Raw genomic sequence first — 72,089 nt, 5'->3', positions numbered from 1 at the left:
TATAGACTGTTCTTCTAAGGCAAAACCTCTTTTCAGTCTCCTGTCAGATCGGTCACAGAAAACTGCTCCGAGGAAGTGTGGTCGGATGAGGAAACCACTCAGTGTCGTGAAGCTTTCACCCGAGGATTGGACTAGTGAGTGTTGTACTGCTTTTGAGACTCTGAAGCAAGACCTACTGCACAGTGTGACTCTAGCACACCCAGATTTCAGTCATGCCTTTATACTCTCTGTTGATGCTTCATTCGATGGCATAGGAGCAGTGTTATCTCAGGTGCCCCCAGGAGAGAAAATTGCACGTCCAGTTGCTTTTGCCAGCAAAACACTCTCCAAGTCTCAGATGAACTACCCAGCACATAGACTAGAATTTCTGGCTTTAAAGTGGGCAGTTTGTGACAAGTTTAGCCACTGGCTAAAAGGGAGACATTTCACTGCATGGTCTGATAATAACCCTTTGACCTATATTCTAACCAAACCAAGATTGGATGCGTGTGAGCAACGATGGGTGGCGAAGCTTGCTGCGTATGACTTTGACCTGAAGTTTGTGCCTGGCACGAAGAACGTTGTTGCAGATGCCTTGAGCAGAGAGCCCTTCGTCAAGTCCTGTGTCAGCCATCGTCTGTTGAAAGAACCATACGTTTCTCTCTTGGATGAGGTGAATGGTGTTGTTACCGGGACCGTGCAAGATGCCTTCCGTGTCACTAACAACTGTCAGAATGTGCAGGCTACCAGTGACGATGGAACTGAGAGCAAGCTGCAGGATGGTGTGAATGACTCATGTCCTGGATCCATTGGTGCTGTTGAAGTTTCTGCTCTTCTGGGTGCTCACTGCGATGGCGGAGTTAGCCCATTACCTGTGACAAGTACTACGTCACTCCAGCTACCTGATGAAGATCCATCTGTTGCAATCCCGTTTTCCAGACTGGCAAATCTCCAAGAGCAGGACAACATAGTCAGTAAAGCCATCGACTATGTTCTGAGACATAAACGTCCTTCAAAGAGTGAGAAAGCAAAGTTACCTGGCTCTGTGACACGCCTTTTGAAGCACTGGAAAAAGCTAAAGATTCGTAATCGTGTGCTGTACGGAGTAAAGACAGATCGACTGATGAATAAGAAACTCTTTCAATACGTTGTGCCAGATTCTCTAAAGCATGATGTTCTCCAAGGTGTTCATGACTCAGCTGGACATCAGGGTAGTGCCAGAACACTCTCTCTCGCAGCTGAAAGATTCTTTTGGCCAGGGATGAGTAAAGACGTCAAGCTTCATGTCAAAAACTGCAAGAGGTGTGTTGTCGGAAAAACACCAGAGCCAAATGCTTGTGCACCACTTGAACATATTCACACCTCTGAGCCCATGGTACTAGTATGCATCGACTTTTGGAGTGCTGAACAGAGTTCAGGGAAGGTCGTTGATGTCCTAGTAGTGACAGATCATTTTTCTAAGATGGCACATGCCTTCCCTTGTCACAACCAGTCAGCTAAGCAAGTTGCCCATCGCCTTTGGAATGATCTCTTCTGCATTTATGGATTTCCAAAGAGAATACACTCAGACCAGGGTGCAAATTTTTAAAGCAAAATCATTAAGAACTTGCTTGAGATGACTGGTGTAAAAAAATCGCACACCACACCATACCACCCTATGGGTAACGGTCTGGCAGAACGTTTCAATAGGACCTTGGGTAATATGATAAGAGCTCTCCCAGTGAAATCCAAGGCGAGGTGGCCACAGCTTCTAAAAACACTGACCTTCAGTTACAATTGTACTGTGCATGAAACCACTGGGTTCGCCCCTTTTTATCTTATGTTTGGGCGTATCCCAAGGTTGCCAATCGACATCATGTTTCAGCATGTCCTTTGCGATGAGAGGGTGGTCAGCCACGATGAGTTTGTCACTGCACTGAGAAGAGATCGGAGCGCAGCAGCAGAAATTGCCCGGAAACACAGTCTCAAAGAGCAGAACCGCCATGCCATTCTTTACAATCGGAAGGTCAGAGGTTTACCCTTAGCAGTGGGAGATAGAGTCTTGCTGGCTAACCGTGGAGAGAAAGGAAAAAGGAAAGTTGCGGACAAGTGGGACTCTGTTTTGTATGAGGTTCAGTCAGTGAAACCAGAGGTCAATGTGTACAAGATTAGGGATGTTCAGACTGGCAAAGAGAAAGTGGTGCACCGTAATTTGTTGCTTCCAGTGAATTTCTTATCCTGGGATGATAGTGAGGAAGAATCAGTTCGATCAGATTCCACTGGTGCTACCTGTGGCAGTGCTCTTGATTCTGCTCTGATGGATGGTCCTGATCCTGTTTCAAAGACATCTGAATGGTTATTGCGGATGGATGGGACACAAGACAGTGATGACATGCAGGTTGCCACTTGTGGTGGCGTTTCAGACATTCCTGATGAGATGACTCCTGCGAACTCTGGAAATGATCAGTACAGTGCAGAACTTGAGCATATTCCTGAACATGGTGAGAGTACAGCCAGTTCACCTACAACCAAGCTAAATGAGTGCCCCAGTCGTTTGAATGAGCCAGATGACAGACTTGCCTCTGTCATATGCAATCAGCCTACAAGTACATTTGCAAGCCACATCACTACACGAGTAGGGAGATCAGTAAAGCCTCCTAACAGACTTATTTGTGAAATTGATAGTCAGAAAATTGTGGAACGTGATTCACACGGTGATGCACCAGTTATTTTCCAAGGAACTAACTTTGTAGTGGAGTTGTTAAGGGACATTTTTGTTTCAAATAACTGATTCTAAATGATGATTCATATTTACGAGTTGACCGTGATGTTAAGAGAATGACTTTGAAGTGAGTTTTTCCTCTCTGAGAAAGAGTCTGAGGAATTAATTTGGATCAAAATACATTTAAAGAGCAGAGATACATTTGTAAACACTGGGATTGTGTAGACTGCACCTCCTATAGTCTGTGTTTAGTGTGGAACCTGGTACCATTCCATTCTATCACACTTCCTGGGGAAGAGATTAATTCTGACATACTGTATTAAAAAGCTCTTTTGCACACACCTTTTTTTTGTTTTTTTTCTTCAATCTCTACTGTATAGTTAGTTGTTACAAATGCTGGTTCTACCCCAATTTTGCAGAATTTAGGGGGGTGTATGTAACGGAGTTTAAATAATTCTGTTAAATTCATGCATTAATTGGGGGAAACTCGACATTGGCTGGCTGTTGAGTCACTCGCATTTGTGTGCGTGATATTGTGGGCGGAGTTACGTAATTACCAGCAGAGTCTCACATCTCTCACTGCTGGTAAGTCGCATCAATAAGCGCTGCGTCATAAACGGAGTTTATATTATTTTCAATTGCAAGATTGGACTTTAATATTACACACAAGTTTACCTCATTTGCCTGTCTGTCAGTAGAGTCAAAATGTGTTAATTGCGATGATTAAATGTGATGCGTGTGTATGTTAACCTGCCTGTGAACTCCATATCTGTTGATTTCATTTAAGATTTCTGAGCAACGTTGATGCTTTGATAGCCTACACTAACCAGCTTTTGGTCGTGTTTGTCCCAGGTATGTTTTATATTCACATTTGTCATGTTCTGTGTAAAAATATAAGCCGAATTAAGTGTTGGCATTAACACGTGCCATATGCTCACATGTGCTTAACAGAGTAACAGCGCCATTTTAGTTGTTCCTTCTCTGCATTTCATTTATACAAAAATATGCAAAATGATGGTTACTTAAGGTTATAGTTTCTCTGTATTTATGTGAAGTAATGAGAACAGAGACATTTTATTTCTTTTAATGTGTTTTATTTTGAATTTTATTCCACTATGTTCACGATCACTCTGTAAAAATGTAAATCCAGCAGAGTCTCACATCTCTCACTGCTGATTTCTGAGCAACGTTGATGCTTTGATAGCCTACACTAACCAGCTTTTGGTCGTGTTTGTCCCAGTTTTGTCTGTCCCAGGCCCAGTAAAGCAAGACTTGAGTAACCATCCACCTGTTCTCCGTGTGATTTGATCCACACACACACACAACCAGTCACATATAATTAAAAGATATAAATTCACAAGCCAAAACGAATTATCATTTTAGGCTAGAAGAAACTGAAACTAAAGTTGGGTCTCTCGTTCGACACAAAATCAAAGTTTTCTGTAAATATTAATTACATACTTCACTCGCTTCCAATATCCACATAAAAGAAAATGTTTTACATCAGGGCAGTAAGGTGATAACGCTTAACGGTACAGATTTTACTACATAAAAACTGAGCAGTGTGTTTTTGTGTTTAAAGTTACTGTTTTTTATTATGATAATGAACAGACAAAGGTGATAAAAATAAATAGATATATATTAAATAGATTTTTTTTTTTCATTGTTGTTATGGCCTATATCTGATGTATTATTAAATGTGTTTTGTTGTTACTTTTTTTGTCAGTTGTCTTATTTTGAGATTAATTTTTAATAGGCTAATTAAAGGCCTTTAATTAAAATTTTACTTAGCCTAATAATTAATTTATTCTTGAAATTAAATGTAAGGCTTTAGAATTAAGATGGTCATTTTAACTACGTCTGACAATGACGTCATTTTGATGTCTTTTCAACAAGGTATTGCTGGGTGGGAGTGATTCGCCAAACGTGCTTAGGAGTCCCGATCTGAATCAAATCTTTTGCAAACTCACTCCGAAGTGATCTCAAATGATTCGCGAAATGCGCTTCGGAGTCCCGATCTATCAAATGTTTTGCAAACTCACTCTGAAGTCTTGATCTCAAATAATTGGCGAAACGCGATTCGGAGTCCCGATCTGAATCAAATATTTTGCAAACTCACACAGAAGTCCTGATCTCAAATGATTTGCGAAACGCCCTTCGGAGTCCCGATCTAGTTTTTTTTTTTTAAGAGTAGATTTAGAATAGTGAATGCTAAGGTTAGAGGGTCAAATAAATATATGATTAATAAAAATAATAATAATAATAAACAATGTAAACCTAGTTAGGCTATTTAAGTTCACCTCGCTCCACAACAAATCCTTTAAATTTAACAGTATTTAGAAAATATAATTAAAATATATAAATTCACAAGCCAAAACGAATGATCATTTTAGGCTAGAATGAAACTGAAACTAAAGTTGGGTCTCTCATTCGACACAAAATCAATTTTTTCTGTTAATATTATTTACCTACTTCACTCGCTTCCAATATCCACATAAAAGAAAATGTTTTATATAATAATAATAATAATTCCTTACATTAGGGCAGTAAGGTGATAACGCTTAATGGTACAGATTTTACTACATAAAAACTGAGCAGTGTGTGTTTGTGTTTAAAATTACTGTTTTTTATTATAATAAAGTACAGACAAAGGTGATAAAAATAAATACATATCTTAAATATTTTTTTTTCGTTGTTGTTGTTATGGCCTATATCTGACGTATTATTAAATGTGTTTTGTTGTTACTTTTTTGTCAGTTGTCCTATTTTGAGAGTAATTATTAATAGGCTAATAATAGGCCTATAATTACATTTTTACGTAGCCTAATAATTAATTTATTCTTGAAATTAAATGTAAGGCTTTAGAATTAAGATGGACATTTTAACGACGTCTGCCAATGACGTCTTTTTGATGTCTTTTCAACAAGGTATTGCTGGGTGGGAGTGATTCGGGAAACGCGCTTCGGAGTCCCGATCTGAATCAAATCTTTTGCAAACTCACTCCGAAGTGATCTCAAATGATTCGTGAAAGGCGCTTCGGAGTCCCGATCTATTAAATGTTTTGCAAACTCACTCCGAAGTCCTGATCTCAAATAATTCGCGAAACGCGATTTGGAGTCCCGATCTGAATCAAATATTTTGCAAACTCACTCAGAAGTCCTGATCTCAAATGATTTGCTAAAGGCGCTTTGGAGTCCCGATCTAGTTTTTTTTTTTTTTTTAAAGAGTAGATTTAGAATAGTGAGTGCTAAAGTTAGATGGTCAAATAAATATATGATAAATAATAATAATAATTATAAACAATGTAAACATAGTTAGGCTATTTAAGTTCCCCTAGCTCCACAACAAATCCTTTAAATTTAAGAGTATTTAGAAAATATAATTAAAAGATTTAAATTCACATGCCAAAACGAATGATCATTTTAGGCTAGAACCTGAAACTAAAATTGGACACAAAATCAAAATTTTCTGTAAATATTATTTACATACTTCACTCGCTTCCAATATCCACATAATAGAAAATGTTTTACATCAGGGCAGTAAGGTGATAACGCTTAAAGGTACAGATTTTACTACATAAAAACTGAGCATTGTGTGTTTGTGTTTAAAGTTACTGTTTTTTATTATGATAATGAACAGACAAAGCTTAACAGCAGGCACATGAGGCGCCAGAGCACTCACTTGAACTTTTTTCCTTCTAACAGCAGAAGTACAATCCTCTACTCATAATACTTTTGCTAAATTGTTAAATAAATGTTCAGCAATATCTTTAAAATATATTTGAATTTTGGCACAAAAAACATTTTGTTACAACTAATCCCGCATTAGTTTGTGTCGGCACACCCCATAGCAAATTTGAACCAAAAGATTCAAATAAGAGGTTGAAATTAGATCAGATCCAAATTAATTAATCTCTAACAAACCATTCCTATTTATAGAACATTTTTTGTAACAAAATATTTGAAAAGATAGGTGTTTTTGTTTGTAATTACAGAAGCAGTCAAAAAGTGGGGCAGCAAGGCCACCGAACACGTCATTTACAGTGCCATGGGAAACCACCTTATGCCCCTGGGGTGCGTTTCCCAAAAGCATCGTTAGCCAACTATGGTCGCAAGTTCGTAGTTACCAACGAGGTTCAACGATTCGGTGTTTCCCGAAACCATAGTTCAAACGAACATTCGCAAACTGCATCACAAACTTGTGTCGTTGGAACGACAGCTCTCCACCTGTGGTTAGAGGCATAGTTCGTCGTTAGTTTGCTGTGTCGATGTCACTGATTGCGCAGCACCTGGGCTGTTATCGACCCTGTGCCCTATTCCTTTAGAAGATTTCACCATCCACTTTGAGTGATTTAAAAGACTTAAGGTTGTAGTTTAAGTTTATCACAAAAATCGCCTTTTTGTTACTATTACAAATTCAGTTTGAAAGTATATAGCAGCGTGGCCCTCGCGATTATTCTCCCTTTGAAGTGCCCTCTGAAAGCATTAATCTTGCCGATTAGAACGCAGCCATTGTTTCGTTTGTGCGAAGAAACGGTGAGTTTGTCAAGTGAGTTATCTTTGTTTAATTTTAATTTTAAAACATTCCAAAATATATGTCTCATATAACAATATTGGTAAAACAGTGTCTTAGAGGTTTCCACTTATAAAATGTTAACACTCAAATTACAGTTTTAAAATTACATTACATTTAAAATTTAAATTTAATTTTAAATGAATGTACCTAAATAAAGTAACAAAAAAATGTATAAATAAGTGAGTGATTTTGTTTTTACATAATTAGAATACTCTCTACAAATGTGTTTGTGTGTGAATACATAAAGAGAGAGAGAGAGACGGTTTATAGTGTTTGCAAAAGTTTTTTTTAATGTTTTTAAGTGTTCATTTAATACATATCGGCAAAGAAACCAAATATTTAACAGAAATTGTCAGATTAAACAAATGGTTTAAACTGCAGTGGTGGCTGGATGCTGCACAGGTGAAAGGACGTATGGGCGAAGAGGACATGTCTCCAGCAGCCAGCTATCACCAAAGCCATGCACCCTCTTCAGCCACCTGCAAACTGCAGAAGTGTCCCACACAAAAGAGTCATGTGTGCTTCCATCACCCACCACCTCCATAAATTTCCAACAGCATAATAATGCAGTGTAGCTAACAACTGAATTAAAAGCATTGTTTCTTCTTATTGCCCTCTTAAGATGTGAAGCCTGATGTTGAAGGGCCAGACTGGATAGGGCCTGATGTTGGAGGCCTGTACTTTGAAGGCAAAGGCCTGGTTGATGCACATGTATCCATATCTCCAAGGATCCTTCCATTGCAACAGGCCCCAGGATGGCCAAAACTGTCTCTTCCTGTCTCTACCCCGTCAGTCTTGTTTGCTTTCCTCTTACGTGCCACAGCCCTCTGTTTTGTCACACTTGCGAAGTCCCTCCACTTATTCTTGACTTCGTCTGGGCTTTGTCCAAATAGCCAGCATCATTTATTTTTTGAGTGATTTCTGCCGAGATTTTATTTTTGTCAGCATTTGTAATGTTATTTTTTCAGCTTTGAAAATAGCTGGACTTTACTATTTTCCACCACCTTGTCGAAAAGAACTGCAATTTCAAGCATTGAAAATTAGGGTTTTCGTGTCATTTTCATTAACACGTCAGAATGGCAAGAAGACATAAATAGGAAAGATTGAGCAAAATAAGCAATCCACAACAGTAGCCTACATCATTTTTTTCAATTGTGGTTAAATAGCCTATCAATATTACATAAAAAAGTATTTATCTGAAATTGTGTAATTATTGACATTGGGATCAGAAAAGAGCACATTTTTAACTCCGTGTGTGTATAATGTATTGCAGAACAAACGAATGATTCGTTATCACTCGAATCTAACGTCATTTCAAAAGCGTAATTCGAGTCGAAGAAAAGAGAAAATAAAACCAAATTACTGAAGGTGGCGGTATGTGCTCATGTCTCCAGTCAGCCATTAGATCGAAGAAGAAGAAGAACGACGGCTCAAACCAACGTAGGCTGCATCCGAAAACTGAAAAATGCTGCCTTCGGAGGACGCATTCCAAGGTAGGAAGACATCAAGGCACGTCCGAGATCAATGTCAGCTTCATTTCCTGTCTCCTGAGTTGCCTTCAAATGGTCGGTTTTTGAAGGCAGCATAGATGTATCCTTCGCTGCCTTTGATATCCCACAATCCTGTGCGTTCCGTTCTGCGACAGTTAAGCTAAAAAATAAAGATGGCGTCTGAAAGTTGCGGTCGGTGGTCAGTTTGTGTGTAAATGTATGTTTCTGAACAATGTTTTCCACTTTTTATGTAATTTCTAGCGAGAAATTAATATTGCAGTAATGAAATTTCCACTTAGTTATAACCAAAGCTCTGTATATTTTGTTGTAGATCATTAAACCATTACTCCGCCTCAAAAGCCTGTCCGAAATCCGTTTCACGAGGTGTCTTCGTGCAAAAACGCTGCCTGCAAAGTCATTGCCTGATTAGACAGCAAGGCAGCAAGTCACCTGCCTAAGTTTTCGGATGCAGCCGTAGTTTGAACTATGGATCTGCGACACAGGTACCATGGTTTCGGGAAACAGTCGTGACTAGGTCGTTCGTTTTCATAAAGATGCATCGTACTATTGTGGTTAATCTGCGAGCTACGTCGTTGTATGGGAAACGCACCTAGCATCGTTAGCCAACTATGGTCGCAAGTTCCGTCGTTACCAACGTAGTTCAACGATTTGGTGTTTCCCGAAACCATAGTTCAAACGAATTTTCGCTAACTGCATCGCAAACTTGTGTCGTTGGAACGACAGCTCTCCACCTGTGGTTAGAGGCATAGTTCGTCGTTAGTTTGCTGTGTCGACGTCATTGATTGCGCCGCATCTGGGCTGTGTGCTATTCAGAGTTATCGACCCTGTGCCCTATTCCTTTAGAAGATTTCACCATCCACTTTGAGAGATTTAAAAGACTTAAAGTTGTCGTTTAAGTTTATCACATAAATCGCCTTTTTATTATTATTACAAATTCAGTTTGAAACTATAGCAGCGTGGCCATCGCGATTATTCTCCCTTCGAAGTGCCCTCTGAAAGCATTGATCTTGCGGATTAGAACGCAGCCATTGTTTCGTTTGTGCGAAGAAACGGTGAGTTTGTCAAGTGACTTATCTTTGTATCATTTTAATTTAAAAACATTGGTAAAACAGTGTGTTAGAGGTTTTCACTTATATAAAATGTTAACCCTCAAATTACAGTTGGCCTATTTTTATAGTAAACTTTTAATTTTAAATGAATGTACCTAAATAAAGTAACAAAACAAATTATAAATAAGTGAGTTGTTTGTTGTTTTTACAGGATTAGAATATAGAAAATACTCTCTACAAATGTGTTTGTGTGTGAATACATATATATATATATATATATATATATATATATATATATATATATATAGAGAGAGAGAGAGAGAGAGAGAGAGAGAGAGAGAGAGAGAGAGAGAGAGAGAGAGAGAGAGAGAGAGAGACGGTTTATACTGTTTGCAAAAGTTTTTTTTTATGTTTTTAAGTGTTCATTTAATACATATCAGCAAAGAAACCAAATATTTAACAGCAATTATGTCAGATTAAACAAATGATTTAAACTGCAGTGGTGGCTGGATGCTGCACAGGTGAAAGGACGAATGGGCGAAGAGGACATGTCTCCAGCAGCCAGCTATCACCAAAGCCATGCACCCTCTTCAGCCACCTGCAAACTGCAGAAGTGTCCCACACAAAAGAGTCATGTGTGCTTCCATCACCCACCACCTCCATAAATTTCCAACAGCATGATAATGCAGTACAACTGAATTTAAAGCATTTGGCTCAGGATGGCCAAAACTGTCTCTTCCTCTGAAGGGACAGGAGGAACTGAACTGATACCCCATCAGTCTTGTTTGCTTCCCTCTTACGTGCCACAGCCCTCTGTTTTGTCACACTTGCGGAGTCCCTCCACTTATTCCTGACTTTGTCTGGGATTTGTCCATATTCATAGCTAGCATCGTTTATTTTTTGAGTGATTTCTGCCCAGATTTTATTTTTGTCAGCATTTGTAATGCTATTTGTCAGTGTTACGTCCTGTGACGTAGGTTGTACTGTTCTGGGGTCAGTCAAGAGCTTTTGTTTGTTCTCGGTCATCTTTTCTCTCCTGTGCTGTGCTGATAGGAGCTGATTACTGACACCTGATACTCGTGATGACCAATCAACTCATTCACTGGCTCCTCCAGAGAGAGGAACCAGCTATAAAAGCACCGAGAAAGCACAGTTGGAAGAGAGAGGATAGGAGAAAGATTGAGCCATCTCCCTCTCCCTGCATGGACCCTCTCTGCAGCCCCAGACTAGTGTTGTGGTTTTGGTACTGTTGTTAGTTGATGCCTAATGCCAATTTTGTGCTAGAGTTTCAGTTTGTGTACTGTTGCTTGCTGCTCCCACCTAGACTGTTGAACTCCACTCAATATTGCTAATACTTCTGTAGTCCTGTCTTCAATATTTAAGTTGTCTACTTTATAACTTGTAGGGAGGAGGGTGCCCATTTCTTTTAACTCCTTTTCTCCTGTTTTTTGGACCAGTTAGGTAGTTAAGGAAGTATATTGTCTTTTTGTTATTTATTTTTCCCTGTGCTCGGTAAGTTAGTTTCAAAATGGAGTAAGCTGCTGTTTTGTTTGTTATTTTGGCTATGCCCCCTCCTGAAGCCTGTTTTCTTTGTTCTTGCTACTCCTGCATGTATTAAAGAAGTATAATAAATCGAATTATAGTGGATCCTTTGGTGGTTGGCAGTGTTCTTCAGAGCTGGGACTGGGACCAGAGGCTCCATGTGGATTTTCCTTTTCTTTGTTACATATTCCTCCATTCCCCTAGACTAGTTAAAAAGTGGGAACGTAACATTCAGCTTTGAAAATAGATGGACTTTACTATTTTCCACCCCCTTGTCGAAAAAAACTGAAATTTCAAGCATTGAAAATTGGGATTTTCGTGTCATCTTCATTAACATGACAGAATGGCAAGAAGACATAAATAGGAAAGTAGCCTATCAATATTACATAAGAAATAGTATTTATCTGAAATTGTGAAATTATTGACATTGGGATCAGAAAAGAGCACATTTTTAACTCCGTATGTGTATAATGTATTGCAGAACAAACGAATTATTCGTTATTACTCGACTCCCAAGTAACAAAAGCGTAATTCGAGTTGAAGAAAAGAGAAACTATCAAACCGATCTATAAAATGTTTTGCAAACTCACTCCGAAGTCCTGATCTCAAATGATTTGCAAAACGTGTTTAGGAGTCCCGATCTATTTTTTTTAAGAGTAGATTTAGAATAGTGAATGCTAAGGTTAGAGGGTCAAATAAATATATGATAAATAATAATAATAATAATAAACAATGTAAACATAGTCAGGCTATTTAAGTTCCCCTCCCTCCACAACAAATCCTTTAAATTTAACAGTATTTAGAAAATATAATTAAAAGATATAAATACACTAGCCAAAACGAATGATCATTTTAGGCTAGACTGAAACTAAAGTTGGGTCTCTCATTCGATACAAAATCAAAATTTTCTGTAAATATTATTTACCTACTTCACTCGCTTCCAATATCCACATAAAAGAAAATGTTTTACATTAGGGCAGATAGGTGATAACGCTTAAACGTACAAATTTTACTACATAAAAACTGAGCAGTGTGTGTTTGTGTTTAAAATTAATGTTTTTTATTATAATAAAGTACAGACAAAGGTGATAAAAATAAATATATATCTTAAATATTTTTTTTTCGTTGTTGTTGTTATGGCCTATATCTGATGTATTATTAAATGTGTTTTGTTGTTACTTTTTTGTCAGTTGTCCTATTTTGAGAGTAATTATTAATAGGGTAATTTAAGGCCTTTAATTACATTTTTAAATAGCCTAATAATTAATTTATTCTTGAAATTAAATGTAAGGCTTTAGAATTAAGATGGACATTTTAACGATGTCTGCCAATGACATCTTTTTGATGTCTTTTCAACAAGGCATTGCTGGGTGGGAGTGATTCGGGAAACGCGCTTCGGAGTCCCGATCTGAATCAAATCGTTTGCAAACTCACTCCGAAGTGATCTCAAATGATTCGTGAAAGGCGCTTCGGAGTCCCGATCTATTAAATGTTTTGCAAACTCACTCCGAAGTCCTGATCTCAAATAATTTGCGAAACGCGATTCGGAGTCCCGATCTGAATCAAATATTTTGCAAACTCACTCAGAAGTCCTGATCTCAAATGATTTGCGAAACGCCCTTCGGAGTCCCGATGTAGTATTTTTATTTTTTTAAAGAGTAGATTTAGAATAGTGAATGCTAAGGTTAGAGGGTCAAATAAATATATGATAAATAATAATAATAATAATAATAAACAATGTAAACATAGTCAGGCTATTTAAGTTCCCCTCCCTCCACAACAAATCCTTTAAATTTAACAGTATTTAGAAAATATAATTAAAAGATATAAATTCACAAGCCAAAACGAATTTTCATTTTAGGATAGAAGAAACTGAAACTAAAGTTGGGTCTCTCATTCGACACAAAATCAAAGTTTTCTGTAAATATTATTTACATACTTCACTCGCTTCCAATATCCACATAAAAGAAAATGTTTTACATCAGGGCAGTAAGGTGATAACGCTTAACGGTACAGATTTTACTACATAAAAACTGAGCAGTGTGTGTTTGTGTTTAAAGTTACTGTTTTTTATTATGATAATGAACAGACAAAGGTGATAAAAATAAATAGATATATATTAAATAGATTTTTTTTTCATTATTGTTGTTATGGCCTATATCTGATGTATTATTAAATGTGTTTTGTTGTTACTTTTTTTGTCAGTTGTCTTATTTTGAGATTAATTATTAATAGGCTAATTAAAGGCCTTTAATTAAAATTTTACTTAGCCTAATAATTAATTTATTCTTGAAATTAAATGTAAGGCTTTAGAATTAAGATGGTCATTTTAACTACGTCTGACAATGACGTAATTTTGATGTCTTTTCAACAAGGTATTGCTGGGTGGGAGTGATTCGCCAAACGTGCTTCGGAGTCCCGATCTGAATCAAATGTTTTGCAAACTCACTCCAAATTCCTGATCCCAACTAATTCGCCAAAGTCGCTTCGGAGTCCCGATCTGAATCAAATCTTTTGCAAACTCACTCCGAAGTGCTCTCAAATTATTCGCGAAATGCGCTTCGGAGTCCCGATCTATCAAATGTTTTGCAAACTCACTCTGAAGTCTTGATCTCAAATAATTGGCGAAACGCGATTCGGAGTCCCGATCTGAATCAAATATTTTGCAAACTCACTCAGAAGTCCTGATGTCAAATGATTTGCAAAACGCCCTTCGGAGTCCCGATCTAGTTTTTTTTTTTTTTTTTTTTTTAAAGAGTAGATTTAGAATAGTGAAAGCTAAGGTTAGAGGGTCAAATAAATATATGATAAATAAAAATAATAATAATAATAAAAAATGTAAACATAGTTAGGCTATTTAAGTTCCCCTACCTCCACAACAAATCCTTTAAATTTAACAGTATTTAGAAAATATAATTAAAATATATAAATTCACAAGCCAAAACGAATGATCATTTTAGGCTAGAATGAAACTGAAACTAAAGTTGGGTCTCTCATTCGACACAAATCATTTTTTTCTGTTAATATTATTTACCTACTTCACTCGCTCCCAGTATCCACATACAAGAAAATGTTTTACATAATAATAATAATAATTCCTTACATTAGGGCGGTAAGGTGATAACGCTTAATGGTACAGATTTTACTACATAAAAACTGAGCAGTGGTGTGTTTGTGTTTAAAATTACTGTTTTTTATTATAATAAAGTACAGACAAAGGTGATAAAAATAAATATATATCTTAAATATTTTTTTTTCGTTGTTGTTGTTATGGCCTATATCTGACGTATTATTAAATGTGTTTTGTTGTTACTTTTTTGTCAGTTGTCCTATTTTGAGAGTAATTATTAATAGGCTAATAATAGGCCTATAATTACATTTTTAAATAGCCTAATAATTAATTTATTCTTGAAATTAAATGTAAGGCTTTAGAATTAAGATGGACATTTTAACGATGTCTGCCAATGACATCTTTTTGATGTCTTTTCAACAAGGCATTGCTGGGGTGGGAGTGATTCGGGAAACGCACTTTGGAGTCCCGATCTGAATCAAATCTTTTGCAAACTCACTCCGAAGTGATCTCAAATGATTCGTGAAAGGCGCTTCGGAGTCCCGATCTATTAAATGTTTTGCAAACTCACTCCGAAGTCCTGATCTCAAAATAATTCGCGAAACGCGATTCGGAGTCCCGATCTATTAAATGTTTTGCAAACTCACTCCGAAGTCCTGATCTCAAATGATTTGCGAAACGCCCTTCGGAGTCCCGATGTTAGTATTTTATTTTTTTTAAGAGTAGATTTAGAATAGTGAATGCTAAGGTTAGAGGGTCAAATAAATATATGATAAATAATAATAATAATAATAATAAACAATGTAAACATAGTCAGGCTATTTAAGTTCCCCTCCCTCCACAACAAATCCTTTAATTTAACAGTATTTAGAAAATATAATTAAAAATATAAATTCACAAGCCAAAACGAATTTTCAATTTTAGGCTAGAAGAAACTGAAACTAAAGTTGGGTCTCTCATTCGACACAAAATCAAAGTTTTCTGTAAATATTATTTACATACTTCACTCGCTTCCAATATCCACATAAAAGAAAATGTTTTACATCAGGGCAGTAAGGTGATAACGCTTAACGGTACAGATTTTACTACATAAAAACTGAGCAGTGTGTGTTTGTGTTTAAAGTTCTGTTTTTATTATGATAATGAACAGACAAAGGTGATAAAAATAAATAGATATATATAAATAGATTTTTTTTTCATTGTTGTTGTTATGGCCTATATCGACGTATTATTAAAGTGTTTTGTTGTTACTTTTTTTGTCAGTTGTCTTATTTGAGATTAATTATTAATAGGCTAATAAAGGCCTTTAATTAAAATTTTACTTAGCCTAATAATTAATTTATTCTTGAATTAAATGTAAGGCTTTAGAATTAAGATGGCATTTTAACTACGTCTGACAATGACTCATTTTGATGTCTTTTCAACAAGGTATTGCTTGGGTGGGGAGTGATTCGCCAAACGTGCTTCGGAGTCCCCGATCTGAATCAAATCTTTTGCAAACTCACTCCGAATGATCTCAAAAATTCGCGAAATGCGCTTCGGAGTCCCGATCTATCAAATGTTTTGCAAACTCACTCTGAAGTCTTGATCTCAAATAATTGGCGAAACGCGATTCGGAGTCCCGATCTGAATCAAATATTTTGCAAACTCACTCAGAAGTCCTGATGTCAAATGATTTGCGAAACGCCCTTTGGAGTCCCGATCTAGTTTTTTTTTTTTTTTTTTTTAAAGAGTAGATTTAGAATAGTGAAGCTAAGGTTAGAGGGTCAAATAAATATATGATTAATAAAAATAATAATAATAATAAACAATGTAAAACATAGTTAGGGCTATTTAAGTTCCCCTACCTCCACAACAAATCCTTTAAATTTAACAGTATTGAAAATATAATTAAATATATAATTCACAAGCCAAAACGAATGATCATTTTAGGCTAGAATGAAACTGAAACTAAGTTGGGTCTCTCATTCGACACGAAAAATAATTTTTTCTGTTAATATTATTTACCTACTTCACTCGCTTCCAGTATCCACATAAAAGAAAATGTTTTACATAATAATAATAATAATTCCTTACATTAGGGCGGAGGTGATAACGCTTAATGGTACAGATTTTACTACATAAAAACTGAGCAGTGGTGTTTGTGTTTAAAATTACTGTTTTTTATTATAATAAAGTACAGACAAAGGTGATAAAAATAAATATATATCTTAAATATTTTTTTTTCGTTGTTGTTGTTATGGCCTATATCTGACGTATTATTAAATGTGTTTTGTTGTTACTTTTTTGTCCGTCGTCCTATTTTGAGAGTAATTATTAATAGGCTAATAATAGGCCTATAATTACATTTTTAAATAGCCTAATAATTAATTTATTCTTGAAATTAAATGTAAGGCTTTAGAATTAAGATGGACATTTTAACGATGTCTGCCAATGACATCTTTTGATGTCTTTTCACACAGGCATTGCTGGGTGGGAGTGATTCGGGAAACGCGCTTTGGAGTCCCGATCTGAATCAAATCGTTTGCAAACTCACTCCGAAGTGATCTCAAATGATTCGTGAAAGGCGCTTTCGGAGTCCCGATCTGAATCAAATATTTTGCAAACTCACTCCGAAGTGATCTCAAATGATTCGTGAAAGGCGCTCGGAGTCCCGATCTATTAAATGTTTTTGCCAAACTCACTCCGAAGTCCTGATCTCAAATAATTCGCGAAACGCGATTCGGAGTCCCGATCTGAATCAAATATTTTGCAAACTCACTCAGAAGTCCTGATCTCAAATGATTTGAGAAACGCCCTTCGGAGTCCCGATCGTAGTATTTTTTTTTTTTTTTTTAAAGAGTAGATTAGAATAGTGAATGCTAAAGTTAGAGGCGTCAAATAAATATATGATAAATAAAAATAAGAATAATAATAAACAATGTAAACATAGTTAGGCTATTTAAGTTCCCCTACCTCCACAACAATCCTTTAATTTAACAGTATTTAGAAAAATATAATTAAAAGATATAAATTCACAAGCCAAAACGAATTTTCATTTTAGGATAGAAGAAACTGAAACTAAAGTTGGTCTCTCATTCGACACAAAATCAAAGTTTTCTGTAAATATTATTTACATACTTCACTCGCTTCCAATATCCACATAAAAGAAAATGTTTTACATCAGGGCAGTAAGGTGATAAGCTTAACGGTACAGATTTTACTACACTAAAAACTGAGCAGTGGTGTTTGTGTTTAAAGTTACTGTTTTTTATTATGATAAATGAACAGACAAAGGTGATAAAAATAAATAGATTATATTAAATAGATTTTTTTTTTCATTTTTGTTCTTATGGCCTATATCTGACGTATTATTAAATGTGTTTTGTTGTTACTTTTTTGTCAGTTGTCCTATTTTGAGAGTAATTATTAATAGGCTAATAATAGGCCCTATAATTACATTTTTAAATAGCCTAATAATTAATTATTCTTGAAATTAAAATGTAAGGCTTTAGAATTAAGATGGACATTATAACGATGTCTGCCAATGACATCTTTTTGATGTCTTTTCAACAAGGCATTGCTGGGTGGGAGTGATTCGGGAAACGCGCTTCGGAGTCCCGATCTGAATCAAATCTTTTGCAAACTCACTCCGAAGTGATCTCAAATGATTCGTGAAAGGCGCTTCGGAGTCCCGATCTATTAAATGTTTTGCAAACTCACTCCGAAGTCCTGATCTCAAATAATTCGCGAAACGCGATTCGGAGTCCCGATCTGAATCAAAATATTTTGCAAACTCACTCCGAAGTGATCTCAAATGATTCGTGAAAGGCGCTTCGGAGTCCCGATCTATTAAATGTTTTGCAAACTCACTCCGAAGTCCTGATCTCAAATAATTCGCGAAACGCGATTCGGAGTCCCGATGTAGTATTTTTATTTTTTGTTAAGAGTAGAGAGAAGAGTGAGCTAAGGGTTTAGAGAAGTATATAATAAATAATAAATAATAATAATAATAATAATAAACAATGTAAACATAGTCAGGCTATTTAAGTTCCCCTCCCTCCACAACAAATCCTTTAAATTTAAACAGTATTTAGAAAATATAATTAAAAGATATAAATTCACAAGCCAAAACGAATTTTCATTTTAGGATAAGAAAGAAACTGAAACTAAAGTTGGGTCTCTCATTCGACACAAAATCAAAGTTTTCTGTAAATATTATTTACATACTTCAGTCGCTTCCAATATCCACATTAAAATAAAATGTTTTACATCAGGGCAGTAAGGTGATAACGCTTAACGGTACAGATTTTACTACATAAAAACTGGAGCAGTGTGTGTTTGTGTTTAAAGTTACTGTTTTTTATTATGATAATGAACAGACAAAGGTGATAAAAATAAATAGATATATATTAAATAGATTTTTTTTCATTGTTGTTGTTATGGCCTATATCTGACGTATTATTAAATGTGTTTTGTTGTTACTTTTTTGTCAGTTGTCTTATTTTGAGATTAATTATTAATAGGGCTAATTAAAGGCCTTTAATTAAAATTTTACTTAGCATAATAATTAATTTATTCTTGAAATTAAATGTAAGGCTTTAGAATTAAGATGGTCATTTTAACTACGTCTGACAATGACGTCATTTTGATGTCTTTTCAACAAGGTATTGCTGGGTGGGAGTGATTCGCCAAACGTGCTTCGGAGTCCCGATCTGAATCAAATGTTTTGCAAACTCACTCCAAATTCCTGATCCCAAATTAATTGCGAAAGTCGCTTCGGAGTCCCGATCTGAATCAAATCTTTTGCAAACTCACTCCGAAGTGCTCTCAAATGATTCGCGAAATGCGCTTCGGAGTCCAGATCTATCAAATGTTTTGCAAACTCACTCTGAAGTCTTGAATCTCAAATAATTGGCGAAACGCGATTCGGAGTCCCGATCTGAATCAAATATTTTGCAAACTCACTCAGAAGTCCTGATGTCAAATGATTTGCGAAACGCCCTTTGGAGTCCCGATCTAGTTTTTTTTTTTTTTTTTTTAAAGAGTAGATTTAGAATAGTGAAAGCTAAGGTTAGAGGGTCAAATAAATATATGATTAATAAAATAATAATAATAATAAACAATGTAAACATAGTTAGGCTATTTAAGTTCCCCTACCTCCACAACAAATCCTTTAAATTTAACAGTATTTAGAAAATATAATTAAAATATATAAATTCACAAGCCAAAACGAATGATCATTTTAGGCTAGAATGAAACTGAAACTAAAGTTGGGTCTCTCATTCGACACAAAATAAAATTTTTTCTGTTAATATTATTTACCTACTTCACTCGCTTCCAGTATCCACATAAAAGAAAATGTTTTACATAATAATAATAATAATTCCTTACATTAGGGCGGTAAGGTGATAACGCTTAATGGTACAGATTTTACTACATAAAAACTGAGCAGTGTGTGTTTGTGTTTAAAATTACTGTTTTTTATTATAATAAAGTACAGACAAAGGTGATAAAAATAAATATATATCTTAAATATTTTTTTTTCGTTGTTGTTGTTATGGCCTATATCTGACGTATTATTAAATGTGTTTTGTTGTTACTTTTTTGTCCGTCGTCCTATTTTGAGAGTAATTATTAATAGGCTAATAATAGGCCTATAATTACATTTTTAAATAGCCTAATAATTAATTTATTCTTGAAATTAAATGTAAGGCTTTAGAATTAAGATGGACATTTTAACGATGTCTGCCAATGACATCTTTTTGATGTCTTTTCAACAAGGCATTGCTGGGTGGGAGTGATTCGGGAAACGCGCTTTGGAGTCCCGATCTGAATCAAATCGTTTGCAAACTCACTCCGAAGTGATCTCAAATGATTCGTGAAAGGCGCTTCGGAGTCCCGATCTGAATCAAATATTTTGCAAACTCACTCCGAAGTGATCTCAAATGATTCGTGAAAGGCGCTTCGGAGTCCCGATCTATTAAATGTTTTGCAAACTCACTCCGAAGTCCTGATCTCAAATAATTCGCGAAACGCGATTCGGAAGTCCCGATCTGAATCAAATATTTTGCAAACTCACTCAGAAGTCCTGATCTCAAATGATTTGAGAAACGCCCTTCGGAGTCCCGATCTAGTTTTTTTTTTTTTTTTTTAAAGAGTAGATTTAGAATAGTGAATGCTAAAGTTAGAGGGTCAAATAAATATATGATAAATAAAAATAAGAATAATAATAAACAATGTAAACATAGTTAGGCTATTTAAGTTCCCCTACCTCCACAACAAATCCTTTAAATTTAACAGTATTTAGAAAATATAATTAAAAGATATAAATTCACAAGCCAAAACGAATTTTCATTTTAGGATAGAAGAAACTGAAACTAAAGTTGGGTCTCTCATTCGACACAAAATCAAAGTTTTCTGTAAATATTATTTACATACTTCACGCTTCCAATATCCACATAAAAGAAAATGTTTTACATCAGGGCAGTAAGGTGATAACGCTTAACGGTACAGATTTTACTACATAAAAACTGAGCAGTGTGTGTTCGTGTTTAAAATTACTGTTTTTTATTATAATAAAGTACAGACAAAGGTGATAAAAATAAATATATATCTTAAATATTTTTTTTTTCGTTGTTGTTGTTATGGCCTATATCTGACGTATTATTAAATGTGTTTTGTTGTTACTTTTTTGTCAGTTGTCCTATTTTGAGAGTAATTATTAATAGGCTAATAATAGGCCTATAATTACATTTTTAAATAGCCTAATAATTAATTTATTCTTGAAATTAAATGTAAGGCTTTAGAATTAAGATGGACATTATAACGATGTCTGCCAATGACATCTTTTTGATGTCTTTTCAACAAGGCATTGCTGGGTGGGAGTGATTCGGGGAAACGCGCTTCGGAGTCCCGATCTGAATCAAATCTTTTGCAAACTCACTCCGAAGTGATCTCAAATGATTCGTGAAAGGCGCTTCGGAGTCCCGATCTATTAAATGTTTTGCAAACTCACTCCGAAGTCCTGATCTCAAATAATTCACGAAACACGATTCGGAGTCCCGATCTGAATCAAATATTTTGCAAACTCACTCCGAAGTGATCTCAAATGATTCGTGAAAGGCGCTTCGGAGTCCCGATCTATTAAATGTTTTGCAAACTCACTCCGAAGTCCTGATCTCAAATAATTCGCGAAACGCGATTCGGAGTCCCGATCTGAATCAAATATTTTGCAAACTCACTCAGAAGTCCTGATCTCAAATGATTTGCGAAACGCCCTTTGGTGTCCCGATGTAGTATTCTTATTTTTTTTAAGAGTAGATTTAGAATAGTGAATGCTAAGGTTAGAGGGTCAAATAAATATATGATAAATAATAATAATAATAATAAACAATGTAAACATAGTCAGGCTATTTAAGTTCCCCTCCCTCCACAACAAATCCTTTAAATTTAACAGTATTTAGAAAATATAATTAAAAGATATAAATTCACAAGCCAAAACGAATTTTCATTTTAGGATAGAAGAAACTGAAACTAAAGTTGGGTCTCTCATTCGACACAAAATCAAAGTTTTCTGTAAATATTATTTACATACTTCACGCTTCCAATATCCACATAAAGAAAATGTTTTACATCAGGGCAGTAAGGTGATAACGCTTAACGGTACAGATTTTACTACATAAAAACTGAGCAGTGTGTGTTCGCGTTTAAAATTACTGTTTTTTATTATAATAAAGTACAGACAAAGGTGATAAAATAAATATATATCTTAAATATTTTTTTTTCGTTGTTGTTGTTATGGCCTATATCTGACGTATTATTAAATGTGTTTTGTTGTTACTTTTTTGTCAGTTGTCCTATTTTGAGAGTAATTATTAATAGGCTAATAATAGGCCTATAATTACATTTTTAAATAGCCTAATAATTAATTTATTCTTGAAATTAAATGTAAGGCTTTAGAATTAAGATGGACATTTTAACGATGTCTGCCAATGATGTCTTTTCGATGTCTTTTCAACAAGGCATTGCTGGGTGGGAGTGATTCGGGAAACGCGCTTTGGAGTCCCGATCAGAATCAAATCGTTTGCAAACTCACTCGAAGTGATCTCAAATGATTCGTGAAAGGCGCTTCGGAGTCCCGATCTATTAAATGTTTTGCAAACTCACTCCGAAGTCCTGATCTCAAATGATTTGCTAAACGCCCTTCGGAGTCCCGATCTAGTATTTTTATTTTTTTTTAAGAGTAGATTTAGAATAGTGAATGCTAAGGTTAGAGGGTCAAATAAATATATGAATAAATAATAATAATAATAAACAATGTAACATAGTCAGGCTATTTAAGTTCCCCTCCCTCCACAACAAATCCTTTAAATTTAACAGTATTTAGAAAATATTATAAATTCATGCATTAATTGGGGGAAACTCGACATTGGCTGGCTGTTGAGTCACTCGCATTTGTGTGCGTTATATTGTGGGCGGAGTTACGTAATTACCAGCAGAGTCTCACATCTCTCACTGCTGGTAAGTCGCATCAATAAGCGCTGCGTCATAAACGGAGTTTATATTATTTTCAAGTGCAAGATTGGACTTTAATATTACACACAAGTTTACCTCATTTGCCTGTCTGTCAGTAGGGTCAAAATGTGTTAATTGCGATGATTAAATGTGATGCGTGTGTATGTTAACCTGCCTGTGAACTCCGTATCTGTTGATTTTATTTAAGATTTCTGAGCAACGTTGATGCTTTGATAGCCTACACTAACCAGCTTTTGGTCGTGTTTGTCCCAGGTATGTTTTATATTCACATTTGTCATGTTCTGTGTAAAAATATAAGCCGAATTAAGTGTTGGCATTAACACGTGCCATATGCTCACATGTGCTTAACAGAGTAACAGCGCCATTTTAGTTGTTCCTTCTCTGCATTTCATTTATACAAAAATATGCAAAATGATGGTTACTTAAGGTTATAGTTTCTCTGTATTTATGTGAAAGTAATGAGAACAGAGACATTTTATTTCTTTTAATGTGTTTTATTTTGAATTTATTCCACTATATGTTCACGATCACTCTGTAAAAATGTAAATCCAGCCTCACAGAGTCTCACATCTCTCACTGCTGATTTCTGAGCAACGTTGATGCTTTGATAGCCTACACTAACCAGCTTTTGGTCGTGTTTGTCCAGTTTTGTCTGTCCCAGGCCCAGTAAAACAGACTTGAGTAACCATCCACCTGTTCTCCGTGTGATTTGATCCACACACACACACAACCAGTCACAATGGTGCCGTGACCTGTTGTTTCTTCAATCAAGATTGCTCCTGAAGCGGCCCGAGGGTTCATCTTAAAGCTTTCGCTGGAGTCAGGTGGACACAATTTTGCTCAGGAACCTTTTTTTTTGGTACAGTGACTGCACTTAAGCAATTTTCGATATCTACTAAGGACAATTTGCTATACGGACAACAGCACATTTTTGGTTTTTAATTTATTGTATTCATTTTTTTTTTACAAGTACTGATATTCATTATGAGTGGTTTGATAACTATCACCACTCCAGTCTGTGGAAGTAAAGGTAGAGGATGGGGGTTTATTGAAAGTGCCAAAGTCTTTACAGTTCAGTGGGCCTGATGTACAGGGTGATGCTCATATAGTCACAGACAGTTACAATTCAGATTCTGATCCGTTAGTTTGTGAGGGATCATGCACAAGTTTTGCAGCAGATGCTTCAAGGGAACAAAGGGTGTGTTTTCATCTACTCCATTCCCTAATGCACAGCCGCCAAATGCAATCACTGAAATGACTGACCTAATCAGCCAGGTAGGTCAGCAAATTGCTGACAACATAGTCACCAGAATAAGCCCAGCACATAAAGTTGACACACATTCAGTTGATAAATCCTCCAAAAATGTGACTGCAGATGGAACAGCTTCACAAATGCTGGACCTGATACAAAGCCAGTTGTCCTTATCTAGAAATGTGAGAGAACCTACTAACTTCAGGGGAGAAGTTTCTGATGCTGTTGACTTGGATGAGTGGATAGATATCATGAGAGACTATGTAAAACGCAATAATTTGAGAAAAGAGCATCAAGCGGAGGAGATTATGGTCCATCTAAGAGGCAAAGCAAGGGATGTGGTCAAGTTTGGCATAAGAAACTGTGACATCGACATTGTGCATAACCCTGATGCAATCTTTAGTATTCTTAGGAAACACTTCGAAGCTGCTCCTTGCTCTCCTCTTCCATTGGCTGACTTTTACACCACCATGCCCAGACCAGATGAGGATGCCTTCGGGTACTGGATCAGGCTAAATCGTGCAGTTGATGTCGCTGCTGAGCGCTTGAAAGAACAGGGTAAAGTACTGGATTGTCCAGGAATAGAGGTAACCCGCATGTTCATCAGACACTGTCCGTGTAGAGAGCTTGCCATCACCTTTCGATCTAAACCAATTGGCGCATGGTCTGTGAGGGAAGTTCAAGATATTTTGAATGAATATCAGTCAGATTCCAGTCTTGTATCTGCAGTAAGGAATGCAGCACCCACTAGAATCCCTGTGAACAGAACTGAAGTTGAACTGTCGTCTGCAGCACATCCAGTTTCTTCTGATGTCCAGCAGTCTAGGTCTCTGGAAGCATCTGCATTGGAGCGAGTCATGAGTTTGTTGGAAAAAGTCTTGTTGAAAGAGTCTGCCAGCAAAGAACCAAGTTCACGTGTGAAGCCCAAGGTAAATCTACCTAGAGTAAAAGGCCTCAATGACTTGCTATGCACTGTCTGTTCGAGCCCTGATCATTCTGGCCTCACACATTGTCTTGAAAGAAAGTTGTGCTTCCAGTGTCACTCTCCTGACCATTCCCGCTTTGTTTGTCCTGAGAGAGTGAAATCTCTGTCTTCTCAAGGGCTGGGAAACTAGAAGATCTGCACTCAAAGGAGGACAGTGTAGATCGTGAGTTTATTCCTCCAAACCAGTGTTGTATGAATGACCCAACCTCAGTTTATAGTCTTTCTAGTTCTGTTGAGCCTGCAGGGAAACCTATAATTTTTCAGACCACGCACAGAGTACAGCGAATTGATAGTCTGTTTTACACACCAGCAACAGTATGGGGTGACCTTCAATTGAAAGCTATGGTTGACAGTGGCTCCATGGCGTGCACAATGAGTGAGGCTGCTGAACGTCTCTTATTACAGCATAAGCCCAATTTACAAAAGTTCCCTGCTAGTGATGTTGTCATAATTGGTTGTGGCGGACAACGTGTTCCCCCAAAATTGATGTATGAGCTTGAGCTCACAGTTTATGCCTGCAAAATGGTTGTTTCCAGTTTTAGTAGTTCCAGGCCAAAGCGACGATTTGATTCTGGGCAGCAATGCTATCAAATGGCTGATTCAAAAAATGAAAGAGACAGACGGATACTGGAGACTTGTGTCCAGCACAGTTAACTCAGAGGATGTTGAATGTCATCAATTCCTGTCTCTACTTTCGAATGTGGAACGATGGAAGGGTGAAGACATGCCTGATAGAGTGGGGACAGCTAAGTTGAAAGAGAAAATTACTCTTGAACTGCATCATGAACATCTCGCTTGGGCTCAGCTTCCAGAGTCAACAGCTGTTTCTGTTGGGACCACAGTCATTGTTGAGCCAACCCTCTGTAAAAGTCGTCCAAGGAACGTGATCATAGGGAGAGTCATCACACCTATGTGGGGCAGCAGATGGGTGCCATTCAAAATAATTAACCCTACAGACAAAGTAATTATTCTTAAGAAAAACGCGAAGATCGTTGATGTTTTCACTTGTTTGGCCGTGGAGGAGTTGTCTACACCCGAGTCCCTGAAGAGTAACGTTCAGTGTGCTGCAAGTCCTGTAAGTCATGTGCAGACCAGTTTTGATAGGAGAAACGTGCTAAATAAATTAGGTCTGCTGGATCTGGATCTGGATGATTGTGAAGTGTCAGAAGAGTGGAAGGATAGACTTCTGAATCTCATAGAGAAGTATGAGTCAACCTTTTCACGTGGAAAAATGGATTGTGGGGAAGCCACTGACTTTGTCCACAAAATCCATTTGGTGGACGAGAAGCCATTTCGACTCCCTTATCGACGTGTAGCCCCCTGCCACTATGATAAGCTGCGCACTGCCTTGAATGAGATGGAAGTTAAAGGAGTGAATATGCATCTCCGCTTGTTTAAGTGTGGAAAAGGAATGGTGACCTTCGTATTTGTACAGATTTTAGATGGCTGAATGCGAAGACCGTGAAGGACGCTCACCCACTCCCACACCAAGCTGATGCACTCGCTGCTTTGGGGGGCAACGTTTTCTTTTCGACCATGGACTTGACTTCTGGCTTTTATAATGTCCCCTTGTTTGAAGATCATAAGAAGTACACTGCTTTTTCCTCTCCTTTCGGCCTTCATGAGTACAATCGTCTACCTCAGGGTTTGACCAACAGTCCAGCAACCTTTATGAGGATAATGTCCATTTTCGGGGATGAAAATTTCACTAGCCTTCTATGCTACTTGGATGATCTGATGGTTTTTGCTCCCAATGAACAAGTAGCCCTTGACCGACTGGAATTGGTTTTCTCACGCCTGTCTAAACACAACTTAAAGCTTGCGCCAAAGAAGTGCATGTTCCTCAGGAGATCTGTCAGGTTCTTGGGACACGTTGTCACTGGAAATGGTGTCCAGACCGACCCAGAAAAGGTAAAGGTGATCAGTGACATCCAGACTACAGACCTCATGGAAGCGGATGGTATAACACCTTCTCAAAAGAAGATCAGATCTTTCCTGGGTATGGTTTTATATTATCAGCATTTCATTATAGACTGTTCTTCTAAGGCAAAACCTCTTTTCAGTCTCCTGTCAGATCGGTCACAGAAAACTGCTCCGAGGAAGTGTGGTCGGATGAGGAAACCACTCAGTGTCGTGAAGCTTTCACCCGAGGATTGGACTAGTGAGTGTTGTACTGCTTTTGAGACTCTGAAGCAAGACCTACTGCACAGTGTGACTCTAGCACACCCAGATTTCAGTCATGCCTTTATACTCTCTGTTGATGCTTCATTCGATGGCATAGGAGCAGTGTTATCTCAGGTGCCCCCAGGAGAGAAAATTGCACGTCCAGTTGCTTTTGCCAGCAAAACACTCTCCAAGTCTCAGATGAACTACCCAGCACATAGACTAGAATTTCTGGCTTTAAAGTGGGCAGTTTGTGACAAGTTTAGCCACTGGCTAAAAGGGAGACATTTCACTGCATGGTCTGATAATAACCCTTTGACCTATATTCTAACCAAACCAAGATTGGATGCGTGTGAGCAACGATGGGTGGCGAAGCTTGCTGCGTATGACTTTGACCTGAAGTTTGTGCCTGGCACGAAGAACGTTGTTGCAGATGCCTTGAGCAGAGAGCCCTTCGTCAAGTCCTGTGTCAGCCATCGTCTGTTGAAAGAACCATACGTTTCTCTCTTGGATGAGGTGAATGGTGTTGTTACCGGGACCGTGCAAGATGCCTTCCGTGTCACTAACAACTGTCAGAATGTGCAGGCTACCAGTGACGATGGAACTGAGAGCAAGCTGCAGGATGGTGTGAATGACTCATGTCCTGGATCCATTGGTGCTGTTGAAGTTTCTGCTCTTCTGGGTGCTCACTGCGATGGCGGAGTTAGCCCATTACCTGTGACAAGTACTACGTCACTCCAGCTACCTGATGAAGATCCATCTGTTGCAATCCCGTTTTCCAGACTGGCAAATCTCCAAGAGCAGGACAACATAGTCAGTAAAGCCATCGACTATGTTCTGAGACATAAACGTCCTTCAAAGAGTGAGAAAGCAAAGTTACCTGGCTCTGTGACACGCCTTTTGAAGCACTGGAAAAAGCTAAAGATTCGTAATCGTGTGCTGTACGGAGTAAAGACAGATCGACTGATGAATAAGAAACTCTTTCAATACGTTGTGCCAGATTCTCTAAAGCATGATGTTCTCCAAGGTGTTCATGACTCAGCTGGACATCAGGGTAGTGCCGGAACACTCTCTCTCGCAGCTGAAAGATTCTTTTGGCCAGGGATGAGTAAAGACGTCAAGCTTCATGTCAAAAACTGCAAGAGGTGTGTTGTCGGAAAAACACCAGAGCCAAATGCTTGTGCACCACTTGAACATATTCACACCTCTGAGCCCATGGTACTAGTATGCATCGACTTTTGGAGTGCTGAACAGAGTTCAGGGAAGGTCGTTGATGTCCTAGTAGTGACAGATCATTTTTCTAAGATGGCACATGCCTTCCCTTGTCACAACCAGTCAGCTAAGCAAGTTGCCCATCGCCTTTGGAATGATCTCTTCTGCATTTATGGATTTCCAAAGAGAATACACTCAGACCAGGGTGCAAATTTTTAAAGCAAAATCATTAAGAACTTGCTTGAGATGACTGGTGTAAAAAAATCGCACACCACACCATACCACCCTATGGGTAACGGTCTGGCAGAACGTTTCAATAGGACCTTGGGTAATATGATAAGAGCTCTCCCAGTGAAATCCAAGGCGAGGTGGCCACAGCTTCTAAAAACACTGACCTTCAGTTACAATTGTACTGTGCATGAAACCACTGGGTTCGCCCCTTTTTATCTTATGTTTGGGCGTATCCCAAGGTTGCCAATCGACATCATGTTTCAGCATGTCCTTTGCGATGAGAGGGTGGTCAGCCACGATGAGTTTGTCACTGCACTGAGAAGAGATCGGAGCGCAGCAGCAGAAATTGCCCGGAAACACAGTCTCAAAGAGCAGAACCGCCATGCCATTCTTTACAATCGGAAGGTCAGAGGTTTACCCTTAGCAGTGGGAGATAGAGTCTTGCTGGCTAACCGTGGAGAGAAAGGAAAAAGGAAAGTTGCGGACAAGTGGGACTCTGTTTTGTATGAGGTTCAGTCAGTGAAACCAGAGGTCAATGTGTACAAGATTAGGGATGTTCAGACTGGCAAAGAGAAAGTGGTGCACCGTAATTTGTTGCTTCCAGTGAATTTCTTATCCTGGGATGATAGTGAGGAAGAATCAGTTCGATCAGATTCCACTGGTGCTACCTGTGGCAGTGCTCTTGATTCTGCTCTGATGGATGGTCCTGATCCTGTTTCAAAGACATCTGAATGGTTATTGCGGATGGATGGGACACAAGACAGTGATGACATGCAGGTTGCCACTTGTGGTGGCGTTTCAGACATTCCTGATGAGATGACTCCTGCGAACTCTGGAAATGATCAGTACAGTGCAGAACTTGAGCATATTCCTGAACATGGTGAGAGTACAGCCAGTTCACCTACAACCAAGCTAAATGAGTGCCCCAGTCGTTTGAATGAGCCAGATGACAGACTTGCCTCTGTCATATGCAATCAGCCTACAAGTACATTTGCAAGCCAAATCACTACACGAGTAGGGAGATCAGTAAAGCCTCCTAACAGACTTATTTGTGAAATTGATAGTCAGAAAATTGTGGAACGTGATTCACACGGTGATGCACCAGTTATTTTCCAAGGAACTAACTTTGTAGTGGAGTTGTTAAGGGACATTTTTGTTTCAAATAACTGATTCTAAATGATGATTCATATTTACGAGTTGACCGTGATGTTAAGAGAATGACTTTGAAGTGAGTTTTTCCTCTCTGAGAAAGAGTCTGAGGAATTAATTTGGATCAAAATACATTTAAAGAGCAGAGATACATTTGTAAACACTGGGATTGTGTAGACTGCACCTCCTATAGTCTGTGTTTAGTGTGGAACCTGGTACCATTCCATTCTATCACACTTCCTGGGGAAGAGATTAATTCTGACATACTGTATTAAAAAGCTCTTTTGCACACACCTTTTTTTGTTTTTTTTCTTCAATCTCTACTGTATAGTTAGTTGTTACAAATGCTGGTTCTACCCCAATTTTGCAGAATTTAGGGGGGTGTATGTAACGGAGTTTAAATAATTCTGTTAAATTCATGCATTAATTGGGGGAAACTCGACATTGGCTGGCTGTTGAGTCACTCGCATTTGTGTGCGTGATATTGTGGGCGGAGTTACGTAATTACCAGCAGAGTCTCACATCTCTCACTGCTGGTAAGTCGCATCAATAAGCGCTGCGTCATAAACGGAGTTTATATTATTTTCAAGTGCAAGATTGGACTTTAATATTACACACAAGTTTACCTCATTTGCCTGTCTGTCAGTAGAGTCAAAATGTGTTAATTGCGATGATTAAATGTGATGCGTGTGTATGTTAACCTGCCTGTGAACTCCATATCTGTTGATTTCATTTAAGATTTCTGAGCAACGTTGATGCTTTGATAGCCTACACTAACCAGCTTTTGGTCGTGTTTGTCCCAGGTATGTTTTATATTCACATTTGTCATGTTCTGTGTAAAAATATAAGCCGAATTAAGTGTTGGCATTAACACGTGCCATATGCTCACATGTGCTTAACAGAGTAACAGCGCCATTTTAGTTGTTCCTTCTCTGCATTTCATTTATACAAAAATATGCAAAATGATGGTTACTTAAGGTTATAGTTTCTCTGTATTTATGTGAAGTAATGAGAACAGAGACATTTTATTTCTTTTAATGTGTTTTATTTTGAATTTTATTCCACTATGTTCACGATCACTCTGTAAAAATGTAAATCCAGCAGAGTCTCACATCTCTCACTGCTGATTTCTGAGCAACGTTGATGCTTTGATAGCCTACACTAACCAGCTTTTGGTCGTGTTTGTCCCAGTTTTGTCTGTCCCAGGCCCAGTAAAGCAAGACTTGAGTAACCATCCACCTGTTCTCCGTGTGATTTGATCCACACACACACACAACCAGTCACATATAATTAAAAGATATAAATTCACAAGCCAAAACGAATTATCATTTTAGGCTAGAAGAAACTGAAACTAAAGTTGGGTCTCTCGTTCGACACAAAATCAAAGTTTTCTGTAAATATTAATTACATACTTCACTCGCTTCCAATATCCACCTAAAAGAAAATGTTTTACATCAGGGCAGTAAGGTGATAACGCTTAACGGTACAGATTTTACTACATAAAAACTGAGCAGTGTGTTTTTGTGTTTAAAGTTACTGTTTTTTATTATGATAATGAACAGACAAAGGTGATAAAAATAAATAGATATATATTAAATAGATTTTTTTTTTTCATTGTTGTTATGGCCTATATCTGATGTATTATTAAATGTGTTTTGTTGTTACTTTTTTTGTCAGTTGTCTTATTTTGAGATTAATTTTTAATAGGCTAATTAAAGGCCTTTAATTAAAATTTTACTTAGCCTAATAATTAATTTATTCTTGAAATTAAATGTAAGGCTTTAGAATTAAGATGGTCATTTTAACTACGTCTGACAATGACGTCATTTTGATGTCTTTTCAACAAGGTATTGCTGGGTGGGAGTGATTCGCCAAACGTGCTTAGGAGTCCCGATCTGAATCAAATCTTTTGCAAACTCACTCCGAAGTGATCTCAAATGATTCGCGAAATGCGCTTCGGAGTCCCGATCTATCAAATGTTTTGCAAACTCACTCTGAAGTCTTGATCTCAAATAATTGGCGAAACGCGATTCGGAGTCCCGATCTGAATCAAATATTTTGCAAACTCACACAGAAGTCCTGATCTCAAATGATTTGCGAAACGCCCTGGAGTCCCGATCTAGTTTTTTTTTTTTTAAGAGTAGATTTAGAATAGTGAATGCTAAGGTTAGAGGGTCAAATAAATATATGATTAATAAAAATAATAATAATAATAAACAATGTAAACCTAGTTAGGCTATTTAAGTTCACCTCGCTCCACAACAAATCCTTTAAATTTAACAGTATTTAGAAAATATAATTAAAATATATAAATTCACAAGCCAAAACGAATGATCATTTTAGGCTAGAATGAAACTGAAACTAAAGTTGGGTCTCTCATTCGACACAAAATCAATTTTTTCTGTTAATATTATTTACCTACTTCACTCGCTTCCAATATCCACATAAAAGAAAATGTTTTATATAATAATAATAATAATTCCTTACATTAGGGCAGTAAGGTGATAACGCTTAATGGTACAGATTTTACTACATAAAAACTGAGCAGTGTGTGTTTGTGTTTAAAATTACTGTTTTTTATTATAATAAAGTACAGACAAAGGTGATAAAAATAAATACATATCTTAAATATTTTTTTTTCGTTGTTGTTGTTATGGCCTATATCTGACGTATTATTAAATGTGTTTTGTTGTTACTTTTTTGTCAGTTGTCCTATTTTGAGAGTAATTATTAATAGGCTAATAATAGGCCTATAATTACATTTTTACGTAGCCTAATAATTAATTTATTCTTGAAATTAAATGTAAGGCTTTAGAATTAAGATGGACATTTTAACGACGTCTGCCAATGACGTCTTTTTGATGTCTTTTCAACAAGGTATTGCTGGGTGGGAGTGATTCGGGAAACGCGCTTCGGAGTCCCGATCTGAATCAAATCTTTTGCAAACTCACTCCGAAGTGATCTCAAATGATTCGTGAAAGGCGCTTCGGAGTCCCGATCTATTAAATGTTTTGCAAACTCACTCCGAAGTCCTGATCTCAAATAATTCGCGAAACGCGATTTGGAGTCCCGATCTGAATCAAATATTTTGCAAACTCACTCAGAAGTCCTGATCTCAAATGATTTGCTAAAGGCGCTTTGGAGTCCCGATCTAGTTTTTTTTTTTTTTTAAAGAGTAGATTTAGAATAGTGAGTGCTAAAGTTAGATGGTCAAATAAATATATGATAAATAATAATAATAATTATAAACAATGTAAACATAGTTAGGCTATTTAAGTTCCCCTAGCTCCACAACAAATCCTTTAAATTTAAGAGTATTTAGAAAATATAATTAAAAGATTTAAATTCACATGCCAAAACGAATGATCATTTTAGGCTAGAACCTGAAACTAAAATTGGACACAAAATCAAAATTTTCTGTAAATATTATTTACATACTTCACTCGCTTCCAATATCCACATAATAGAAAATGTTTTACATCAGGGCAGTAAGGTGATAACGCTTAAAGGTACAGATTTTACTACATAAAAACTGAGCATTGTGTGTTTGTGTTTAAAGTTACTGTTTTTTATTATGATAATGAACAGACAAAGCTTAACAGCAGGCACATGAGGCGCCAGAGCACTCACTTGAACTTTTTTCCTTCTAACAGTAGAAGTACAATCCTCTACTCATAATACTTTTGCTAAATTGTTAAATAAATGTTCAGCAATATCTTTAAAATATATTTGAATTTTGGCACAAAAAACATTTTGTTACAACTAATCCCGCATTAGTTTGTGTCGGCACACCCCATAGCAAATTTGAACCAAAAGATTCAAATAAGAGGTTGAAATTAGATCAGATCCAAATTAATTAATCTCTAACAAACCATTCCTATTTATAGAACATTTTTTGTAACAAAATATTTGAAAAGATAGGTGTTTTTGTTTGTAATTACAGAAGCAGTCAAAAAGTGGGGCAGCAAGGCCACCGAACACGTCATTTACAGTGCCATGGGAAACCACCTTATGCCCCTGGGGTGCGTTTCCCAAAAGCATCGTTAGCCAACTATGGTCGCAAGTTCGTAGTTACCAACGAGGTTCAACGATTCGGTGTTTCCCGAAACCATAGTTCAAACGAACATTCGCAAACTGCATCACAAACTTGTGTCGTTGGAACGACAGCTCTCCACCTGTGGTTAGAGGCATAGTTCGTCGTTAGTTTGCTGTGTCGATGTCACTGATTGCGCAGCACCTGGGCTGTTATCGACCCTGTGCCCTATTCCTTTAGAAGATTTCACCATCCACTTTGAGTGATTTAAAAGACTTAAGGTTGTAGTTTAAGTTTATCACAAAAATCGCCTTTTTGTTACTATTACAAATTCAGTTTGAAAGTATATAGCAGCGTGGCCCTCGCGATTATTCTCCCTTTGAAGTGCCCTCTGAAAGCATTGATCTTGCGGATTAGAAGGCAGCCATTGTTTCGTTTGTGCGAAGAAACGGTGAGTTTGTCAAGTGACTTATCTTTGTATCATTTTAATTTAAAAACATTGGTAAAACAGTGTGTTAGAGGTTTTCACTTATATAAAATGTTAACCCTCAAATTACTGTTGGCCTATTTTTATAGTAAACTTTTAATTTTAAATGAATGTACCTAAATAAAGTAACAAAACAAATTATAAATAAGTGAGTTGTTTGTTGTTTTTACAGGATTAGAATATAGAAAATACTCTCTACAAATGTGTTTGTGTGTGAATACACATATATATATATAGAGAGAGAGAGAGAGAGAGAGAGAGAGAGAGAGAGAGAGAGAGACGGTTTATACTGTTTGCAAAAGTTTTTTTTTATGTTTTTAAGTGTTCATTTAATACATATCAGCAAAGAAACCAAATATTTAACAGCAATTATGTCAGATTAAACAAATGATTTAAACTGCAGTGGTGGCTGGATGCTGCACAGGTGAAAGGACGAATGGGCGAAGAGGACATGTCTCCAGCAGCCAGCTATCACCAAAGCCATGCACCCTCTTCAGCCACCTGCAAACTGCAGAAGTGTCCCACACAAAAGAGTCATGTGTGCTTCCATCACCCACCACCTCCATAAATTTCCAACAGCATGATAATGCAGTACAACTGAATTTAAAGCATTTGGCTCAGGATGGCCAAAACTGTCTCTTCCTCTGTAGGGACAGGAGGAACTGAACTGATACCCCATCAGTCTTGTTTGCTTCCCTCTTACGTGCCACAGCCCTCTGTTTTGTCACACTTGCGGAGTCCCTCCACTTATTCCTGACTTTGTCTGGGATTTGTCCATATTCATAGCTAGCATCGTTTATTTTTTGAGTGATTTCTGCCCAGATTTTATTTTTGTCAGCATTTGTAATGCTATTTGTCAGTGTTACGTCCTGTGACGTAGGTTGTACTGTTCTGGGGTCAGTCAAGAGCTTTTGTTTGTTCTCGGTCATCTTTTCTCTCCTGTGCTGTGCTGATAGGAGCTGATTACTGACACCTGATACTCGTGATGACCAATCAACTCATTCACTGGCTCCTCCAGAGAGAGGAACCAGCTATAAAAGCACCGAGAAAGCACAGTTGGAAGAGAGAGGATAGGAGAAAGATTGAGCCATCTCCCTCTCCCTGCATGGACCCTCTCTGCAGCCCCAGACTAGTGTTGTGGTTTTGGTACTGTTGTTAGTTGATGCCTAATGCCAATTTTGTGCTAGAGTTTCAGTTTGTGTACTGTTGCTTGCTGCTCCCACCTAGACTGTTGAACTCCACTCAATATTGCTAATACTTCTGTAGTCCTGTCTTCAATATTTAAGTTGTCTACTTTATAACTTGTAGGGAGGAGGGTGCCCATTTCTTTTAACTCCTTTTCTCCTGTTTTTTGGACCAGTTAGGTAGTTAAGGAAGTATATTGTCTTTTTGTTATTTATTTTTCCCTGTGCTCGGTAAGTTAGTTTCAAAATGGAGTAAGCTGCTGTTTTGTTTGTTATTTTGGCTATGCCCCCTCCTGAAGCCTGTTTTCTTTGTTCTTGCTACTCCTGCATGTATTAAAGAAGTATAATAAATCGAATTATAGTGGATCCTTTGGTGGTTGGCAGTGTTCTTCAGAGCTGGGACTGGGACCAGAGGCTCCATGTGGATTTTCCTTTTCTTTGTTACATATTCCTCCATTCCCCTAGACTAGTTAAAAAGTGGGAACGTAACATTCAGCTTTGAAAATAGATGGACTTTACTATTTTCCACCCCCTTGTCGAAAAAAACTGAAATTTCAAGCATTGAAAATTGGGATTTTCGTGTCATCTTCATTAACATGACAGAATGGCAAGAAGACATAAATAGGAAAGTAGCCTATCAATATTACATAAGAAATAGTATTTATCTGAAATTGTGAAATTATTGACATTGGGATCAGAAAAGAGCACATTTTTAACTCCGTATGTGTATAATGTATTGCAGAACAAACGAATTATTCATTATTACTCGACTCCCAAGTAACAAAAGCGTAATTCGAGTTGAAGAAAAGAGAAACTATCAAACCGATCTATAAAATGTTTTGCAAACTCACTCCGAAGTCCTGATCTCAAATGATTTGCGAAACGCCCTTCGGAGTCCCGATCTAGTTTTTTTTTTTTTTTTTTAAAGAGTAGATTTAGAATAGTGAATGCTAAGGTTAGAGGGTCAAATAAATATATGATAAATAAAAATAATAATAATAATAAACAATGTAAACATAGGCTATTTAAGTTCCCCTCCCTCCACAACAAATCCTTTAAATTTAACAGTATTTAGAAAATATAATTAAAATATATAAATTCACAAGCCAAAACGAATGATCATTTTAGGCTAGAATGAAACTGAAACTAAAGTTGGGTCTCTCATTCGACACAAAATCTATTTTTTCTGTTAATATTATTTACCTACTTCACTCGCTTCCAGTATCCACATAAAAGAAAATGTTTTACATAATAATAATAATAATTCCTTACATTAGGGCGGTAAGGTGATAACGCTTAATGGTACAGATTTTACTACATAAAAACTGAGCAGTGTGTGTTTGTGTTTAAAATTACTGTTTTTTATTATAATAAAGTACAGACAAAGGTGATAAAAATAAATATATATCTTAAATATTTTTTTTTCGTTGTTGTTGTTATGGCCTATATCTGACGTATTATTAAATGTGTTTTGTTGTTACTTTTGTGTCAGTTGTCCTATTTTGAGAGTAATTATTAATAGGCTAATAATAGGCCTATAATTACATTTTTAAATAGCCTAATAATTAATTTATTCTTGAAATTAAATGTAAGGCTTTAGAATTAAGATGGACATTATAACGATGTCTGCCAATGACATCTTTTTGATGTCTTTTCAACAAGGCATTGCTGGGTGGGAGGAGTGATTCGGGAAACGCGCTTCGGAGTCCCGATCTGAATCAAATCTTTTGCAAACTCACTCCGAAGTGATCTCAAATGATTCGTGAAAGGCGCTTCGAAGTCCCGATCTATTAAATGTTTTGCAAACTCACTCCGAAGTCCTGATCTCAAATAATTCGCGAAACGCGATTCGGAGTCCCGATCTGAATCAAATCTTTTGCAAACTCACTCCGAAGTGATCTCAAATGATTCTTGAAAGGCGCTTCGGAGTCCCGATCTATTAAATGTTTTGCAAACTCACTCCGAAGTCCTGATCTCAAATAATTCGCGAAACGTGATTCGGAGTCCCGATCGGAATCAAATATTTTGCAAACTCACTCAGAAGTCCTGATCTCAAATGATTTGCGAAACGCCCTTCGGAGTCCCGATGTAGTATTTTTATTTTTTTTAAGAGTAGATTTAGAATAGTGAATGCTAAGGTTAGAGGGTCAAATAAATATATGATAAATAATAATAATAATAATAAACAATGTAAACATAGTCAGGCTATTTAAGTTCCCCTCCCTCCACAACAAATCCTTTAAATTTAACAGTATTTAGAAAATATAATTAAAAGATATAAATTCACAAGCCAAAACGAATTATCATTTTAGGCTAGAAGAAACTGAAACTAAAGTTGGGGTCTCTCATTCGACACAAAATCAAAGTTTTCTGTAAATATTATTTACATACTTCACTCGCTTCCAATATCCACATAAAAGAAAATGTTTTACATCAGGGCAGTAAGGTGATAACGCTTAACGGTACAGATTTTACTACATAAAAACTGAGCAGTGTGTGTTTCTGTTTAAAGTTACTGTTTTTTATTATGATAATGAACAGACAAAGGTGATAAAAATAAATAGATATATATTAAATAGATTTTTTTTTCATTGTTGTTGTTATGGCCTATATCTGATGTATTATTAAATGTGTTTTGTTGTTACTTTTTTTGTCAGTTGTCTTATTTTGAGATTAATTATTAATAGGCTAATTAAAGGCCTTTAATTAAAATTTTACTTAGACTAATAATTAATTTATTCTTGAAATTAAATGTAAGGCTTTAGAATTAAGATGGTCATTTTAACTACGTCTGACAATGACGTCATTTTGATGTCTTTTCAACAAGGTATTGCTGGGTGGGAGTGATTCGCCAAACGTGCTTCGGAGTCCCGATCTGAATCAAATGTTTTGCAAACTCACTCCAAATTCCTGATCCCAAATAATTCGCGAAAGTCGCTTCGGAGTCCCGATCTGAATCAAATCTTTTGCAAACTCACTCCGAAGTGCTCTCAAATTATTCGCGAAATGCGCTTCGGAGTCCCGATCTATCAAATGTTTTGCAAACTCACTCTGAAATATTGATCTCAAATAATTGGCGAAACGCGATTCGGAGTCCCGATCTGAATCAAATATTTTGCAAACTCACTCAGAAGTCCTGATGTCAAATGATTTGCGAAACGCCCTTCGGAGTCCCGATCTAGTTTTTTTTTATTTATTTTTTTAAAGAGTAGATTTAGAATAGTGAATGCTAAGGTTAGAGGGTCAAATAAATATATGATAAATAAAAATAATAATAATAATAAACAATGTAAACATACTTAGGCTATTTAAGTTCCCCTACCTCCACAACAAATCCTTTAAATTTAACAGTATTTAGAAAATATAATTAAAATATATAAATTCACAAGCCAAAACGAATGATCATTTTAGGCTAGAATGAAACTGAAACTAAAGTTGAGTCTCTCATTCGACACAAAATCAATTTTTTCTGTTAATATTATTTACCTACTTCACTCGCTTCCAGTATCCACATAAAAGAAAATGTTTTACATAATAATAATAATAATTCCTTACATTAGGGCGGTAAGGTGATAACGCTTAATGGTACAGATTTTACTACATAAAAAACTGAGCAGTGTGTGTTTGTGTTTAAAATTATTGTTTTTTATTATAATAAAGTACAGACAAAGGTGATAAAAATAAATATATATCTTAAATATTTTTTTTTCGTTGTTGTTGTTATGGCCTATATCTGACGTATTATTAAATGTGTTTTGTTGTTACTTTTTTGTCAGTTGTCCTATTTTGAGAGTAATTATTAATAGGCTAATAATAGGCCTATAATTACATTTTTAAATAGCCTAATAATTAATTTATTCTTGAAATTAAATGTAAGGCTTTAGAATTAAGATGGACATTATAACGATGTCTGCCAATGACATCTTTTTGATGTCTTTTCAACAAGGCATTGCTGGGTGGGAGTGATTCGGGAAACGCGCTTCGGAGTCCCGATCTGAATCAAATCTTTTGCAAACTCACTCCGAAGTGATCTCAAATGATTCGTGAAAGGCGCTTCGGAGTCCCGATCTATTAAATGTTTTGCAAACTCACTCCGAAGTCCTGATCTCAAATAATTCACGAAACGCGATTCGGAGTCCCGATCTGAATCAAATATTTTGCAAACTCACTCAGAAGTCCTGATCTCAAATGATTTGCGAAACGCCCTTCGGAGTCCCGATGTAGTATTTTTATTTTTTTTAAGAGTAGATTTAGAATAGTGAATGCTAAGGTTAGAGGGTCAAATAAATATATGATAAATAATAATAATAATAATAAACAATGTAAACATAGTCAGGCTATTTAAGTTCCCCTCCCTCCACAACAAATCCTTTAAATTTAACAGTATTTAGAAAATATAATTAAAAGATATAAATTCACAAGCCAAAACGAATTATCATTTTAGGCTAGAAGAAACTGAAACTAAAGTTGGGTCTCTCATTCCACACAAAATCAAAGTTTTCTGTAAATATTATTTACATACTTCACTCGCTTCCAATATCCACATAAAAGAAAATGTTTTACATCAGGCCAGTAAGGTGATAACGCTTAACGGTACAGATTTTACTACATAAAAACTGAGCAGTGTGTGTTTGTGTTTAAAGTTACTGTTTTTTATTATGATAATGAACAGACAAAGGTGATAAAAATAAATAGATATATATTAAATAGATTTTTTTTTCATTGTTGTTGTTATGGCCTATATCTGACGTATTATTAAATGTGTTTTGTTGTTACTTTTTTGTCAGTTGTCCTATTTTGAGAGTAATTATTAATAGGCTAATAATAGGCCTATAATTACATTTTTAAATAGCCTAATAATTAATTTATTCTTGAAATTAAATGTAAGGCTTTAGAATTAAGATGGACATTATAACGATGTCTGCCAATGACATCTTTTTGATGTCTTTTCAACAAGGCATTGCTGGGTGGGAGTGATTCGGGAAACGCGCTTCGGAGTCCCGATCTGAATCAAATCTTTTGCAAACTCACTCCGAAGTGATCTCAAATGATTCGTGAAAGGCGCTTCGGAGTCCCGATCTATTAAATGTTTTGCAAACTCACTCCGAAGTCCTGATCTCAAATAATTCGCGAAACGCAATTCGGAGTCCCGATCTGAATCAAATATTTTGCAAACTCACTCCGAAGTGATCTCAAATGATTCGTGAAAGGCGCTTCGGAGTCCCGATCTATTAAATGTTTTGCAAACTCACTCCGAAGTCCTGATCTCAAATAATTCGCGAAACGCGATTCGGAGTCCCGATCGGAATCAAATATTTTGCAAACTCACTCAGAAGTCCTGATCTCAAATGATTTGTTAAACGCCCTTCGGAGTCCCGATGTAGTATTTTTATTTTTTTTAAGAGTAGATTTAGAATAGTGAATGCTAAGGTTAGAGGGTCAAATAAATATATGATAAATAATAATAATAATAATAAACAATGTAAACATAGTCAAGCTATTTAAGTTCCCCTCCCTCCACAACAAATCCTTTAAATTTAACAGTATTTAGAAAACATAATTAAAAGATATAAATTCACAAGCCAAAACGAATTATCATTTTAGGCTAGAAGAAACTGAAACTAAAGTTGGGTCTCTCATTCGACACAAAATCAAAGTTTTCTGTAAATATTATTTACCTACTTCACTCGCTTCCAATATCCACATAAAAGAAAATGTTTTACATCAGGGCAGTAAGGTGATAACGCTTAACGGTACAGATTTTACTACATAAAAACTGAGCAGTGTGTGTTTGTGTTTAAAGTTACTGTTTTTTATTATGATAATGAACAGACAAAGGTGATAAAAATAAATAGATATATATTAAATAGATTTTTTTTTTTCATTGTTGTTGTTATGGCCTATATCTGATGTATTATTAAATGTGTTTTGTTCTTACTTTTTTTGTCAGTTGTCTTATTTTGAGATTAATTTTTAATAGGCTAATTAAAGGCCTTTAATTAAAATTTTACTTAGCCTAATAATTAATTTATTCTTGAAATTAATTGTAAGGCTTTAGAATTAAGATGGTCATTTTAACTACGTCTGACAATGACGTCATTTTGATGTCTTTTCAACAAGGTATTGCTGGGTGGGAGTGATTCGCCAAACGTGCTTAGGAGTCCCGATCTGAATCAAATGTTTTGCAAACTCACTCCAAATTCCTGATCCCAAATAATTCGCGAAAGTCGCTTCGGAGTCCCGATCTGAATCAAATCTTTTGCAAACTCACTCCGAAGTGATCTCAAATGATTCGCGAAATGCGCTTTGGAGTCCCGATCTATCAAATCTTTTGCGAACTCACTCCGAAGTGCTCTCAAATGATTCGCGAAATGCGCTTTGGAGTCCCGATCTATCAAATGTTTTGCAAACTCACTCTGAAGTCTTGATCTCAAATAATTGGCGAAAAGCGATTCGAAGTCCCGATCTGAATCAAATATTTTGCAAACTCACTCAGAAGTCCTGATCTCAAATGATTTGCGAAACGCCCTTCGGAGTCCCGATCTAGTTTTTTTTTTTTTTTTTAAGAGTAGATTTAGAATAGTGAATGCTAAGGTCAGAGGGTCAAATAAAATATATGATAAATAAAAATAATAATAATAATAAACAATGTAAACATAGTAAGGCTATTTAAGTTCCCCTACCTCCACAACAAATCCTTTACATTTAACAGTATTTAGAAAATATAATTAAAATATATAAATTCACAAGCCAAAACGAATGATCATTTTAGGCTAGAATGAAACTGAAACTAAAGTTGGGTCTCTCATTCGACATAAAATCAATTTTTTCTGTTAATATTATTTACCTACTTCACTCGCTTCCAATATCCACATAAAAGAAAATGTTTTATATAATAATAATAATAATTCCTTACATTAGGGCAGTAAGGTGATAACGCTTAATGGTACAGATTTTACTACATAAAAACTGAGCAGTGTGTGTTTGTGTTTAAAATTACTGTTTTTTTATTATAATAAAGTACAGACAAAGGTGATAAAAATAAATACATATCTTAAATATTTTTTTTTCGTTGTTGTTGTTATGGCCTATATCTGACTTATTATTAAATGTGTTTTTTGTTGTTACTTTTTTGTCAGTTGTCCTATTTTGAGAGTAATTATTAATAGGCTAATAATAAGCCTATAATTACATTTTTACGTAGCCTAATAATTAATTTATTCTTGAAATTAAATGTAAGGCTTTAGAATTAAGATGGACATTTTAACGATGTCAGCCAATGACGTCTTTTTGATGTCTTTTCAACAAGGCATTGCTGGGTGGGAGTGATTCGGGAAAAGCGCTTCGGAGTCCCGATCTGAATCAAATCTTTTGCAAACTCACTCCGAAGTGATCTCAAATGATTCGTGAAAGGCGCTTCGGAGTCCCGATCTATTAAATGTTTTGCAAACTCACTCCGAAGTCCTGATCTCAAATAATTCGCGAAACGCGATTTGGAGTCCCGATCTGAATCAATTATTTTGCAAACTCACTCAGAAGTCCTGATCTCAAATGATTTGCTAAAGGCGCTTTGGAGTCCCGATCTAGTTTTTTTTTTTTTAAAGAGTAGATTTAGAATAGTGAGTGCTAAAGTTAGATGGTCAAATAAATATATGATAAATAATAATAATAATAATAATAATAAACAATTTAAACATAGTTAGGCTATTTAAGTTCCCCTAGCTCCACAACAAATCCTTTAAATTAAAATATATAAATTCACATGCCAAAACGAATGATCATTTTAGGCTAGAACCTGAAACTAAAATTGGACACAAAATCAAAATTTTCTGTAAATATTATTTACATACTTCACTCGCTTCCAATATCCACATAATAGAAAATGTTTTACATCAGGGCAGTAAGGTGATAACGCTTAAAGGTACAGATTTTACTACATAAAAACTGAGCATTGTGTGTTTGTGTTTAAAGTTCCTGTTTTTTATTATGATAATGAACAGACAAAGCTTAACAGCAGGCACATGAGGCGCCAGAGCACTCACTTGAACCTTTTTCCTTCTAACAGCAGAAGTACAATCCTCTACTCATAATACTTTTGCTAAATTGTTAAATAAATGTTCAGCAATATCTTTAAAATATATTTGAATTTTGGCACAAAAAACATTTTGTTACAACTAATCCCGCATTAGTTTGTGTCGGCACACCCCATAGCAAATTTGAACCAAAAGATTCAAATAAGAGGTTGAAATTAGATCAGATCCAAATTAATTAATCTCTAACAAACCATTCCTATTTATAGAACATTTTTTGTAACAAAATATCTGAAAAGATAGGTGTTTTTGTTTGTAATTACAGAAGCAGTCAAAAAGTGGGGCAGCAAGGCCACCGAACACGTCATTTACAGTGCCATGGGAAACCACCATGGGCGTAATTTGCAGGGGGGTTAGGGGGGTCATGACCCCCCAAAAATCAGATCCAACTAATATAACCCCCTCAATATCATCAAACCATTCAGATTAAAATATGAAATATTCAGAATAAATACTTTTGTTCGTTTTCTTTATTAATTTCATTTGCTAGCAAGAAAGATAGTATCATATTTTAAATAATCTGTAATGTACCCCCGCCCCCCGCACCGACTACTTGGTATTATCCAACCGGCTTTCTCTACCAAGTTTGTTCACTATTTTGCGCAGTCCCTGGGATGAATGGGTGGAAAAAGCTGACGGAAAGATGAAAAGGACACTGAAAGGCAGCCAGACAACAATTTTTCATTGTTTTTTCGACACCAGCCAAAAAAAAAAAAGAAAAGAAAATCCTGACCACTAAATTGGCTGTTAAGTTAGATGAGCGTTTCTCAAAGTGTGGGGAGTAGATACATGACAAACATGTTTTGTGCCCACTTTTTTCTAATTACTTTATTTATTGACCATACACTCAAAACAAAACAAAGACACATTTAAATGTAAGCCTTACTTAACCTTTTTCAAGGCGACCGTTATTGATCTTAGTATCGCTTTATGGTTCCCATGGAGAAGAATCATTCATTGCTTGTCAGCGCTGATGACTGATGATCTGCTTTTATTTCCTTTTTTATTCTAATTTCACAAATTTGTTAGCTATAGCAGGATATATCTGATATTCCGATTGTCAAATATGTGCAAGTGGATCGGTTTTTTTGTTCAAACACCTTTATAATGATTGCGTTAATTGAGTTGTATGTGCAACGTATTTTAGGTATCTATCTCATTAAAATACCTAAAAAATTACGTAAAGTTAAATTATTATTAGGAATTTACCACCTCCGGTTCAATTTGAGTTGATTTTATATATATATATATATATATCTATATATATATATATCTATATATATATAGATATATATATATATAGATATATATATATATATATAATTTTTTTTTTTTTTGCATGGAGTTTGCAAAGTGACAAAATCAATCAAAGCACAACTAAGGTTAACGTCAGTCCACACTTGTATTTTCTCAGTTTATGAATTTGATGTTATCAGAGGCTAAATGCAAACACAATTATTATTATTTTTTTAATCTACTTTTGAGTCTTATTTCATGCAAAGTGATAATATATTTGCACTTTCATTTTCTCTATTTGAAAGTTTTTAATGCTGTTATTTTAGTTTTTGTTATTATGCTGTTTTGTTGACTGGAGTTGGCTGGCTAGATGTTGGTTTGCCAGTGTCCTGTGAGGTAAAGCCAGAGGGTGCCAGGGACTGTGTAGAACCAATGTCACTGTATTGTAACTTAAGTTGATGTTTGCTCCAATAGAGTCACCCGTTTTTTTTTTGTTTTTTTTTTGGGGGGGGGGGGGTGCATAATTAAATTATGCAAATTAGCATGTTACCTTTTACACAAGAAAATTATTCAATAAATTAATTAATTAATAAATATGCCGCAAGTTTAACCCCCCCAATGGTAGACCCAAAGTTACGCCCTTGGAAACCACCTTATGCCCCTGGGGTGCGTTTCCCAAAAGCATCGTTAGCCAACTATGGTCGCAAGTTCGTAGTTACCAACGTAGTTCAACGATTCGGTGTTTCCCGAAACCATAGTTCAAACGAACATTCGCAAACTGCATCACAAACTTGTGTCGTTGGAACGACAGCTCTCCACCTGTGGTTAGAGGCATAGTTCGTCGTTAGTTTGCTGTGTCGATGTCACTGATTGCGCCGCACCTGGGCTGTTATCGACCCTGTGCCCTATTCCTTTAGAAGATTTCACCATCCACTTTGAGTGATTTAAAAGACTTAAGGTTGTAGTTTAAGTTTATCACAAAAATCGCCTTTTTGTTACTATTACAAATTCAGTTTGAAAGTATATAGCAGCGTGGCCCTCGCGATTATTCTCCCTTTGAAGTGCCCTCTGAAAGCATTAATCTTGCCGATTAGAACGCAGCCATTGTTTCGTTTGTGCGAAGAAACGGTGAGTTTGTCAAGTGAGTTATCTTTGTTTAATTTTAATTTTAAAACATTCCAAAATATATGTCTCATATAACAATATTGGTAAAACAGTGTCTTAGAGGTTTCCACTTATAAAATGTTAACACTCAAATTACAGTTTAAAATTACATTACATTTAAAATTTAAATTTAATTTTAAATGAATGTTCCTAAATAAAGTAACAAAAAAATGTATAAATAAGTGAGTGATTTTGTTTTTACATAATTAGAATACTCTCTACAAATGTGTTTGTGTGTGAATACATAAAGAGAGAGAGAGAGACGGTTTATAGTGTTTGCAAAAGTTTTTTTTTAATGTTTTTAAGTGTTCATTTAATACATATCGGCAAAGAAACCAAATATTTAACAGAAATTGTCAGATTAAACAAATGGTTTAAACTGCAGTGGTGGCTGGATGCTGCACAGGTGAAAGGACGTATGGGCGAAGAGGACATGTCTCCAGCAGCCAGCTATCACCAAAGCCATGCACCCTCTTCAGCCACCCGCAAACTGCAGAAGTGTCCCACACAAAAGAGTCATGTGTGCTTCCATCACCCACCACCTCCATAAATTTCCAACAGCATAATAATGCAGTGTAGCTAACAACTGAATTAAAAGCATTGTTTCTTCTTATTGCCCTCTTAAGATGTGAAGCCTGATGTTGAAGGGCCAGACTGGAGAGGGCCTGATGTTGGAGGCCTGTACTTTGAAGGCAAAGGCCTGGTTGATGCACATGTATCCATATCTCCAAGGATCCTTCCATTGCAACAGGCCCCAGGATGGCCAAAACTGTCTCTTCCTGTCTCTACCCCGTCAGTCTTGTTTGCTTTCCTCTTACGTGCCACAGCCCTCTGTTTTGTCACACTTGCGAAGTCCCTCCACTTATTCTTGACTTCGTCTGGGCTTTGTCCAAATAGCCAGCATCATTTATTTTTTGAGTGATTTCTGCCGAGATTTTATTTTTGTCAGCATTTGTAATGTTATTTTTTCAGCTTTGAAAATAGCTGGACTTTACTATTTTCCACCACCTTGTCGAAAAGAACTGCAATTTCAAGCATTGAAAATTAGGGTTTTCGTGTCATTTTCATTAACACGTCAGAATGGCAAGAAGACATAAATAGGAAAGATTGAGCAAAATAAGCAATCCACAACAGTAGCCTACATCATTTTTTTCAATTGTGGTTAAATAGCCTATCAATATTACATAAAAAAGTATTTATCTGAAATTGTGTAATTATTGACATTGGGATCAGAAAAGAGCACATTTTTAACTCCGTGTGTGTATAATGTATTGCAGAACAAACGAATGGTTCGTTATCACTCGAATCTAACGTCATTTCAAAAGCGTAATTCGAGTCGAAGAAAAGAGAAAATAAAACCAAATAACTGAAGGTGGCGGTATGTGCTCATGTCTCCAGTCAGCCATTAGATCGAAGAAGAAGAAGAACGACGACTCAAACCAACGTAGGCTGCATCCGAAAACTGAAAAATGCTTCCTTCGGAGGACGCATTCCAAGGTAGGAAGACATCAAGGCACGTCCGAGATCAATGTCAGCTTCATTTCCTGTCTCCTGAGTTGCCTTCAAATGGTCGGTTTTTGAAGGCAGCATAGATGTATCCTTCGCTGCCTTTGATATCCCACAATCCTGTGCGTTCCGTTCTGCGACAGTTAAGCTAAAAAATAAAGATGGCGTCTGAAAGTTGCGGTCGGTGGTCAGTTTGTGTGTAAATGTATTTTTCTGAACAATGTTTTCCACTTTTTATGTAATTTCTAGGGAGAAATTAATATTGCAGTAATGAAATTTCCACTTAGTTATAACCAAAGCTCTGTATATTTTGTTGTAGATCATTAAACCATTACTCCGCCTTAAAAGCCTGTCCGAAATCCGTTTCACGAGGTGTCTTCGTGCCAAAACGCTGCCTGCAAAGTCATTGCCTGATTAGACAGCAAGGCAGCAAGTCACCTGCCTAAGTTTTCGGATGCAGCCGTAGTTTGAACTATGGATCTGCGACACAGGTACCATGGTTTCGGGAAACAGTCGTGACTAGGTCGTTCGTTTTCATAAAGATGCATCGTACTATTGTGGTTAATCTGCGAGCTACGTCGTTGTATGGGAAACGCACCAAGCATCGTTAGCCAACTATGGTCGCAAGTTCCGTCGTTACCAACGTAGTTCAACGATTTCCCGAATTTCCCGATTTCCCGAAACCATAGTTCAAACGAATTTTCGCTAACTGCATCGCAAACTTGTGGCGTTGGAACGACAGCTCTCCACCTGTGGTTAGAGGCATAGTTCGTCGTTAGTTTGCTGTGTTGACGTCATTGATTGCGCCGCATCTGGGCTGTGTGCTATTCAGAGTTATCGACCCTGTGCCCTATTCCTTTAGAAGATTTCACCATCCACTTTGAGAGATTTAAAAGACTTAAAGTTGTCGTTTCCCAGATAGCAAATGACATGTGGCCCAGTTCTGGCCCATATCTCCCATATTCTTCTGGCCCACATACAGCGCGGAATGACGGCGATGACTCCACCTGAGTCTGGCAACTGAACCAGATCTGGGCCACATCTCAGATGTCAACCACGCCATTTCTGAGATGTGGCCCAGATCCGTCCCAGTTGTGGCTGACTTCTGGGTTAGATATGGCCCATATTTACCCTTTCTAGACACAAAAGAATATGTAATTCATCCAGAATAAAGAAAACACTCATGTAGTCTAAACTGCTTTATTAAAATATAAAAATTAGACAAATAAATATACATACATGAATACAACTGCATGTATAGATATAAAACAAATACATTTACATTATTACAAAATAAAAAATACAGATAAATATTTATAAATATAGTTAAATACACATTAACATTACATTTACATTTAGCAGACACTTTTATCCAAAGCAACTTACAAATGAGGACAATGGAAGCAATCAAAATCAGCAAAAGAGCAATGATATACAGGTGCTGGTCATATAATTAGAATATCATCAAAAAGTTGATTTATTTCACTAATTCCATTCAAAAAGTGAAACTTGTATATTATATTTATTCATTACACACAGACTGATATATTTCAAATGTTTATTTCTTTTAATTTTGACGTTTATAACTGACAGCTAAGGAAAATCCCAAATTCAGATGTGGCAGAGAGGAGCGAGTATGAGAAACATTCAGATACACAGGCTGATTCAGTCTTCTGAATTGGGAGTAGCGAACATGCATTATAAACTTCTTTCAAATTAGAATCTGTTGGGGAGATAAAATGTGCAAGATAACGTATATGTACTAATAAAAACATCAAACAAAAAACATCAAACAAAAAAAAAATTATCTTTTACTCTCCAGTACTGAAAGCAGAACTGATAAGGGAGCCCTTGATACTGTGACACAGCTCTTTCAAATTAACATTACCTTTTTTGCAGTGGCGGTAGTTTGTATGTCCATCTATAGTTGCCATCATCTAAGGTCTTTTGAGTACTGGTATCATCTGAAGTCCTCACAAGTCCTGCAAGTCCTGTGCTGTGCAGTTTCTAATAACCCTGGGATGGACATTTGCAGAAACAGGAAGGCAAAGGGAGAAAGATTAGCATAGCTGCTGTTCATATCATTTCAGGCAATGTGCACTTTTTACTATTTCATCAATGGAGTACATTGAGTACTATTTTTAATCTAGTAGGTTTAAATGAAAATCATTTTTCTAGATCCCTTAATAAACATATTATTTGTTGTCTGTTTTTGGGGAACAGACACAGTCTCTATAGAATGGACTGCATATGCCAGAGTAACATTTAATACAGTTTAATAAAGTTTAACTGGGAGGAACATCATAACTGTAATTTACACAACCATTCAAGAGTTTGGGGTCTGTAAGATATTTTATGCCTTTATAAAAAATCTCTTATGCTCACCACGGCTCCATTTATTGAATCAAATTACAGTAAAATAGTAACACTTTGACTATTACAATTCAAAACAACTCTTTTCTATGTGAATATTATGTTAAAATGTCATTTATTCCTTTGATCAAAGCTGTATTTTCAGCATCATTCCTCCAGTCTTCAGTGTCACATCTTCAGAAATCATTCTAATATGATGATTTACTGCTCAAGAAACATTTCTGATTATGATCAATGTTAAAATACAGACGTGCTGAATTTTTTTTTTGTTGGATTCGTTGTTACATAGACTCCAAACATTTGAATGTTAGTGTTACATGCATCAAATTGTTCAAAATCATCTGTTTCAAATAAATCCAGGTTTTTTGAACTTTGTATTCATCTGTGAATCCTGAAAAATGAAATGCATCACGGTTTCCACAAAAAAAATGAAGCAGCACAACTGTTTCAACGCTGATAACAAGTTTCTTGAGCAGCAAATCAGCATTTCTGAGGGATCCATGTGACACTGAAGACTGGAGGAATGATGCTGAAAATACTCTGCACATCACAGGAATAAATTAGTTTATAATGTATTCACATAGAAAACAGCTATTTTAAATTGTAATAATATATCACAATATTACTCTTTTTACATATTTTAATCAAATAATTACTACAGAGGTGAGCAGAAGATAATTATTACACATTGTATCAACTTCAAGCTTTTGAACACTAGTGTACTGTATATTTGAGGTTTGACTTACTGTACTAGTCTTGTGGTCAATAGCATCTTGGAGATGTTGTCTTACAGTAGGTTCACTGCGACTCTGCTGGATGCAGCAGGCCATCAGCACTGAAGAATCTAGGAACAAAACAAGCAATTTGACACAAAGCCAACAATATTTAGTCTGCAGTTCCAGGTTTATTAGATGGAAACAAGCTAGAGCAGGTGAAATGCAAAAAATTAATAAATAAAATAACAGATTCATTGCGATATATGTTGTGAAAAAAAATGCATATTAGGTTACTTAACCTTTTCAGCGCTTCCTACATCTCTGTCAGCAGCTCCCTTCAGAAATATTGAAATCTTGAAAACTCCCTTCTGTTGTAGAAGGATTATTTTGTTACTCTTGAAATCGCAGAACAGTTTTATGTTTACCATAAAAGATCAAAACAACTTTAGTTTTCTGCCAATTTTCGCGCTCCTTGATAACGTGACGTCACAGATAAAAAGTGTAAATGTTAAGGTTAAATAAATTAAGCAATTTCCAATCATCCATTGAAAGATTACCAACAAAACAGTCACAAGCTATCATCTACAGATGAAGATTTGATTAAAAGCCCAAACTTTCATAAATAAGAGCACAACAGAGTTATCATACCTGACGATACGTCGTCTGAAAACGGTAGAAATGCTAACGGACTTTTTCGAAGACATTAAACCATTCCTATAAAGTAAATAAACAACAGAAGCGAGTCAAATACAAGTAAGAGAAGTGTCAACAACAGTTATAAGATTTTATGGACTTAACTCACCTGAAAACAGTGTAATCAGCGAGAAACGGGGTGTTTCCTCGTGACGTGCAGTGTTGCGCTCCGTTTCCATGGCAACTCCATCCGGTCCGCGCGCACGCCCGTGAAAGCAAGTCACGAATTAAAAGTCACACGCTTACGTTACATAAATAAACATATGAATAAACATATGCCCCTTATTTTTTTTCTGTAAGAGGGGGCGCGGCCATTTGTAAATGTAATGTGTCTGGCTCTCGGTGTCATTCCAGCTATATTAGCTGTACAAACAGCTTGTTTTGCTGTTTACTGTTGCAAACTGCTGTATCTTACTATGTTATTTTTAATGTATTGTCTTAATTATGAACGTACTGGTTTGTAGTGCAAACAGTTTTACCGTTTACTGCACTTTGTTCTTCTTGTTATTTCCCTATAACCATGACCATAAGTCTCACACATTCACATACAATTGCTTGGTGGATAGAATTAGATCACTACATAATTCAAAATGTCATTCAATCATGATATTGGTAATTTAAAATTCATTTTGTAGTTCTATAGCCCAGTGCAAAATTCCAGGCCTGCACATAATAGTGGGACAAAGTGGCACTTTTATAGTTTAAGATCTTGTATTGTTGCTTTTAGGAACACTCATATATGTATGTATGCATGTGTGTGTATATAAATATATATATATATATATACATATATGTGTGTGTGTGTTTGTAAGGTGCAGCTTGAAGAAATGTGAATATCATGAAAAAAGTTCCTTTTTTGTAATTTTTTTTATTAAAAAGTGAAATTGTCATATATTCTAAAGATTCATAATTTTTTTTTTATTTTTTTTGATGATTAGAGCTTAATTTTAATGAATGTAATTATTGCATTTAAAAGTATAAAAAAGGAGTTAAACAAATATTATTTAATTATTTAAAATTATTTTAAAATAAACTTTGTCCTGTGGTGTGACAGTACAGGTGTCACAATGGAGAACTTTTTTTTTTTTTTTTTTTTATCACACCAAAGGACGTTTCAGCCTTTTCTGTCAATTAATGACCTTGCTATTCCAAGCTAACCTGTCATTAGTGGCAAGACACATTTACAAAATTTTCTAGGATTATGTAGCTTAACATGCACTTTTTAATAAAAAATATATATAATTTAGGGGTGTCATATTAATGCACAACAAAGCATAAAAAATTTGTAGTGGTTCCGAAAAAGTTCAAAGGACATGGTGTCACACCAGAGGACATGGTACAAAAATGTAAAAAAAATCGAATAACATTGCAGCTTCATAACAGGTCCGTGTAGGTCAAATAAATGTGTGTATGTATTTATATTACGTGTCCTGAAATATTATGGGCGTCCAGTACTCAAAATAGTTTTAGAACCACTGACTGGTAAAGTAAGGTGATCTGCCAGGACGTGTCTTCAGAAAATGGCACATCTGGTCACCTGGTATAGGCCATATCTGGCCCACATACACCAAGCCACAACTCAAACTAAAACCGGCTTGATGTGTGTGGGCCAGAGATGGCCCATATAACCTCTGCCGCTGCCAGAACTGAGCCAGATGTGCCATAGTTGGCCCAGATGAGGCCCGGATATGTATGCTATCTGGGTTAAGTTTATCACATAAATCGCCTTTTTATTATTATTACAAATTCAGTTTGAAACTATAGCAGCGTGGCCATCGCGATTATTCTCCCTTCGAAGTGCCCTCTGAAAGCATTAATCTTGCCGATTAGAACACAGCCATTGTTTCGTTTGTGCGAAGAAACGGTGAGTTTGTCAAGTGACTTATCTTTGTATAATTTTAATTTAAAAACATTGGTAAAACAGTGTGTTAGAGGTTTTCACTTATATAAAATGTTAACCCTCAAATTACAGTTGGCCTATTTTTATAGTAAATTAATTTTTAATTTTAAATGAATGTACCTAAATAAAGTAACAAAACAAATTATAAATAAGGGAGTTGTTTGTTGTTTTTACAGGATTAGAATATAGAAAATACTCTCTACAATTGTGTTTGTGTGTGAATACATATATATATATAGAGAGAGAGAGAGAGAGAGAGAGAGAGACGGTTTATACTGTTTGCAAAAGTTTTTTTTTAATGTTTTTAAGTGTTCATTTAATACATAACAGCAAAGAAACCAAATATTTAACAGCAATTATGTCAGATTAAACAAATGATTTAAACTGCAGTGGTGGCTGGATGCTGCACATGTGACAGGACGAATGGGCGAAGAGGATTCACTGTCTCCAGCAGCCAGCTATCACCAAAGCCATGCACCCTCTTCAGCCACCTGCAAACTGCAGAAGTGTCCCACACAAAAGAGTCATGTGTGCTTCCATCACCCACCACCTCCATAAATTTCCAACAGCATGATAATGCAGTACAACTGAATTTAAAGCATTTGGCTCAGGATGGCCAAAACTGTCTCTTCCTCTGTAGGGACAGGAGGAACTGAACTGATACCCCATCAGTCTTGTTTGCTTCCCTCTTACGTGCCACAGCCCTCTGTTTTGTCACACTTGCGGAGTCCCTCACTTATTCCTGACTTTGTCTGGGATTTGTCCATATCCATAGCTAGCATCGTTTATTTTTTGAGTGATTTCTGCCCAGATTTTATTTTTGTCAGCATTTGTAATGCTATTTGTCAGTGTTACGTCCTGTGACGTAGGTTGTACTGTTCTGGGGTCAGTCAAGAGCTTTTGTTTGTTCTCAGTCATCTTTTCTCTCCTGTGCTGTGCTGATAGGAGCTGATTACTGACACCTGATACTCGTGATGACCAATCAACTCATTCACTGGCTCCTCCAGAGAGAGGAACCAGCTATAAAAGCACCGAGAAAGCACAGTTGGAAGAGAGAGGAAAGGAGAAAGATTGAGCCATCTCCCTCTCTGCAGCCCCAGACTAGTGTTGTGGTTTTGGTACTGTTGTTAGTTGATGCCTAATGCCAATTTTGTGCTAGAGTTTCAGTTTGTGTACTGTTGCTTGCTGCTCCCACCTAGACTGTTGAACTCCACTCAATATTGCTAATACTTCTGTAGTCCTGTCTTCAATATTTAAGTTGTCTACTTTATAACTTGTAGGGAGGAGGGTGCCCATTTCTTTTAACTCCTTTTCTCCTGTTTTTTGGACCAGTTAGGTAGTTAAAGAAGTATATTGTCTTTTTGTTATTTATTTTTCCCTGTGCTCGGTAAGTTAGTTTCAAAATGGAGTAAGCTGCTGTTTTGTTTGTTATTTTGGCTATGCCCCCTCCTGAAGCCTGTTTTCTTTGTTCTTGCTACTCCTGCATGTATTAAAGAAGTATAATAAATCGAATTATAGTGGATCCTTTGGTGGTTGGCAGTGTTCTTCAGAGCTGGGACTGGGACCAGAGGCTCCATGTGGATTTTCCTTTTCTTTGTTACATATTCCTCCATTCCCCTAGACTAGTTAAAAAGTGGGAACGTAACATTCAGCTTTGAAAATAGATGGACTTGACTATTTTCCACCCCCTTGTCGAAAAGAACTGAAATTTCAAGCATTGAAAATTGGGATTTTCGTGTCATCTTCATTAACATGACAGAATGGCAAGAAGACATAAATAGGAAAGTAGCCTATCAATATTACATAAGAAATAGTATTTATCTGAAATTGTGAAATTATTGACATTGGGATCATAAAAGAGCACATTTTTAACTCCGTATGTGTATAATGTATTGCAGAACAAACGAATTATTCGTTATTACTCGACTCCCAAGTAACAAAAGCGTAATAAGAGGCGAAGAAAAGAGAAACTATCAAACCGATCTATAAAATGTTTTGCAAACTCACTCCGAAGTCCTGATCTCAAATGATTTGCGAAAGGCGCTTCGGAGTCCCGCTCTATTTTTTGTTTGTTTGTTTGTTTGTTTGTTTGTTTTTTAAAGAGTATATTTAGAATAGTGAGTCCTAAAGTTAGCGGGTCAAATAAATATATGATAAATAATAATAATAATAAACAATTTAAATATAGTTAGGCTAATTAAGTTCCCCTTGCTCCACAACAAATCATTTAAATTGAACAGTATTTAGAAAATATAATTAAAAGATATAAATACACAAGCCAAAACGAATGATCATTTTAGGCTAGAACGAAACTGAAACTAAAGTTGGGTCTCTCATTCGATACAAAATCAAAATTTTCTGTAAATATTATTTACCTACTTAACTCGCTTCCAATATCCACATAAAAGAAAATGTTTTACATTAGGCCAGTAAGGTGATAACGCTTAACGGTACAAATTTTACTACATAAAAACTGAGCAGTGTGTGTTTGTGTTTAAAATTAATGTTTTTTATTATAATAAAGTACAGACAAAGGTGATAAAAATAAATATATATCTTAAATATTTTTTTTTCGTTGTTGTTGTTATGGCCTATATCTGACGTATTATTAAATGTGTTTTGTTGTTACTTTTTTGTCAGTTGTCCTATTTTGAGAGTAATTATTAATAGGCTAATAATAGGCCTATAATTACATTTTTACATAGCCTAATAATTAATTTATTCTTGAAATTAAATATAAGGTTTTAGAATTAAGATGGACATTTTAACGATGTCTGCCAATGACATCTTTTTGATGTCTTTTCAACAAGGCATTGCTGGGTGGGAGTGATTCGGGAAACGCGCTTCGGAGTCCCGATCTGAATCAAATCTTTTGCAAACTCACTCAGAAATCCTGATCTCAAATGAATTGCGAAACGCCCTTCGGAGTCCCGATGTAGTATTTTTATTTTTTTTAAGAGTAGATTTAGAATAGTGAATGCTAAGGTTAGAGGGTCAAATAAATATATGATAAATAATAATAATAATAAACAATGTCAACATAGTCAGGCTATGTAAGTTCCCCTCCCTCCACAACAAATCCTTTAAATTTAACAGTATTTAGAAAATATAATTAAAAGATATAAATTCACAAGCCAAAACGAATTATCATTTTAGGCTAGAAGAAACTGAAACTAAAGTTGGGTCTCTCATTCGACACAAAATCAAATTTTTCTGTATATATTATTTACATACTTCACTCGCTTCCAATATCCACATAAAAGAAAATGTTTTACATCAGGGCAGTAAGGTGATAACGCTTAACGGTACAGATTTTACTACATAAAAACTGAGCAGTGTGTGTTTGTGTTTAAAGTTACTGTTTTTTATTATGATAATGAACAGACAAAGGTGATAAAAATAAATAGATATATATTAAATAGATTTTTTTTCATTGTTGTTGTTATGGCCTATATCTGACGTATTATTAAATGTGTTTTGTTGTTACTTTTTTGTCAGTTGTCCTATTTTGAGAGTAATTATTAATAGGCTAATAATAGGCCTATAATTACATTTTTAAATAGCCTAATAATTAATTTATTCTTGAAATTAAATGTAAAGCTTTAGAATTAAGATGGATATTATAACGATGTCTGCCAATGACATCTTTTTGATGTCTTTTCAACAAGGCATTGCTGGGTGGGAGTGATTCGGGAAACGCGCTTCGGAGTCCCGATCTGAATCAAATCTTTTGCAAACTCACTCCGAAGTGATCTCAAATGATTCGTGAAAGGCGCTTCGGAGTCCCGATCTATTAAATGTTTTGCAAACTCACTCCGAAGTCCTGATCAAATAATTCGCGAAACGCGCTTCGGAGTCCCGATCTGAATCAAATATTTTGCAAACTCACTCCGAAGTGATCTCAAATGATTCGTGAAAGGCGCTTCGGAGTCCCGATCTATTAAATGTTTTGCAAACTCACTCCGAAGTCCTGATCTCAAATAATTCGCGAAATGCGATTCGGAGTCCCGATCTGAATCAAATATTTTGCAAACTCACACAGAAGTCCTGATCTCAAATGATTTGCGAAACGCCCTTCGGAGTCCCGATGTAGTATTTTTATTTTTTTTAAGAGTAGATTTAGAATAGTGAATGCTAAGGTTAGAGGGTCAAATAAATATATGATAAATAATAATAATAATAATAAACAATGTAAACATAGTCAGGCTATTTAAGTTCCCCTCCCTCCACAACAAATCCTTTAAATTTAACAGTATTTAGAAAATATAATTAAAAGATATAAATTCACAAGCCAAAACGAATTATCATTTTAGGCTAGAAGAAACTGAAACTAAAGTTGGGTCTCTCATTCGACACAAAATCAAAGTTTTCTGTAAATATTATTTACATACTTCACTCGCTTCCAGTATCCACATAAAAGAAAATGTTTTACATCAGGGCAGTAAGGTGATAACGCTTAACGGTACAGATTTTACTACATAAAAACTGAGCAGTGTGTGTTTGTGTTTAAAGTTACTGTTTTTTATTATGATAATGAACAGACAAAGGTGATAAAAATAAATAGATATATATTAAATAGATTTTTTTTTCATTGTTGTTGTTATGGCCTATATCTGATGTATTATTAAATGTGTTTTGTTGTTACTTTTTTTGTCAGTTGTCTTATTTTGAGATTAATTATTAATAGGCTAATTAAAGGCCTTTAATTAAAATTTTACTTAGCCTAATAATTAATTTATTCTTGAAATTAAATGTAAGGCTTTAGAATTAAGATGGTCATTTTAACTACGTCTGACAATGACGTCATTTTGATGTCTTTTCAACAAGGTATTGCTGGGTGGGAGTGATTCGCCAAACGTGCTTCGGAGTCCCGATCTGAATCAAATGTTTTGCAAACTCACTCCAAATTCCTGATCCCAAATAATTCGCGAAAGTCGATTCGGAGTCCCGATCTGAATCAAATCTTTTGCAAACTCACTCCGAAGTGCTCTCAAATTATTCGCGAAATGCGCTTCGGAGTCCCGATCTATCAAATGTTTTGCAAACTCACTCTGAAGTCTTGATCTCAAATAATTGGCGAAACGCGATTCGGAGTCCCGATCTGAATCAAATATTTTGCAAACTCACTCAGAAGTCCTGATGTCAAATGATTTGCGAAACGCCCTTCGGAGTCCCGATCTAGTTTTTTTTTTTTTTTTTTTTTTAAAGAGTAGATTTAGAATAGTGAATGCTAAGGTTAGAGGGTCAAATAAATATATGATAAATAAAAATAATAATAATAATAAACAATGTAAACATAGTTAGGCTATTTAAGTTCCCCTACCTCCACAACAAATCCTTTAAATTTAACAGTATTTAGAAAATATAATTAAAATATATAAATTCACAAGCCAAAACGAATGATCATTTTAGGCTAGAATGAAACTGAAACTAAAGTTGGGTCTCTCATTCGACACAAAATCAATTTTTTCTGTTAATATTATTTACCTACTTCACTCGCTTCCAGTATCCACATAAAAGAAAATGTTTTACATAATAATAATAATAATTACTTACATTAGGGCGGTAAGGTGATAACGCTTAATGGTACAGATTTTACTACATAAAAACTGAGCAGTGTGTGTTTGTGTTTAAAATTATTGTTTTTTATTATAATAAAGTACAGACAAAGGTGATAAAAATAAATATATATCTTAAATATTTTTTTTTCGTTGTTGTTGTTGTTATGGCCTATATCTGACGTATTATTAAATGTGTTTTGTTGTTACTTTTTTGTCAGTTGTCCTATTTTGAGAGTAATTATTAATAGGCTAATAATAGGCCTATAATTACATTTTTAAATAGCCTAATAATTAATTTATTCTTGAAATTAAATGTAAGGCTTTAGAATTAAGATGGACATTATAACGATGTCTGCCAATGACATCTTTTTGATGTCTTTTCAACAAGGCATTGCTGGGTGGGAGTGATTCGGGAAACGCGCTTCGGAGTCCCGATCTGAATCAAATCTTTTGCAAACTCACTCCGAAGTGATCTCAAATGATTCGTGAAAGGCGCTTCGGAGTCCCGATCTATTAAATGTTTTGCAAACTCACTCCGAAGTCCTGATCTCAAATAATTCGCGAAACGCGATTCGGAGTCCCGATCTGAATCAAATATTTTGCAAACTCACTCCGAAGTGATCTCAAATGATTCGTGAAAGGCGCTTCGGAGTCCCGATCTATTAAATGTTTTGCAAACTCACTCCGAAGTCCTGATCTCAAATAATTCGTGAAACGCGATTCGGAGTCCCGATCTGAATCAAATATTTTGCAAACTCACTCAGAAGTCCTGATCTCAAATGATTTGCGAAACGCCCTTCGGAGTCCCGATGTAGTATTTTTATTTTTTTTAAGAGTAGATTTAGAATAGTGAATGCTAAGGTTAGAGGGGTCAAATAAATATATGATAAATAATAATAATAATCAATCAATCAATCAATCAATCACCTTTATTTATATAGTGCTTTAAACAAAATACATTGCGCCAAAGCACTGAACAACATTCATTTGGAAAACAGTGTCTCAATAATGCAAAATGATAGTTAAAGGCAGTTCATCATTGAATTCATTGATGTCATCTCTGTTCAGTTGAAATAGTGTCTGTTTTAATTTGCAATCAAGTCAACGATATCGCTGTAGATGAAGTGACCCCAACTAAGCAAGCCAGAGGCGACAGCGGCAAGGAACCGAAACTCCATCGGTGACAGAATGGAGAAAAAAACCTTGGGAGAAACCAGGCTCAGTTGGGGGGCCAGTTCTCCTCTGACCAGACGAAACCAGTAGTTCAATTCCAGGCTGCAGCAAAGTCAGATTGTGCAGAAGAATCATCTGTTTCCTGTGGTCTTGTCCTGGTGCTCCTCTGAGACAAGGTCTTTACAGGGGATCTGTATCTGGGGCTCTAGTTGTCCTGGTCTCCGCTGTCTTTCAGGGCAGTAGAGGTCCTTTCTAGGTGCTGATCCACCATCTGGTCTGGATACGTACTGGATCCGGGTGACTGCAGTGACCCTCTGATCTGGACACAGACTGGATCTGGTGGCCACGGTGACCTCGGAACAAGAGAGAAACAGACAAATATTAGCGTAGATGCCATTCTTCTAATGATGTAGAAAGTACGGTGTTATGTGAAGTGTTCCGGTTCCAGTTTACCTAATTAATGCAGCCTAAAAATCCTTTAACGGATTTGGATATTAAAAGCATATTAGTATGTTATGTGTATGCCAGGTTAAAGAGATGGGTCTTTAATCTAGATTTAAACTGCAAGAGTGTGTCTGCCTCCCGAACAATGTTAGGTAGGTTATTCCAGAGTTTAGGCGCCAAATAGGAAAAGGATCTGCCGCCCGCAGTTGATTTTGATATTCTAGGTATTATCAAATTGCCTGAGTTTTGAGAACGTAGCGGACGTAGAGGAGTATAATGTAAAAGGAGCTCATTCAAATACTGAGGTGCTAAACCATTCAGGGCTTTATAAGTAATAAGCAATATTTTAAAATCTATACGATGTTTGATAGGGAGCCAGTGCAGTGTGGACAGGACCGGGCTAATATGGTCATACTTCCTGGTTCTAGTAAGAACTCTTGCTGCTGCATTTTGGACTAGCTGTAGTTTGTTTACCAAGCGTGCAGAACAACCACCCAATAAAGCATTACAGTAGTCTAACCTTGAAGTCATAAATGCATGGATTAACATTTCTGCATTTGACATTGAGAGCATAGGCCGTAATTTAGATATATTTTTGAGATGGAAAAATGCAGTTTTACAAATGCTAGAAACGTGGCTTTCTAAGGAAAGATTGCGATCAAGTAGCACACCTAGGTTCCTAACTGATGACGAAGAATTGACAGAGCAACCATCAAGTCTTAGACAGTGTTCTAGGTTATTACAAGTAGAGTTTTTAGGCCCTATGATTAACACCTCTGTTTTTTCTGAATTTAGCAGTAAGAAATTACTCGTCATCCAATTTTTTATATCGACTATGCATTCCATTAGTTTTTCAAATTGGTGTGTTTCACCGGGCTGCGAGGAAATATAGAGCTGCGTATCATCAGCATAACAGTGAAAGCTAACACCATGTTTCCTGATGATATCTCCCAAGGGTAACATATAAAGCGTGAAGAGTAGCGGCCCTAGAACTGAGCCTTGAGGTACTCCATACTGCACTTGTGATCGATATGATACATCTTCATTCACTGCTATGAACTGATGGCGGTCATATAAGTACGATTTAAACCATGCTAATGCACTTCCACTGATGCCAACAAAGTGTTCAAGTCTATGCAAAAGAATGTTGTGGTCAATTGTGTCAAACGCAGCACTAAGATCCAATAAAACTAATAGAGAGATACACCCACGATCAGATGATAAGAGCAGATCATTTGTAACTCTAAGGAGAGCAGTTTCAGTACTATGATACGGTCTAAATCCTGACTGGAAATCCTCACATATACCATTTTTCTCTAAGAAGGAATATAATTGTGAGGATACCACCTTTTCTAGTATCTTGGACAGAAAAGGGAGATTCGAGATTGGTCTATAATTAACTAGTTCTCTGGGGTCAAGTTGTGGCTTTTTTATGAGAGGCTTAATAACAGCCAGTTTGAAGGTTTTGGGGACATGTCCTAATAACAATGAGGAATTAATAATAGTCAGAAGAGGACCTATGACTTCTGGAAGCACCTCTTTTAAGAGCTTAGATGGTATAGGGTCTAACATACATGTTGTAAGTTTAGATGATTTAACAAGTTTATACAATTCTTCCTCTCCTATAGTAGAGAATGAGTGGAACTGTTCCTCAGGGGTCTATAGTGCACTGTCTGATGCGAAACTGTAGCTGACGGCTGAATGGTTGCAATTTTATCTCTAATAGTATCGATTTTAGAAGTAAAGTAGTTCATAAAGTCATTACTGCTGTGGTGTTGGGAAATGTCAACACTTGTTGAGGCTTTATTTTTCGTTAATTTAGCCACTGTATTGAATAAATACCTGGGGTTATGTTTGTTTTCTTCTAAAAGAGAAGAAAAGTAATCAGATCTAGCAGTTTTTGATGCTTTTCGGTAGGATATGCTACTTTCCCGCCAAGCAATACGAAATACCTCTAGTTTTGTTTTCCTCCAGCTGCGCTCCATTTTTCGGGCTGCTCTCTTTAGGGTGCGAGTATGCTCATTATACCATGGTGTCAAACTGTTTTCCTTAACCTTTCTTAAGCGTAAAGGAGCAACTGTATTTAAAGTGCTAGAAAAGACAGAGTCCATAGTTTCTGTTACATCATATAATAATAAACAATGTAAACATAGTCAGGCTATTTAAGTTCCCCTCCCTCCACAACAAATCCTTTAAATTTAACAGTATTTAGAAAATATAATTAAAAGATATAAATTCACAAGCCAAAACGAATTATCATTTTAGGCTAGAAGAAACTGAAACTAAAGTTGGGTCTCTCATTTGACACAAAATCAAAGTTTTCTGTAAATATTATTTACATACTTCACTCGCTTCCAATATCCACATAAAAGAAAATGTTTTACATCAGGCCAGTAAGGTGATAACGCTTAACGGTACAGATTTTACTACATAAAAACTGAGCAGTGTGTGTTTGTGTTTAAAGTTACTGTTTTTTATTATGATAATGAACAGACAAAGGTGATAAAAATAAATAGATATATATTAAATAGATTTTTTTTTCATTGTTGTTGTTATGGCCTATATCTGATGTATTATTAAATGTGTTTTGTTGTTACTTTTTTTGTCAGTTGTCTTATTTTGAGATTAATTATTAATAGGCTAATTAAAGGCCTTTAATTAAAATTTTACTTAGACTAATAATTAATTTATTCTTGAAATTAAATGTAAGGCTTTAGAATTAAGATGGTCATTTTAACTACGTCTGACAATGACGTCATTTTGATGTCTTTTCAACAAGGTATTGCTGGGTGGGAGTGATTCGCCAAACGTGCTTCGGAGTCCCGATCTGAATCAAATGTTTTGCAAACTCACTCCAAATTCCTGATCCCAAATAATTCCCGAAAGTCGCTTCGGAGTCCCGATCTGAATCAAATCTTTTGCAAACTCACTCCGAAGTGCTCTCAAATTATTCGCGAAATGCGCTTCAGAGTCCCGATCTATCAAATGTTTTGCAAACTCACTCTGAAATATTGATCTCAAATAATTGGCGAAACGCGATTCGGAGTCCCGATCTGAATCAAATATTTTGCAAACTCACTCAGAAGTCCTGATGTCAAATGATTTGCGAAACGCCCTTCGGAGTCCCGATCTAGTTTTTTTTTTTTTTTTTTTTTTTTTTAAAGAGTAGATTTAGAATAGTGAATGCTAAGGTTAGAGGGTCAAATAAATATATGATAAATAAAAATAATAATAATAATAAACAATGTAAACATAGGCTATTTAAGTTCCCCTACCTCCACAACAAATCCTTTAAATTTAACAGTATTTAGAAAATATAATTAAAATATATAAATTCACAAGCCAAAACGAATGATCATTTTAGGCTAGAATGAAACTGAAACTAAAGTTGGGTCTCTCATTCGACACAAAATCAATTTTTTCTGTTAATATTATTTACCTACTTCACTCGCTTCCAGTATCCACATAAAAGAAAATGTTTTACATAATAATAATAATAATTACTTACATTAGGGCGGTAAGGTGATAACGCTTAATGGTACAGATTTTACTACATAAAAACTGAGCAGTGTGTGTTTGTGTTTAAAATTATTGTTTTTTATTATAATAAAGTACAGACAAAGGTGATAAAAATAAATATATATCTTAAATATTTTTTTTTCGTTGTTGTTGTTATGGCCTATATCTGACGTATTATTAAAGGCAGGGTAGGTAAAACATGTATAAAAAACTTTTTTTCCAAATGTGTTTAAACTTTATTTATATATCAATGCATAATTAAAATGTAAGTACTCTGAAAAAGAAAGTATAAAAATCGAGTGTCTGTAGACCTCTAACGACTGTTTTAAAGACAGCTCATTATTTCCATTCACACCACCCACTCCCTTCTGGGCGCCTTCTAAAGCCACGCCCCCAAAACACATGAACGCGCGACTCAGACCACTGAGCTGGAAGACGCATTATTTACCTGAGACGAGCGGAGAGGAAGGAGCAGAGTGCATGTAGTGAAATCATGTCAGAATCACATGTAATAAAAATAACTTTATAATTATGAAGATAAACAAACAAGATGTATTTTAGTACTCACTATCAAGCTAGCATATTGATATTGGTAAAGTTTAAAATATATATTTTTTGATTCGCTAACGAGCTAGTTATCTATAAGGCAAAGCTAAAAACAGGTTGCATGATACACGTTTTTCCATTACCATCATTTACACTGTGATGAAGATGAATTTCGTGTAAGATTCATAACATATACGTTGTTCTGCATGTAAGAGTTTCCATGATGAAAGCATTGTTGACTCTGATGAGGACTAACGTTACACTCCAGAGACAAGTACCGCATCGTCAGCTCGAGGACAGGTCCGGGGTCGAGGGCGAAGCAGAGGAGGTCGTGCAAGAGGCCGTGCAACTAGGGTCCGAGGAAGTAGAGGCCGAGGACGGGGTGGTCGAAGTGCAGGGCAGGGCAAGGAGCACTTGAGTTCCCTCAGTTCCAGCCATCGCTGGAAAGGCACGCCGATATTAACTCGCGTTTTATTTCTTTGTTTATCCAAAGACTTTTTGTTCATTGCCTTTTCTTGTACTGTTACTGTCTTCCTTTTTTTGCCTGGTTTGCCTTCACTAACTGCATAGGCCGGTACAGTGAATTTTGCTTGCTGTTTCTCTGCCATTGTTTTGGTATTCCTAGGATCCGTGCCTCTTGAATTCCTCAAATCAAACGTGCGTACGCAAGTGGGCAGGTCATGTGTGGCAAAAGGGTGGTTGCCATGGTTGCGAGAGAGTGACAGTCGCCTAAGCCAATCCTATGTTTCGTGCCGAAAGGAAATAATGAGCTGTGTTTAATACAGATTAAACGGTCTAGAGTCACTCGATTTTTATACTCTTTTTATCAGAGTACTAACATTTTAATTATGCATTGATATAAATAGAAAGTTTAAACAAATTTGGAAGAAAGTTGTTTATAAATTTCTTACCTACCCTGCCTTTAAATGTGTTTTGTTGTTACTTTTTTGTCAGTTGTCCTATTTTGAGAGTAATTATTAATAGGCTAATAATAGGCCTATAATTACATTTTTAAATAGCCTAATAATTAATTTATTCTTGAAATTAAATGTAAGGCTTTAGAATTAAGATGGACATTATAACGATGTCTGCCAATGACATCTTTTTGATGTCTTTTCAACAAGGCATTGCTGGGTGGGAGTGATTCGGGAAACGCGCTTCGGAGTCCCGATCTGAATCAAATCTTTTGCAAACTCACTCCGAAGTGATCTCAAATGATTCTTGAAAGGCGCTTCGGAGTCCCGATCTATTAAATGTTTTGCAAACTCACTCCGAAGTCCTGATCTCAAATAATTCGCGAAACGCGATTCGGAGTCCCGATCTGAATCAAATATTTTACAAACTCACTCCGAAGTGATCTCAAATGATTCGTGAAAGGCGCTTCGGAGTCCCGATCTATTAAATGTTTTGCAAACTCACTCCGAAGTCTTGATCTCAAATAATTCGCGAAACGCGATTCGGAGTCCCGATCTGAATCAAATATTTTGCAAACTCACTCAGAAGTCCTGATCTCAAATGATTTGCGAAACGCCCTTCGGAGTCCCGATGTAGTATTTTTATTTTTTTTAAGAGTAGATTTAGAATAGTGAATGCTAAGGTTAGAGGGTCAAATAAATATATGATAAATAATAATAATAATAATAAACAATGTAAACATAGTCAGGCTATTTAAGTTCCCCTCCCTCCACAACAAATCCTTTAAATTTAGCAGTATTTAGAAAATATAATTAAAAGATATAAATTCACAAGCCAAAACGAATTATCATTTTAGGCTAGAAGAAACTGAAACTAAAGTTGGGTCTCTCATTCGACACAAAATCAAAGTTTTCTGTAAATATTATTTACATACTTCACTCGCTTCCAATATCCACATAAAAGAAAATGTTTTACATCAGGCCAGTAAGGTGATAACGCTTAACGGTACAGATTTTACTACATAAAAACTGAGCAGTGTGTGTTTGTGTTTAAAATTACTGTTTTTTATTATAATAAAGTACAGACAAAGGTGATAAAAATAAATATATATCTTAAATATTTTTTTTTCATTGTTGTTGTTATGGCCTATATCTGACGTATTATTAAATGTGTTTTGTTGTTACTTTTTGTCAGTTGGCCTATTTTGAGAGTAATTATTAATAGGCTAATAATAGGCCTATAATTACATTTTTAAATAGCCTAATAATTAATTTATTCTTGAAATTAAATGTAAGGCTTTAGAATTAAGATGGACATTATAACGATGTCTGCCAATGACATCTTTTTGATGTCTTTTCAACAAGGCATTGCTGGGTGGGAGTGATTCGGGAAACGCGCTTCGGAGTCCCGATCTGAATCAAATCTTTTGCAAACTCACTCCGAAGTGATCTCAAATGATTCGTGAAAGGCGCTTCGGAGTCCCGATCTATTAAATGTTTTGCAAACTCACTCCGAAGTCCTGATCTCAAATAATTCGCGAAACGCGATTCGGAGTCCCGATCTGAATCAAATATTTTGCAAACTCACTCCGAAGTGATCTCAAATGATTCGTGAAAGGCGCTTCGGAGTCCCGATCTATTAAATGTTTTGCAAACTCACTCCGAAGTCCTGATCTCAAATAATTCGCGAAACGCGATTGGGAGTCCCGATCGGAATCAAATATTTTGCAAACTCACTCAGAAGTCCTGATCTCAAATGATTTGCGAAACGCCCTTCGGAGTCCCGATGTAGTATTTTTATTTTTTTTAAGAGTAGATTTAGAATAGTGAATGCTAAGGTTAGAGGGTCAAATAAATATATGATAAATAAAAATAATAATAATAAACAATGTAAACATAGTCAGGCTATTTAAGTTCCCCTCCCTCCACAACAAATCCTTTAAATTTAACAGTATTTAGAAAATATAATTAAAAGATATAAATTCACAAGCCAAAACGAATGATCATTTTAGGCTAGAATGAAACTGAAACTAAAGTTGGGTCTCTCATTCGACACAAAATCAATTTTTTCTGTTAATATTATTTACCTACTTCACTCGCTTCCAGTATCCACATAAAAGAAAATGTTTTACATAATAATAATAATAATTCCTTACATTAGGGCGGTAAGGTGATAACGCTTAATGGTACAGATTTTACTACATAAAAACTGAGCAGTGTGTGTTTGTGTTTAAAATTATTGTTTTTTATTATAATAAAGTACAGACAAAGGTGATAAAAATAAATATATATCTTAAATATTTTTTTTTCGTTGTTGTTGTTGTTATGGCCTATATCTGACGTATTATTAAATGTGTTTTGTTGTTACTTTTTTGTCAGTTGTCCTATTTTGAGAGTAATTATTAATAGGCTAATAATAGGCCTATAATTACATTTTTAAATAGCCTAATAATTAATTTATTCTTGAAATTAAATGTAAGGCTTTAGAATTAAGATGGACATTATAACGATGTCTGCCAATGACATCTTTTTGATGTCTTTTCAACAAGGCATTGCTGGGTGGGAGTGATTCGGGAAACGCGCTTCGGAGTCCCGATCTGAATCAAATCTTTTGCAAACTCACTCCGAAGTGATCTCAAATGATTCGTGAAAGGCGCTTCGGAGTCCCGATCTATTAAATGTTTTGCAAACTCACTCCGAAGTCCTGATCTCAAATAATTCGCGAAACGCGATTCGGAGTCCCGATCTGAATCAAATATTTTGCAAACTCACTCCGAAGTGATCTCAAATGATTCGTGAAAGGCGCTTCGGAGTCCCGATCTATTAAATGTTTTGCAAACTCACTCCGAAGTCCTGATCTCAAATAATTCGTGAAACGCGATTCGGAGTCCCGATCTGAATCAAATATTTTGCAAACTCACTCAGAAGTCCTGATCTCAAATGATTTGCGAAACGCCCTTCGGAGTCCCGATGTAGTATTTTTATTTTTTTTAAGAGTAGATTTAGAATAGTGAATGCTAAGGTTAGAGGGTCAAATAAATATATGATAAATAATAATAATAATCAATCAATCAATCAATCACCTTTATTTATATAGTGCTTTAAACAAAATACATTGCCAAAGCACTGAACAACATTCATTTGGAAAACAGTGTCTCAATAATGCAAAATGATAGTTAAAGGCAGTTCATCATTGAATTCATTGATGTCATCTCTGTTCAGTTGAAATAGTGTCTGTTTTAATTTGCAATCAAGTCAACGATATCGCTGTAGATGAAGTGACCCCAACTAAGCAAGCCAGAGGCGACAGCGGCAAGGAACCGAAACTCCATCGGTGACAGAATGGAGAAAAAAACCTTGGGAGAAACCAGGCTCAGTTGGGGGGCCAGTTCTCCTCTGACCAGACGAAACCAGTAGTTCAATTCCAGGCTGCAGCAAAGTCAGATTGTGCAGAAGAATCATCTGTTTCCTGTGGTCTTGTCCTGGTGCTCCTCTGAGACAAGGTCTTTACAGGGGATCTGTATCTGGGGCTCTAGTTGTCCTGGTCTCCGCTGTCTTTCAGGGCAGTAGAGGTCCTTTCTAGGTGCTGATCCACCATCTGGTCTGGATACGTACTGGATCCGGGTGACTGCAGTGACCCTCTGATCTGGACACAGACTGGATCTGGTGGCCACGGTGACCTCGGAACAAGAGAGAAACAGACAAATATTAGCGTAGATGCCATTCTTCTAATGATGTAGAAAGTACGGTGTTATGTGAAGTGTTCCGGTTCCAGTTTACCTAATTAATGCAGCCTAAAAATCCTTTAACGGATTTGGATATTAAAAGCATATTAGTATGTTATGTGTATGCCAGGTTAAAGAGATGGGTCTTTAATCTAGATTTAAACTGCAAGAGTGTGTCTGCCTCCCGAACAATGTTAGGTAGGTTATTCCAGAGTTTAGGCGCCAAATAGGAAAAGGATCTGCCGCCCGCAGTTGATTTTGATATTCTAGGTATTATCAAATTGCCTGAGTTTTGAGAACGTAGCGGACGTAGAGGAGTATAATGTAAAAGGAGCTCATTCAAATACTGAGGTGCTAAACCATTCAGGGCTTTATAAGTAATAAGCAATATTTTAAAATCTATACGATGTTTGATAGGGAGCCAGTGCAGTGTGGACAGGACCGGGCTAATATGGTCATACTTCCTGGTTCTAGTAAGAACTCTTGCTGCTGCATTTTGGACTAGCTGTAGTTTGTTTACCAAGCGTGCAGAACAACCACCCAATAAAGCATTACAGTAGTCTAACCTTGAAGTCATAAATGCATGGATTAACATTTCTGCATTTGACATTGAGAGCACAGGCCGTAATTTAGATATATTTTTGAGATGGAAAAATGCAGTTTTACAAATGCTAGAAACGTGGCTTTCTAAGGAAAGATTGCGATCAAGTAGCACACCTAGGTTCCTAACTGATGACGAAGAATTGACAGAGCAACCATCAAGTCTTAGACAGTGTTCTAGGTTATTATAAGTAGAGTTTTTAGGCCCTATGATTAACACCTCTGTTTTTTCTGAATTTAGCAGTAAGAAATTACTCGTCATCCAATTTTTTATATCGACTATGCATTCCATTAGTTTTTCAAATTGGTGTGTTTCACCGGGCTGCGAGGAAATATAGAGCTGCGTATCATCAGCATAACAGTGAAAGCTAACACCATGTTTCCTGATGATATCTCCCAAGGGTAACATATAAAGCGTGAAGAGTAGCGGCCCTAGAACTGAGCCTTGAGGTACTCCATACTGCACTTGTGATCGATATGATACATCTTCATTCACTGGTACGAACTGATGGCGGTCATATAAGTACGATTTAAACCATGCTAATGCACTTCCACTGATGCCAACAAAGTGTTCAAGTCTATGCAAAAGAATGTTGTGGTCAATTGTGTCAAACGCAGCACTAAGATCCAATAAAACTAATAGAGAGATACACCCACGATCAGATGATAAGAGCAGATCATTTGTAACTCTAAGGAGAGCAGTTTCAGTACTATGATACGGTCTAAATCCTGACTGGAAATCCTCACATATACCATTTTTCTCCAAGAAGGAATATAATTGTGAGGATACCACCTTTTCTAGTATCTTGGACAGAAAAGGGAGATTCGAGATTGGTCTATAATTAACTAGTTCTCTGGGGTCAAGTTGTGGCTTTTTTATGAGAGGCTTAATAACAGCCAGTTTGAAGGTTTTGGGGACATGTCCTAATAACAATGAGGAATTAATAATAGTCAGAAGAGGACCTATGACTTCTGGAAGCACCTCTTTTAAGAGCTTAGATGGTATAGGGTCTAACATACATGTTGTAAGTTTAGATGATTTAACAAGTTTATACAATTCTTCCTCTCCTATAGTAGAGAATGAGTGGAACTGTTCCTCAGGGGGTCTATAGTGCACTGTCTGATGCGAAACTGTAGCTGACGGCTGAATGGTTGCAATTTTATCTCTAATAGTATCGATTTTAGAAGTAAAGTAGTTCATAAAGTCATTACTGCTGTGGTGTTGGGAAATGTCAACACTTGTTGAGGCTTTATTTTTCGTTAATTTAGCCACTGTATTGAATAAATACCTGGGGTTATGTTTGTTTTCTTCTAAAAGAGAAGAAAAGTAATCAGATCTAGCAGTTTTTAATGCTTTTCGGTAGGATATGCTACTTTCCCGCCAAGCAATACGAAATACCTCTAGTTTTGTTTTCCTCCAGCTGCGCTCCATTTTTCGGGCTGCTCTCTTTAGGGTGCGAGTATGCTCATTATACCATGGTGTCAAACTGTTTTCCTTAACCTTTCTTAAGCGTAAAGGAGCAACTGTATTTAAAGTGCTAGAAAAGAGAGAGTCCATAGTTTCTGTTACATCATATAATAATAAACAATGTAAACATAGTCAGGCTATTTAAGTTCCCCTCCCTCCACAACAAATCCTTTAAATTTAACAGTATTTAGAAAATATAATTAAAAGATATAAATTCACAAGCCAAAACGAATTATCATTTTAGGCTAGAAGAAACTGAAACTAAAGTTGGGTCTCTCATTCGACACAAAATCAAAGTTTTCTGTAAATATTATTTACATACTTCACTCGCTTCCAATATCCACATAAAAGAAAATGTTTTACATCAGGCCAGTAAGGTGATAACGCTTAACGGTACAGATTTTACTACATAAAAACTGAGCAGTGTGTGTTTGTGTTTAAAGTTACTGTTTTTTATTATGATAATGAACAGACAAAGGTGATAAAAATAAATAGATATATATTAAATAGATTTTTTTTTCATTGTTGTTGTTATGGCCTATATCTGATGTATTATTAAATGTGTTTTGTTGTTACTTTTTTTGTCAGTTGTCTTATTTTGAGATTAATTATTAATAGGCTAATTAAAGGCCTTTAATTAAAATTTTACTTAGACTAATAATTAATTTATTCTTGAAATTAAATGTAAGGCTTTAGAATTAAGATGGTCATTTTAACTACGTCTGACAATGACGTCATTTTGATGTCTTTTCAACAAGGTATTGCTGGGTGGGAGTGATTCGCCAAACGTGCTTCGGAGTCCCGATCTGAATCAAATGTTT

The 72,089-nt window shown here is 36.1% G+C and overlaps 3 long non-coding RNA genes across 3 annotated transcripts; all 3 read left to right on the top strand.

Annotated features, from left to right (window-relative positions):
• The first annotated feature begins 2,883 nt into the window (after positions 1-2,883).
• Positions 2,884-4,015, top strand: LOC113103146 (uncharacterized). Its single transcript, XR_003291288.1, has 3 exons — positions 2,884-3,265; positions 3,468-3,532; positions 3,921-4,015. It is a non-coding gene; the product is annotated as an uncharacterized LOC113103146 (long non-coding RNA).
• An 18,878-nt stretch (positions 4,016-22,893) lies between these two features.
• LOC113103142 (uncharacterized) lies at positions 22,894-23,615 on the top strand. The gene is made up of 3 exons (XR_003291285.1): positions 22,894-22,929; positions 23,132-23,196; positions 23,591-23,615. It is a non-coding gene; the product is annotated as an uncharacterized LOC113103142 (long non-coding RNA).
• A 6,476-nt stretch (positions 23,616-30,091) lies between these two features.
• Positions 30,092-31,222, top strand: LOC113103144 (uncharacterized). The gene is made up of 3 exons (XR_003291286.1): positions 30,092-30,472; positions 30,675-30,739; positions 31,128-31,222. It is a non-coding gene; the product is annotated as an uncharacterized LOC113103144 (long non-coding RNA).
• The last annotated feature ends 40,867 nt before the right edge of the window (positions 31,223-72,089 follow it).

The sequence above is a fragment of the Carassius auratus genome, unplaced genomic scaffold (assembly GCF_003368295.1).
Source record: "Carassius auratus strain Wakin unplaced genomic scaffold, ASM336829v1 scaf_tig00217811, whole genome shotgun sequence".
NCBI classification, from domain to species: Eukaryota; Metazoa; Chordata; class Actinopteri; order Cypriniformes; family Cyprinidae; genus Carassius; species Carassius auratus.
This window is presented reverse-complemented; position numbering and strand designations above follow the sequence as displayed.